Here is a 72,089-nt window from a genome sequence, read left to right on the forward strand (position 1 = left end):
GTGGGTCCCACACTTTATTAGAATCGCTCTTTTTTGGATTTCTCAGCCATTTCAAAACCAATTTTCATCAAATAAACGTTGAATTCCTCATAGAATTACATGCTCTTTCATATTTCATAAGAGGTTTCTCATTATCTCACCAAAAATGTTAGAAACCTGAAATTAGGTCTCAATCAAAACTGTACGATCCCTTTAAGCTCTTGGGCCTGTTTCATAAAGAGTTGTGATTCATCTTACGCTCGATTTATTGAGCATAACTCATTGAACTGAGCAATGTGTCATAAAGACACTTACCCTTGATTTCAAGAAAAATCAAGTCAAACTGTCAGTAGATTGAGCATTACTTGCGATCAAACGCAAAGTTGTTTATGAAACGCAATTTGCGATTGATTGCAACTTAGCTCAATCTTTATGAAACAGGCCCCACAACTCTCACATTCCTGTGATAAACAAGATAGTGTGCTAGCTCCAATATGCGCTTAGCAAAAATGTCTACTCTTCCAATGTCTATAGGGTGACAATAGAAAAAACAAAAACAAAACATAGACATAGCACATGGGAACCCAAAATATATGTCACTCATTTATATTTCCCCCTTCCCCTGACTCGTGTGCATCCATATACACACACATAAAATTATCTGTACAACATTGCATCAAACTGACTTTTGTATTCAAATGGACGGACGAAAACCACTCAAAAATTTTCAAATACAAAAAAAGTGGCAAGACTCTTGAGAAGAGGCATACATGTATAAAAAAAGAGGCAGATGACAACACACACGCATGGTATAATATTAACAATGTGCGAAGAATTAATGTGCACAAGGAGCCTAGTCCAATGCGGTATGATAATGCACAGCTTATGACAAACTTACATTGTCACTTCAATATTCAAACAATTATACATTTACATGGAGCATGCAAATTCAATGAATTACACTGGCTTAATAAAAAAAAAAAAGAGTGCACATTTTTAGACCTTCATTCATTCACTACACACGAACTAAAAGAAAAGTTAATCACATATAGCTCACACAGTAGTTTCTATGCATTGATAACCCTACATCCTGCTGTTAACAAAGAAAGTCTGTAAATGTATATCTCAATCAAGGGAATCACAAGTAAAAACTTGGAAGCAGAACTGAATGTCAAATTATGTACATGCCTTGTTCCATTTAAGATTCAGCTAACACTCTTGTCTGAATAATCTTTTTGTTTTTTGTATTTGATGCAGATTACCTAATGTGATTTCAAACACACAAGAGGTAATCACATACATTGTATCAATCAGGTCTTGTTTATGATGCACTTTAACTATTTCTAAATGAGAATGGTGATATCATTAATTCCACTGAGCTCTGTCCAAAATATCAGCTAGGTAATCCACATAATTTGAAAGACTGGAAGTATTCATACAGGTACACCTATAAAAGCATTGCAAGATTAAATAGAGGAGATACTTGCAAATGGTCAAATTAAAAAATACTCTAAAAAGTCAATGAATTGCCAATCATCTTTTTTTAAAGCTAGACTTCATCTTAATTAAAATAAGATAACTGGTCAGTGTAATACACACATATCTGCCTTCACTATCACTCATTTGGATTATCATTTAGACCTCATTGGAGACAGGTAAAAGATTATGTCAGTGAGTTACAATGGAATGGTCAATGTTATTGGTTAGCAGCAAAGGAACCTGTCAGCATGTTGAAGTCAATTTGAACAGTAAATATGATGAGTTATTAAGCAATTAATCTATCTTCACATCTCTACATTTTCCTCATGACAGAAACCATGTTCAACAATTGAAGTACAATATCAATGCATCATCTCACATATCTGTCTGGAGAATTATGTCATCCAACATGAAATTTTCTTTGATTTAAATTGGTTTCAGCAGAACTGAAACATGGACTGCAAAGTAACCAGTTAAAGTGATCATTACAAATTTGGCACTTAAAGTGTCCTCAAAAGTTTTGTGAAGCAGCACACTTTTTATTCGCTTGTGTAAAACTTTTTTGTTTGTTTTGAAAAAACAAAAAAATTACAACAACTGAGAAATTTTCAGCACAACGAAGCAAATGCTTCCAAAAATAAGAAATATCCCGAATGTTGGGTGGGTGTCTGGCAAACAGACAGTCCAGTAGTTGATGTGAGGAAAAACCAGTTAGAAGAAATGCAAATCAGGCACTGAACTGAAGTTTGAAGGAGCTGCATGCAATTGCATTCTGATGAAAACACTCAGTTGCATTGCATTTACATCTTCATTTAACAATTCATTTCATTACTGTTCTTCTCCAAGAACAGATGATCACACAAAAGAAATAGTTTTAAAGACATGAAATCAAACATCACAGCACTCTACAAAAAATTTGTCTGGCTTAAAGGCACTGTGAATACTGAAAGTTGCCTCTGGAGTAAAAACCTATTCGTGAAAGATGGTGCACAACACTCTCGCAATCCCATATTCCATAGAGTTCAAACTTGAAAGCATTGGTCCAGAAAGGTGCAAGTCAGAATACATTCAGCACACACTGATTTACATTTCTAAGGGCCAGCAGATAAACAGAAGACATTAAAGTAGAACTAATGTAATCCTTCAATTCATGGAAAGAAAATTATGCTAACCCTTTTACTACCAGTGCACGACTATTACAAGAGTTTGGTTTGACACTTGAGGGACAATCATCACTACAACTCCTTTTTGAAAAGCTCACTGCCAGCTCTGCTGTCACCCTGACTAATTATAACGTTACACATACAGCAACAATATTAAAATGACAGCAGGGTTGCCTAGTCTACAAGAAGCTCTGTGAGTCTCTTTTCATAATGAAGGAAACATGTTTTACTGCAATACACAAGGTCATCAGTGTGAAAACTTTATGCAACATACCTTTACACTACATGAACATTGAGTGAAGTTAACTCAGAATGCACTGTATGATTACTAATGAAGCAGCACTAAACTTAGTATGGAAGCCAATATCACACCCATAGCCTTGGTACATGGTGGAGTGAGTGATGGCACCGGTAATCTGACCGTTCCCTTCAGGTCGCCAATCAATAATACCCTTCAAACAAAACAATGAATACTGTTAGCATGTACCGGTAACCTGTTATACCTCACAAACATTGAACTGAAAATGATTCACATGCATATCCCTGCAATACTTTTGCAGAGTTTAATGTACAGTTTAGTACCAATGTACCTTTCAAGATTGAATTGACAGCAATCTTGTAAAGAGAGAACTCATCTGACCAGAACAGGTAAAAAACATGAATGGATTCACCTTGGCATCATGCCAGAGGGCAACACCTGCAAGCTTTCTGGACACATCCTTCCTACACTGGTGGCCTGTTCCATGAAAGTCACAATCATCAGTTTCTACATTTCTACATTAGAGTCTTTTAAATACTTTCTTCACGTCATGACATCTTTGCTGTAGGATACACATTATTTGCATCTATTCTCTTCCCCAGACTGACTTCTTCTCGGATCTATCCAAGATTTCTGACAAACAGCTACAAGGCATACTTCCCTGTCTTCTGTCTGCCCACCAATCTCTGCCTAGGTTTGCAGACTATCTGATACCTCCTCCATACCTGTAGTAAAGCACTAGATTCTACTCCATAGACAGTGCAGTAAGAAAGAGGATGCCTTTCATCACAATGTTCTACAAATCACAGCTGGTATGTGAAGTTTACATGCTTCTTGTAGCACTGAACTGGAAGACACTCCAACACCTTCTTTCTTCTGTCTTTAACACTAAGGTACACATCACAGTGAAGGAAGTGAGAATTTGAGATTACCATTACCAAGTATGAAAGTCATCTTATGTAATATTACCACCTTCAGGATGTTAAATGGCACAGAGAAGTTAAATGGCTAGTTTGCTGAGGGGCATAGAAACCTTCCTTGGCTTGGTCAACCCAGTAGAGATGGTGAGAGTATACAGGCCTCATTCCTCCTCTCACAGTCGGGTCTGGCACTGTAGACTACTGTCAACTCAGCACAACGGCATGATTCTCTCTTAGTTCCAGTTGCTGTGATTTGTTCAAAGATACACAAGAAATTGGCCAGTGGTTGAATGAGCTACCGTACTGAATCCATTTTCAATATGTGCAAACCACTTCAAGTTTACATCAACTTACTAAAATAATACAGAACAGATCAACATAGGTATTAGCAGTGTGGTGCTGTAGTGTGACACCCAACATTTTATCCTATAGGAAAGTCCAGTTATGTAAGGACTAATATCTTTACCACTGATTGAGCAATGCACTACAAATGTAGATAATGAATGTTTCCAAGATGCTCTAAAACAATACTGAAAATAAAGCTATTTCTATATGCTGAGAACTTCACTACACCAAGTCTGATGGGCCTTCAGGACACTAGATTTAAAATGGCCAAACATGCGTATCAATAGCAATGCAATACTTGTTAAATGATATCAATCAGGTATTACTCCTCTACAAGGGGTGAAATTTGTGTAATGACGTGGTAAACTATTTGTGATTGTTTCCCTCTTCGCTGACGTGTATACCACATTGTATTAACCGCAGACACTGTACTCCATTCAATTGTTTGTGGTGGGGCAAAACAAGGGAAGAATTCACATCAATCTCCCATATCATGAAAACAGCACTGCTATGCAGTAACTTACAGACTCTCCTAACAAACTAATGACTAAAACAAAAACACTTACCCAAACATTGTTCACCATTAAAACATTTCTCTTGGAATTAGTCATAGTCCCTAACTGCTGATTCAATTTTTTTAAAACTTTAATAACACAAAGCTAATTTCTTCCTTTGAGAAACTCATATTTAAAGATGAAACAAGTTCCTTCCCCCTCGTACACAATCCAAAAGATGATCTAGAAGAGAAAAAAAGCATAAAGTCAAAATGAGAAGGAAAAAAGTCTTACTTTCAGCCGTAGAGTATTGGAAGCTCCTCTTATTCTTTGCGATTTTGTGGACCTGCACAGCAAGAGGGGGAGAGAAAGATAATAAGAGGCATTTGATTTCAGCTCATCTATGAATATAGCATATCAGTATCACCAATGTACATGTAAATGAGAGCCATAATAACAGCGTGGTGCATTCAAACAATATTGCGTCTCTTCATTTGAACATAGTGAAGAAGGATAATGAATTTTAAAACCATTCAGTTCTGCACACAAGCCATCATGCACAGCATGTGTCTGCACATGAACAGAATGCACCTGGACTTGCTTTTGTTATTTTTCTCTAAACTCAATGATTCACACTTAAGGTACAATGTTATCTTTCATGGGTTCATAATAAACACAAAGACAAAAGGTACAGTATACAACCTGTGGTCAAAGTACATCTACCAAAGCTGCTGTTTCTTTTACTGGGTTTTACTTTTGCAAATTGTGAACCACAAAGACGAGCGAATTAAACAACTTGCCAAAACAGCGCCCTCCACGTCATGACTTTTAAACATGAGAACAGTGTCCATACACGTAACATGGGCAACCAGCAACTGCAAACAGATGACTAGCATACTACAAAAAGTGTATGCGTACATGCAAGCCTACATTGTACATTCTTGCTGAGCTCCTTTTTTTAATATGCAGTGGAATTAAAAGTCCACCTGTTTTCACTCCCTAGCAGTCTTTCCCTATCACAAATTTACCATGTCTTGCTGAGACAGTGCACATTGTAGTTGATCACCAATTGTGTATTCAAATACCTGCAAAATTGCCTTACAACTCCTGGTTCACAAAATATGCCTGTGAAATTATTGGAATATATTTATGGTATTTGGCAGTACCTTAGGATATGTAAATAATTATTTAAGTTGCAATGAGAAGCATGGCAAGCGATATGAGAACAAAATGTGACAGTTATTGATTGTACACAGTAGTTAGGTTCACACTGAGCTGGCCTCTTAGGGCCCCTGGGAAGTTAAAGTTAGGAAACATGTGAGTGAACTTGCAAGAAGGTTAGTTACAGTATGTGAGTCAGTGTGATATCAAGTCCACACTAATAATAAGGGCGACCCCTGTGAAGTGTTGTAGTAATTCAGAGGGCCTACATGTATGTCAAAGCAGTTAAACGTGCTTGTTATTAGGCCTGGCCCCTCTGAGTGCTAAATTACCTCCCATAATAATGTTCAAATGCTTGGTATACACATGTACATGTACAAATAAGTGTAATGGGGGTCACTGCATATTAATAGCACTACAACGTTTCCAGATTTTATCAAGCGTACATAGTAGCTCGTTGTTAGCTATCTTTGAGTCTTTTTGATGATGAGCACCATGTGAACATTATTCATATGTTAGGAGCAACCTTAACCCGCTGAGGACGAGACCTGAGTACACTCGGGCAGGTGTCTATGGGAAATGTGCGTAGTAGCAAAATCAAACCATCCTCAACAGGCTAATGATAGTGTGAATATAGATGGTCTTAAATGACAACAGGTCTACAAGGTTTACCAGTTCATTCACAACTCAAGAATGAGATTTACATCATTAATTTTTGTCCTCATGCAAAGATATCATATATAAATAGTACATTCAAAGAAATTTTGAAACATAGCATGCAGGAAGCAGGAAGGCATGAATGGGAGGGCGTTACATCAAGTTGTGTGAAGCCAACAGCAACCATATAATACCAATCTACAATGACTGTACAGACAGCAAACAAACAACTTCAAGGTGTCATACTGTATCCAAGATTTCATTGTCTCAATAGACCTTCTTGGCAAATCTCCAGATGAGAACAAAAGGTAAAAATCAATGCAGCTCTCCTCCCAGAATCCTACAATGCATCACATCTTGTACAATAGAAATGCAGTGTACAAAGCAGCATGCATGTTGATCAAGTCCTCATTACCCCCCTCCCCTTCCCCCTCCCCCAAAAAACCTTTTTGTTTCTTTGCTTTTTGCAAGAAATATAAGAAATATACCACAGAGACAATTGAAATAGATATTCAAATATTTAGAGAATGATTTGCCAGCAAAAAGAAAGTCCAATATCAATCATCATTCATCTAATTGGTTGCTTTCTTGCACAGTATCATAGGGACACACACACACACACAAAAAAACTTTAAAGAAAAGAAAAGCAATGATTTGTGGTTGTCCTACCTAAGAGTTTCTAGAAGAAACCAAACACACAAGTCCAACTACCAATTTTGGCATATTCATGTCATAAACACACATCACTAGAACTGCAAATGGGTGGTATTTGCCTTCTACAAAGGCAAGCTACGGCAAAATGTACGAACATATTCACCATTCTAAAGCAGTTTGACTTTCAATGTGCAGAAAGCATGAGCACACACACAAACACATATGAGTCAATACAGAGCTTTTCCCACTTTCTTTTTTGTTTTTGAAATTGACAAGGTAGATAAGTGTATGCATACAAAATCATGAGTAAGCAAACAGCAGGGAATATTTATGTATGCCATGCTACATGTGCATGTGTTGTAAAACATTTGCCCACAATAATCATTTCCCTGAAAACTAAATTAAACCCAGAGTTCTTGTTTTGTGTTCTATTTGTATGCGGTATTTGTTACTGGCAAAGAGTAAGAATAAAAAATAAAAAAAAAGCACTATAAATGCAATATTTTGAGCTCTATTCTACATGTAGCTCTGTGATGAAATCTTTCTGTAAAGCTGCACTTCAAACACATGCTTTTGAATACTAGGTAGCAAGAAACATCAGCATACACTGTAGAAGGTGAAGTATAAATATACAAGTTTGGAAAAAATCTTCATGACAGCTGAATCCAGAATAGAAAACACATTCTCTCAGCATCTAGAGACAAAAGAAATACTGCAGCAGAGAGGCTTTGATGAGATTCATACTGACATACATGTCTGGTGTCTGTCTTTCAGTAGTCCACTCAATGCACGGTATATGGGAGACTTCGGGTCCATGCGAGACAGATCCCAAATCTCTTCCTTGGTTAGTTGCCTATTCCTGGTTTAGTGTTACATTGGGATTGTGTCAAATTAATGATAACAGCAAATCAACAACATAACACGTACACATTTATTACACTACTTTCATCTTGTCCACTCATTTACTGTAGCTAATGCTGCACACTGGCACTGGTCCAACAGTGCCAGACCGCTAAAAATCACTGTTGGACCAGTATTAAACTTTTCAGGGATTTCTAGATTTACTAGTCTAACATGACAGGTAAAATAACAAAAATTACATTGTCAGGGCAGTTGAAAATAGTACAGGACCAGTAAATTCAAGGTTTGGACCAGTTTGGAAAAATAGGCTAGTGTGTAGCCCCGACATAGCAAATGCTCAGAATTGTGTGTGATGTGTATGTTTGTGTGTTCATGTATTTCTAGTTTTTTTTTTTCTGTGGTTCAATTTCCATAATGTGCACTGTAGCTGCCACAGTACAGCGTCTTTGCTGATGACAATGCACCTCACAAATAGAAAGTGAGGGATATAAAAAATTAATTGCAACCCCCAAAACAATGAAATGGTTATTTTCAAATGAATACAGTCATTCCATTTAGCGCTGCTGCACACTGTCATTCAGTATTAGTTTTCTCCTTACATAGATATTAATAATGGCTACATATTTTGTCCATCTGAATTTGACAGTGATGTGACATGTTAACACATCAATGGTACTCACTGCAGTAGTAATTCATCCTGGCACTGTCCCGCTTTAAAAACTTGTTTTCCCCCTGCCAACAGCCTACAGGTGTATACTCTTTATGAAGTTTGGTGGACATAAACCAAACCAAAAACAAACACTTTATTTCTTTCGTCTCCAGGTATAAAAGAAGGGACCCCTACCACCTCCCCCCCCCCCCCAACACACACGCACAAAGAAGCAATAAACCAAACAAACCAACAAACCAAGTGGTGTCTTGTGCTCACCCGACTATCATAGTCATTCATCTGAGTATTGCAAATTCACCTCACACACTTTCTTGCAGACTATTACCTGAAATGGGCAGAGCAACCTTTTTTTTTTTGGGGGGGGGGGCATGGTGTTCATTTGTACAGACTATCACGCTGGCAATAATACCTGCCAAGTTTATAGAAAATTTGACCACACATTTTCAAAAAAAGGTAAAAAGTTTATGCACAATGGAAGACACAGGATAGATGACGCACCATGCTCAGCCGAGTCTTTGGCCCAGGTGAGATAAAAAGAAACCAAGGGTTAGGGATATTTTTCGGGTAGGGCGGGTTATGTCAATATATGTTTGTTTTTTTTTTTTTGGGGGGGGGGGGGGAGGGGGGACTTCTGATAATGTTCAGAGGGTTGAGATTAGTTCATTAGTAACTCATCAGGTTTACTGCACTCTTCTCCTTCCAAAGTTGCATGTTTATTGGAATCATTCATTTGATACATCCAGCACAAACAAGGATTAGTTACACAAGGTGTAACGAGTAAACACAGATTGTGAAGAGTGTATTATTAACAAAATGATTATTGATTTTAATAGCATTAAGGCAGTTCAAGCTTTAACACAGTGGACTTGCTTTGATAACAGCACATGTTAGTTCATTAGTAGTTCTATGTGAATTTTGTATTAAAGACCTGTAATGATGTGCTTAGCTGTTTCTGGCTACACTAGACTGAGTGTGATGCTGACCTTAATGGATGGCTATAAGAGTCCGGTGCACTGCCTAGTGTCTCCCTACTGACCGTGGCCCGACTGCTCCCTGCACTTGCCAAGTCTGGTCTGTGGACAACAGGTGCAGGCCCAGACACAACTGATAGGTTGATCATTGCACCTGCAGGATACAAAGGGAAATTTCACCTTGATGAAGGAAGTACTTCAACAGTCATTCATTTCATGTTCCTTATCAAGATCACATTCAAGTACATTACAAAAATAAACAGCACAACTAAAGTTTGTCTCTTCTTTGCTTTACGGCAGTCTCTACATTTTTATTTTTGTCTAGACCATGTTCATTTAGGTACAGCTAGCCAGGTCACAAAGCCTCACCTGCTGACGTGTTGGACCCTGTGGGGCCCACTTTCAACAGGTTTGGAAAGTTGCTGTTTGTAGCATACATGCCAGGTGGAGGAGTAGTTGATGTATTGTAGGAGTTGCCACCACGGGTATTCAGACGAATCTGGATGCTCCCTGCAGGAAATTTACAAAACAGTGAATCAAATCAATGAACAGAATAAGCAACAATTTCACTCAGCTCTTTGCATGTTTACACAACTCTGTGGAAATCTAGAAAAGACTTCTGCCCATGATTCAGCATTTGATTTCATCAAAGGGAATGGTATAGACTAATTCCTTCCCCTTCTTCCCCTTTTTGAATTGTGCTGTAATCTATTGAGGACGGATAGATTTTGCTACAACACACATTTCCCATAGACACTTGCGGAGTATACTCGGGACTCGTCCCCAACGGGTAAATATTCTGAAAGGGCAAATCAATTTGACTAACATTACTCAATCTCCTGTATTTTACATTTCTGGAAGTGAGTCTGCGTACACTTGTATGTGAGAGATGTTATATAGAGAAAGAGTAGACGGAGAGGAAATGGTAGACTTACCCGACTCTTTTCTCTGTCCTGTATTTGCACTCAGTATTCTCCTGGCGTATCCTCCTTCCATTATTCTCCAGTCTCCCTGTCCCATTGCTGCAGTATTGGAGTTCAATGGCAAGTTGCCATGGCGACCACCTCGTATGCTATCATTGTCCATCATGGATAGATTCTGGAGGTCCTGCTCTGCAATGACTAGGTTGTTCATTGTGTGCGTCTCTCGTGGTACTGGCCCCTTGCGTGGGGCAAATCGCTGCCTCTGGCTACCTAGGTTGGGCCCCATTCCTACAACAGCTGCATTCTGGGCATTGGAGTAGGTGTGTTCACTGTACTGGGACAGACCTCGTGTAGCCCTGCTTGCTGACTGGGGCCATGGCACCCCTCCTGGGGGCTGAGGCTGGGTCTTTGTCATCCCCACCTGGAAGTTTGAACCCTGATTGGGTAGTAAAAATGACGACCAGACTCGTATTACTAACAACTTCATATCATTCATGTTCACTAGTACTACAAATGTAGCATCCTGGGCAAGCACCCATTGGTGCACTATATACAATGTATACCATCCTTTAAAAAAGGCCTTGTATCACCATGCGAAATGAAACTCACAGTATGCAAATCAAAGTCATCGGTAAAGAATGGGATTCTAGCAGGAAGCAGTTCACATTTGACTACAAGAGAAATGGCAAGCATGATTTGTGGAGACATGACCACTAACATTATTAATGCTAAAAGTACAAGCATGTAGATGTTTACAGGACATTACTTCAGTATAATGCAAACAAGCCCCTCAAATATTCAAGGAAATGGCACATTCAGAGAATCCTTTCATTTTTTGCTTCCATGCAGATGTAATTGAGGTAAAAAATTGTACACTGATTAATACTGCATGGCCTCCAAACACACTTTTGAAGTTCTAACAGCGAGAAAAGTATACAGTCACAATCTGCTTTCATAGACAAGCTATCCCTACACCCATCACATATTCTACATAAATCTATAAGGTTTGATTTTACAATCATGCTCACGACATTCTAAAAACTGAACTGAGCTACTTTGACTATGCATTACTTTAAGATCAGAGGAAAAACAAAGAAATTTGTCCCCCAAAAATCACATCCCTAGAATTTTTCACCTTGAACAGACAAGGACTACAAACTAACCTTAACCCTATTTTAACTGGGAGGGGGGGTCAAATTGACCCCCCCTTGACATTTCGCGCCACGATTCCGCGACTCGCAAAGATTTTGCCGGGTCATTTCATGACTTTTTTCATTGGAGTCTCCCGCATATTTTGAGACCAAATTTGCAACGTCCGGGTACACCGCTCTGAAGTTATGCAATGTTTTGAATATGCATGCCAACCCGAAAACAGCTCAAATTCATGATATCGTGTGCAAATCCAATGCAAATTGTGTTTTTTGGTTGAATTAATATTTTAAAAATTAGATTATTTCAACTTTTAAGCATTGAAATTAATCAATTCTAATGTAGATAAGCTTGAAAAAGTGCCTGCAACAAATTTTGGCAAAAAAAACAATAGAAAACAAAAGTCGAAAAAACAATAAAATACATAAGCAATTAACAAAACAATAAAAAACAAAAGAAATTGATTTTGATTGTGCTATACTTTAAAAAAAGTTGTTTGATGTGTCGTGAGGAACTCTGACACAAAAATTTAGCAATCCTTCAGTCTTTTTAATGGAGTTATAGGTGACAATATGATTTCATGTATAAATTTGCATGATTAATTTATTAAAAATAGAAAGCCAATATTTTTCTATTGTATGACCACGTAATCTTGTAGTTGACATCCGACTCTATCGTCAGGCAAAATTTTGCGGCGATCGGCGGCCGAGATCTGAAGGGGGGTCAAATTGACCCCCCTCCCAGTAAAAACTTGGTCTCAAATAGCCTAGTTAAAATAGGGTTAATGAAAATTAGGTTGAAAGCATGATAATAATTGTCACAAAATAAACAGATGAATTCTGTAACAAACAGAACATGTAACCGAATATGGGTACAAACTTATTTTGAGATTGGTTATGCAACACAATCGATTATAATTCTATTGACAACGCTGCACACTGGAATTGGTCCAACAATCGGACCAGTAAAAATCATTATCGGACCAGTAACTTTTTCAGGAACGGACAAGTAAAAAATTGAAAAGTGGGTACCTACTCGGCCCACAGATAGGTCCGACCAGTAGAAAAAAAAGGGTTAGTGTGCAGCCCTGCTATTGAATTCATAAGCAGTCCGTAATTTAAAAAAAAAAAATCATAACAGTATCTCAGGAGCAAACATACGTAAATGGCATTATGTCAATAACACTTTAAGTGTTATTGACATAATTATGCCATTTACGTGTTAATAACACTTCCAAGCTCAACACTGTATGAACTGCACGTCAAATGTGAGTGTGATGCATACAAAAGACATGAAAGTGAAATGGAACAGGATATAAATCGAAATAAAAACAGTAGTAACAGAAACTAATGTTAAGGAGAAATTGAACATTAGCAACATTCAGAGAGACAGGAAGGAAGACACACATACAGAAGTAACAAAGAATACAAAACATCAAAGTAGACAGAAAGGTGAGAAACAGGGTTGAGAAAGTAAGGAAATACGTAGTGTCAGGCACTAGGGTGAGGGACCATCACATGCTTTCTGATCAGTCATGTATTTAAACAATAACCACTGTTGCATATTAACATTCCTTCAAGGTGAACAGCTATTGTATTTTGAGCTTTTCCAATGTATTGTACGTAGGACATGAATATCTACATGTAGTCATAACATGGATGCCTGAACATTGGCCAAGCATACTACAATGTATGACATCTACATGCATTTTGAAATGTAGGTAACAGGCCTGATAGTTTTTACTAGTTCACATAATAAAATGTGTGAGACTAAACCATATCATTGGGTATTATAATGGGTAATGTATATGAGCAGGGGTATGTGTTATATAGGTTTAGCTTACACAATTCACATATTAAAACCAAAACTTTGCTATACGAGATATTAGCATTTGGTGCAGACACAAAAAATATGTTGGTGCAGAAAACAAATTACAAGTGGACATGAGCTAAACTAAATCATTTAGTGGGTGTGACAAAGAGCTTGTTTGAGGTGACAATGTGATGCACATTATTCAAGCAGCTACAAAACTTTGATTTTGTTCGATATATGGCACACATTACATGTACATTGTGCAATGTGGGGAGAGGTTTGAAGCCTTTGATCACCTTCTCACTAAAAGGCTGGAGGTGAAGAGTGTACAATTGCTCTTCACTCTGTCCTATCATCTGTGCCAGAGTATCACATGTACTTTGGGAGAGACCGGTGCCTTGGCTATTTCGAGAAATAGCAGAGTGCTAGAGGAGAACAGAAGTATGCAGGAACAATGATATGAAATGAACATTTAGGGCATGCAAAAAAAAAAAAAAAAAAAAAAAAAAAAGGAGAAGAAAAGAAGAATTGGAATGAGACATACTGACCAAGATACAACTCTGTACATTTGCATAGTGAAGCACAGATTTATGCATGAGATGTTTGCTGGTAGGCAGTGTTTTTGTTTTTTCTCATATTTGAATTTGCAAGCTCTTTTAAAATGTGAAATTAGTAAGAAGAGGGCCTACAAGACTTGAGAAAATTAAAGCTTGTGTAGCTTGATGATGAGTAACAAGGTACAGTAGGTACATTTCAACCTATGTACACACACATATGTATGTTTACGTCATATTATATATAGCAGGCTGCTGATTCAATGGGCAACTGCAGATGTTGTATCAAAGTCATGTGAAACTGTCCACCTCAATTAAAATTTGCCAAATGGAAACCGGAACATAACAATAGTCAACAATTCATACATTGTATACCAACAAGAACGAAATGTTATGAAAACAATTCCAACATCAATAAGCACATGCATAGTCAAACAAAGATGTAATATAATATGAAAGAAAGAAGAGGAATGTGAACTACAATGTATAATTGAAGATGAACAAGTAGCAACACTCTAGTCTCATAAAATATAGAGATTAGAGGCTTTGTCGGCTTGGAAAATCTGGCAACACCTGGAATTAACAACTGCCTGAAGCAAACAACACTTCCAGCTCAGCAACAAAACTCAACTCTGGCTGGAATTCTGGGAATGGAGGTGTCTCTCCTAACACTTTGTACCTCCTTTTTGTCCTGAGGGGATTCAAATTTGATGTCATTGATGTTAAGGTGCAGTCTTCTGCCCCATCTGTGACACTGGTACTTTCCTCTGTCTGAGGTGGCCCCTCCCTCAAGATTCCCATGAGGTACATTGCAACACAGTAAGGGAGGGAGGCCCTCGGGTGACGTCTCAGAATCGACGGCGGTCTCTTTGGGAAGGTCTGAGGATAAGTCCACCTCAGAAAGATCAGAAGGTGACAAACTTTCACTTCCTGAAATGGATGGAAAGTCCCCCATTGTAGCTGGCCTGAGGGGACTGAGAGTGAAGGAGGGTGTGGTCCCAGGGCTAGCCTCCCCCGGTCTGCCCTCTACTGCTCTGTTATTGTTTCGGTTTACAGGAGTTCCATGACTTTTCATGGTAAGCAGAGGTATTGGACTAGAACTTGACTTTCCTGGAGTGTGTGCCTCGGCAGCATCTGTCTTGGCCATATGTCGGGCTGCAAGGGTTTTCTGACAGCTGGTCAGGAACTGGAGTCCAAGTTCAGGAGTGACCAGCTCTCTGGCACATTTCTTCTGTTTCCCACTGGGTATCCACTTCTTTAAGGCCTCTACAGTGAGAACACCACTCATAGCTTCTGAATCTTTTTGTTCACTCAGCACCATAGAAGCACCACCATTACCAGGTCTGTGTTTGTTTGCCACCCCGTACTGGTTTGGATACAGGATAGCATTGTGGCAGCTATTGTTGTTTTGATGTTTCTCCTTCCTTGGTGCATCCTTGATGTCTACCCGCTTTGAATCCTGTCTATTTTGGTCACTACCTGGGGTGTGGTTTTGAGGGTCTTGGCTGGAGTAGGACCTAGACCTACTAGAGCTTGGGTCAATGGAAGCAAGGTCATTACTAGCTTCAACCTTTCGGTCACTGTCATTCTTTGGGTAGTAGGAGTGATTGTGCATGTTGTATGAAAATAATTCTGGGATTTGACTAGCAGCAGTTCTTTTTTTGGAAGTCACTGAGCTCCCAACAGCTCCAGGTTTGCTATTTGTCTTCTTGTTGCGACTTGCGGGATGGTGACTCGGGGTTTTATGGTACGGCGGCGTGTCAAGATGCAGGTATGCATTCATGCGACCCGCAACAGCACTGTTCCAGTATGGTGCAGAGGATACCAAACCAAGGCGCTGGTATTGCTGCTAAACCATCGATAAGAGAGAGAAAATATCAAGCTACACTCCTGACATTCAGCTACTGCTCTGGTAAAGTATCAAGTATCAAAATGAAGAATGAAACAATCTTGTAGGAAAGTCTAGACTGTTCTTCTCATATTCTCTGATTTTGATGTATATATATCTTTCTCCACTGTCCCTTTTATTTCTCATACATGCTTGACTGTTACCTTATTATGCAGAGTATTGTTCACTTGAACAAGTAAGACCTTAACTTTGTCATCGATTCATAGATAAATAGCTCAAGAATCTTAGATAGGACAGGAAATGAAAGATCCATGAAGAAAAGATGAATGAAACTCTGAATTACTTCCCTCTTGAAAGAATTAATTCTGCATCAGATGAAAATGGTTCCATTATTATAGTTTGAATGGAAACATGAGGAAAAGAAAAACATAACCATGTACCGAGATATTTCAAAAGAGAATAAAGTATTTTGAAAGAAGACCCATGAGAGAAATGAGGAGGGGGAAATACAAACAATATGCCAATCCATTTGGTGTACATAAGGCAAATAAAAATAATGGAAGAATGAATGCTATCAGTGCTGCATCATTGACTGTGCATTTCTATCTTGTGTTGAACGTAGCTAATGCAAAGCATTATGCTCTGTTTGCTCTGGGTGAAGATGAAACCACGAGTCACAGTGAAAACGTGTACTTGATTTTCTGGAGAAAGGACAGTTTGACCATCACCATAGAACCCTAGCTCACAAACTATCAAGCACTGCACAATCAGACTGCACGAGTCTTCTCAGGAGACTCACAACCCATGATTACTGCAAGCAGAAACAAGCTTCTAGATGCCACCATTACAAAAGCCATGTAAATTCTCCATTGTTCCAAACAACATATAGCATGGTAGGTGATGAGAACATGTGAACTTACATTTGGCTGTCGGTCTGCATTCTTCATAACACCCACTGTTCCTGGAGTGCAGTGCAGTAACCTGTAGACATGCTCCACGACCCCCAAGCCACGGACAAGGTTGTCTCGTTGCAAAAGGGAACTAATCCTCTCCAACTCTTCTTCTTCTACAATGTCTTGAGGTTTAGTTGAGTCCACAGCTTCGTAATCCAGCATGAACTATGAATCAAGATACACAAATTTGTGTGTGATTAAATAAAACATTTTCAGTGTTCACGGACAGCACACAGTACTTCACAAATACATGAAAACAATACAAATGGTGGACATTCATTTTTACTGCATACTAAATATGAACAAACACAAGTTAACCTAAATTCCCCCCACAAGCCCTTAAGACAGCTGAAAATCTATCTATACATGAAGAGTAGGAAATGATACGGAGAGTGATGAAGAGGAAGGATAATTTTTACAAACAATGGAAGGAAAGAAATCTCATAGGACAAAGTAATGCACAGATAACAGTGAGATTTAGGTAAAAAGTCTGACAATGCTTTCTATATTAAAATGAACCTGCCAATCCCAGTTGCGTGTATGCAACATTCACTATCTGTTCAATGACAGTCACTATGAAAGTGCTCTGAAAGTCACATGTGCAACAGTAAAATGAATGGATAATCATTGTACCATCAAAATGCGATATTCTTTGCCTGCACATAAGCACAGTTGTGCATCTTTGAGACTTGTTACATGAAGAGGAGACATACAACCATTATTTTTCTATTTAAACAAGTATTAATCTTCAAATGAAGCACAGCACAACACAACAGAAAGTACACACTTCTACACGGCTTTTAAAACTAAACTACAGCAATCGATACAAATACTTAATGAAGTACAGTGTACCTGCATTGCTCTCATTTGGTTCATTACACAAAGTATGATTCAGGACATTCTCATCCCCTGTTATCTAGCATATAGCTTGATGCACCAATGACAATTCTTCAGAAACCTAAGTAGGTTTCTGAACTAAAATTTCTTTCACCTGGCTCGTGTCACCCTATCATGTGATGTCACTAAAGGATATGCTGAGATAAGTACCTCTGATTGGGACCTTCCATAGGGCCTCTTGCCCATGGCCACCCTGGGAACAGTCGGGCGAAGTCGCCCTGCGGTTCCGCCCATCTCCCTGGGGACTCTCTGGTCTGAGACCACCAGAGTCTTTCCTTTCACTCGGCTTCTTCTTCAGCATCATTTCTAACTTCTCTTGCTTGGCACGAATCTCTTCCCTCTGTTGTCTGAACAGCCATGGACAAGGAGATTGGATGAGGGGTATACATATAAATAGTCAAATTGACGAAGTTCTTACATCTAGTTATCTTTTTAGGCAACTGATTACACATAGCCCTACATCGACGTAAATAAGCACTGAATTAATCAGTGTTTAGTAGCAGAGATGGCAACAGAAATCATAGGGTGGGCAGAAGCTTGGTGGTCTAATGGATAAGACGCCTGTCCAGTGATCAGGAAGTTGTAGGTTTGAACCCTGCCCAATTATGTATGCCCATGATTTCATTTGTCATGGCTACTACTAAACACTCATAAATTCAGTGCTACTTTTATTTACATTGATGTAGGACAATTTGTCAATCAGTTGCATGTAGATATGTTTCAGGGGAAAAACAATATCTTGTATCAATCTAAATATCAAATATCATGACAGGGCTGTCCATCAAAACAGAATTTACAAGCCTGCTAGATAAAATCCAAGGCAGATGTCAGCACTGCAGAAATCAAGACCACAGTTGTTCATCACCTTTTTTTAAGACTTAGTGCCTTTACACATCCAGCATACCATTAAATTATGCTTTTTTGTACACTGTATGTGAGGATGAAGGTCTGACATACATGTACAAGATTATTTCAGGGTATTCAACAAACAACCTATGGCATGGTCAATAATGAGTCTGATTCTTGCACAAGCAATGATTTTTGAATACACGTGTATGACCTACTTACCTGGCACACTCTCCCCTGGCCTTAGAGGCTGCTGTCTCCTGGAAGAGTGAACCGCTGTGCTGGAAGTACTTGTCATACTTTTCCGAGTCCTCAGTAGGGTAGATACGAGTGAAGCCTCCGATGTGTGCCTCTTCATACTTGAGCTGGGCCTCAGCAGCCTTGTCATAGGAATCCTCATACTCCTCTTTCCTAGGGTCAAAAGGTCAACGGCATTCAGACTACATTCATTCTGGCTTCACATAATCATATCACATGAATTCACATAAACCATTTAATAGGCTAATAGAATATTCTTTCCAAATGCTACAAAGAAAAAAAATAGTTATGTAGTAATACCACAAGTAAATTTAATTCAAGACCAAAGATTATGAATCTTACTGTAAGAGCCCAATCTAAATGGTGAACAGTCATATAAAATTATAATGCCAATTCATATAGACAGTGCTGACAAGAGTTTATCCTCAAATCATGGTATGATTTCCTATACACAATAAATACTGTCTGAAACTTTCTACAACTTTTCAAATAACATAATAACAAAAAAACATTTGCCTTTGATTGCATTACAATGAATGATATATGACCCAATATATTATGTCACAATATAAAATGTCTGGAATAGCTTCCTGCTGATATTGAAATTTTAAACACAGGCTTGATGAAGTTTGCCTTGTTCTACTCAAAGTGTGCTAGGATGTGTGTACTGTAAATCCTGTTTTCCTTTACAAAAGAAAAATAAAGGAAGAATGGGTAAATATTTAAAACAAAAATCATCTCAAGCGTGTTCAATTGAGGAAATTCGATCATAACATGGGACGCAGCCATGGCCCGTTTGATACACTCAATGATTCTAATAATACACTAGCTTTTACATCAGCCTTTCCCACCATGTTAAGGTTATCAAAGCACTATACAACCTTGCTCGTGAGTAAAGGCATGGGGGGGGGGGAGGGCCTATGAGTACAATGATGGGCAGGGGTGGGGGAGGAACAGCGACTGAAGAGAAGAATACCTGAATTCTTTGGGCTTGGAGCGAGCCATGAGTCGTTCCTTGATCTTACGCCTCTCCTCCTCCATACACTTCTTGCGATCAAAGGGCGTCAGGTTGACAATGTTCATAGTGTCAAAGAGTAGTCCCTCCTTCACTTCCTTGTCCAGCTTGGCATCTGTGTGGAAGCTGGGTGAGTGGTTCACCTGGTGACACCAGACAAAGATACGTACATCAGACAAAACTTAAAGGATACAGGTACTTTTCTTCACTGATACATTGTCTTCAATATTAAAATATCCTACTAGGTAATGACTGACCTGTCTATTGCTACATGTAGAAGAAACAACAACAACAACAACAACAACAACAACAACAACAACAACAACAACAACAACAACAACAACAACAACAACAACAACAACAACAACAACAACAACAACAACAACAACAACACCAACACCAACACCACCACCACCACCACAAGGTGACTTCTTTGTATCCTAAAATTGAAGTATGGCAAAATATTGTGAAGTATTTCATAGCTTATTTCCTGTCAGGTTCGCTGGTTCACAAGACATGTCCCCCAATTCTTTGTAAAGGATATCTAATATATCTTAGCAACTGACACTATTCACATACATAATGTGCTTTTCGCTCAACTTCTCTCATTCATTTTCTCAAAGTTATTGTGGAAGTGATTGAGGTACATGATTTTCTACCTCCACTGTTCAAGGTCTTGTTTACCTTTGGAAGAGTAATTTATAAAAATGTTCAAGATATCACTTTTGAAGCATACATTATGTAGGTCAGTTGTATCACAAGACATCCTACCATATACAATTTTTGCAATAACACCTATATAAGGAGAAATCAGTATTTTTCTCATTAAACCATAACTGTAGCTGGTTTAGTCTGGAAACATTTTTATTATAACTATTGTTCACATTTTGTATATTCAACAATACTTAACATCGATTATACTGGTTCAAATCATTATATTGATTGTTTCTATCCCTAGCTCACACTTTAGAACTATTCTAAAGCACTAACGCTGGGGTTTTGTTTCATCTGCAAATGGTAAATTATGCCTTTACATGTGACTGTTTAGTGTTCCTGTTTTTACCTCTATCAACCATGGCTTGAGCTTCTTGTCAAGCATGACGTCAAATCCAAGGATCTCAAAGCAGCCACTGCCTTTGATGTGGTTGGGGAAACATGTGCGGTAGTTGTGTTTGAGCACTGGGTGAGCTGTGATCAGAGTCTTGATGATGACATCATAGATGTCTGCCCAGATCTTCTCTACACTGTATCCATTGCTCTCAAACCATTCGTTTACCGTTGTAATACGCCTGTACATAAAAATCATAGTAAAGCAGAGGTACATATCAAATTATTTGGGCGGCATGCTTTTGGTAGTAAACAAATACAAACTATGATGAATGCAAAAAAAAAAGAAAAAGAAAAAATATATATAATAATAATAATAACAATAATAATAATAATAATAATAATAATAATAATAATAATAATAATAATAATAATAATAATAATAATAACAATAATGATAATAATAATAATAATTGATTGAAAAGAATAACAATTTTCCAAGTCTCTCAAATGAATGTGAAGCTAACAACTTTTAAAAGTCTACTTTCAAGTGAGATTTACTTCATGAATGCAAAGTCCTACATTGTAAACACAAATATTATCAAACAACAAGTTTTATGTCCCTTACAGAATTGATAACATCTTATCAAATCTAGCAATAATTGTACTTGTGGATTATAGTGCAGAAATTGACAGCATGATGTGACGAAAAACAAAAAACTGAGCTCTGGTCGTAAAGCATAATGAATATCTTCTGAACACACTGGCCTCTGAAGGAGAAATTTGAATAATCTGCTTCACAAGCACATACCTCTTAGAGCCACTTTCGTCATCACGCACAAAATCTGAGCTGTGTTTGTTAATGGCGTAGTTTGTGAGATGCATGCATACTTCGTCCTGCAAGAAAGAGAGAATGGAAATCCTGATGTAAACGCTGGTCAGCCAGTGGGCCACAGTGGTACTTCTTGACTTTAGAGAAGATTGCCTCACATTTTACCAAAGTTTTGAAGCACTGGACTATGCTAAACTTTCTAGCAACAAGTTGTCAATACATATCACCATTACAGATGTTAGTTGGTCTTCTATCACAAATGGTCACTGGTTCTCTAATGCTGCCTTCAGGCTTCATATTCATCAAACTCTATGTCTATCTCATAAACGAAGTTCAGTCAAACCCATCTTTAAATAGCGGCCACATATCTGAAGCTGCTGCCCGTCACATCACTATTATCACCATTATTATCATCACCAGTTTTAATCCGGGTCTGTACCTCATAACGGAGGTGGCCATACTTATACCTCACTCTAACACCAACAGCTCTCACACCTTCCTGCCATCTCTCCTGACATGGGGCATCCTCCTTTACTCAAGACTACAAATCTTGTACCTTCTCATGCTTATCCTCCACCTGTCTCTTCCACGTTTTCTTTGTTAGTCCTTCCTTTCATGGCTCATTCATTTCAAACTCTAGCACTTTCCTCAGGACATCATTCTCATTCTTCCTCGACACATACCATTACCACTGCATTCCAATGTATACAGACACTATAAATAAATCCCCCTCCTTCCCAATAAGCATTTTAAAGACCCTGCCTACAGCCACCTGTCTATGGCAGCCACTTTTTTGTCTTCCTTGAGAGGACTCTGTAGACAAGTGTGACTGTTTGTCATGAATGACACAAGTTTCACATCACATGTGTCCAAGAAGGATATTCAATGTCCAACACACAGATTAAAGTATAGGCTAACATACAGAACTTTAAACAATATGCTTGCAATGCAGTATACTGGAAAACAACAGTCACTGCTGTACAAACTTTCAATGAAAATCTGACCAACTCTAAGTACTTTTGCTTTCATTGTTTTGACATACAATGTACTACACGTATGTATCTGACAGCATGTCATAAATCACATAGACTGTGCCAAGACATTGAGATACGTGTACAGGTTTATTCAAAATGTTGTCATTTCAGCCTTTCAATGTACACATATGTCCAGCACTGATTAAATTTCCTTGTATGTGGATTCAGACTTATTCTTTTTTTTTAAGAATAAGTCATATTTAAACAAATACAGTATATTTGGTTATATAGAAAACTGCAAGAAACTCAAGCCTTATAACATCTTTTGATATCTGCATCCAGTCTCCTGAATAAAATGCATCTGTTTTGACTCATATATTAACTTGGTCATTTGGTTTCCTAATCTAATTTGGTCCTTAACCAATTGAAGATGAGTCCCGAGAATATTCGGCAGGTGTCTGTATGGAAATGCGTGTAATAGCAAAATCAGTCCATTCTCAACGGGTTAATATCTGCCAATGACTACTTTTCCATGGCATAGTCTACAATGAGGATATATAAGAAAAGTGCCTTCTGTTTGATATCCTTCATTTCATCAACCTGTGAGAGAGATTTTAAAGATACAAATTTCATCATAATGCAAACACAAAAGTAACATATTTACAGTGCATACAAACATAGGATTCTGATTGACTCACCATGTTTGAATTGGTTGGTTCAGTGTACTTCACTGTAGCAAACCGGACCAGCCCATCCTTGTACACATATATCCTAAACGGATCACAAGACGTCACCACAACATAGATCCTGTAGTCGAACTTGTAACCATCAATGAGGAAAGGCTAAGAAGACAAAATGAAGCAATGAACGAATTAAGTAACAAGCTTCCAGTTTTGGTGTTGGAGAAAGACATTTACACATATACGATGTACATTTGACAGAGAACTGCACTAAAGTACCAACTTCTGTGATCAAGCAACAAGTGTACTGTAAAAACCACAAATATTTACAGCATGAAACATTCACTACTTGCAGACCATAAAAAATCATGAGTATACTTTATGTATCAGTATTCAGTGCACTGCATTGACAAAAAGTTAAGCATGCATTTTACTTTCTCCAATCTTGGCATCTTGCAAAATTTGCAAAAGTTTCATACATGTATGCAAAAATTTATGGTTTTACGATATATTTCCTAAGCTGAAAGCCCAGTATTAAAAAATATTAAACAAGAAACAAATACAAAGACCTCTATCATATGTCAGCTAATTTGTCCAATGATGAAAGTACTACCCTTATCTACTAGTTTACTAGTGATACAGAATCACTACTCAGCAGAAAGACCTACCTTGGAGAGGTACTGCTGGCACACCATATGTTCCCCTGGCTTGATGTCCTTTGGATTCCTAGTGATAAAAATACCTTTGCCCTGGCACCCACTCTCTGGTTTGCAGATGTAAGTCTTGTTCTTCTTGGTCCGACAAAATGCTTGATAGTCACCGTAGCTGCATCAAAAGCATAAGAGTGCACATCCTGTTACATTTAATACAGGAATTACACAGCTACATGTACATGTAGCCACATCTCATTGACAAGACAAGCTGTCACACGTACAAATGTACTGCCTCTGAATGCAAATTTAGTTCTTTTTCCTGATACAAAATAAACACATGGGACAAACTTTAATCAAAGAATTTAAGTTTTCATTATCACTATGCATTCTGAAGCATGCTTCAACTCAAACTCAACATTTCTAGCGACTTATTTAGGTATGAAACATTATATTTAACCCAAATGTAATAAAGAAAAATAAAATATGTTTAATAGCAATGTATCCCTTGCTGCCTAAATCATCTTACATGAATGTGGTTTCCTGATTATAAGCCTTGATCAATTCTCTTTAAAATGTGTCATTTGGAATGTGCAGTCCTTCTGAATATACAGAAATGTACAGCTGTAATAGATGGAAAGCTGCAAAATCTGGCATCTTTACATCTCACAAATGACCACGCAGCGATCCACAGCTGTATCTCACACAAATATTATTCAAGGTAAATATCATCTCCCAAACAAAAGTGATATCATTAAATGTCTTTAGACTTTATCAATAACCATCTGATCATCATTCAAATACAGTTTGTCCCTTGAAGAAAAAAAAACACATGTGCTGTCACCTAGGCACTATCCAAAACATATTGCATCTTCAAGAATTACACTGTATGGAAACGTCTGTGCTGAAAACAATGCATTTTGAAATATTTCACTTCAGACTTTCTTCTATGCTCAAATTCAGTGATTACATAATGACAGCAGATGGCAAATCCTTGGAAAGCATGATAATTTGATGAGACAAGGTTTGTTTGTTTGTTTGTTTGTTTTAAATAAATCCGCCCCAAAACGTCATCCTTCAAACCTGAATTACAGATTAAAACTTTTTTTAATGGGGTTTATACCACTGGATGCATATTTGTTTCCTTGTCACATTGACAACTACCTACATTGTACCATCAAAATGTGGATTGTGATGATATTCAAAGAACATGATAATTACATGTAGTATGTCACTCAACCTTTTAAGTTTTTTATTGATCTTATGGATGAAATAGCACAAAGAACTTTTTTTTTTATTTTTTTGGTTCCCAATTCTAAAATGCTGCATTTTATTTGCCAAGCCTACAAGTCAGGAAATAGGAATAAAGCTGTAACTGAGAGAAAATAATACAAACGCAGGATTTTTTTTCATTTCCCATTTATTACTAAGTGTTGACAAAATAGGAACACAAGAATGAAATAAAGATTTTTCTTTTTCTAAGAAACAGGAATGTTTCTATTAAATGGGAACAGTTGGCAAGTACATGCAATATGATTGTTCCATTTAAAACACTAACAGTAGTCCAGTAAAAGGCTGCAAATGGCATTATTGATTTTCTGATCTTCACAATTTCACAGGTGAAGAGAGTCAAAGACTGATGCAGACTACAAGAAATATACACTCACTCTGCGGGCAGAACCCAGGTCCTGGGAAAGATAGCATAGTCTTTGGGGAACAGCTTGAGCAGTCGGGTCATGTTGCGCGCAAGGAGGTCTTTGCGGCAGATTTCAGTCATGCCAGGAAAGTGGTTGACTTTCTACACAGCAGCACAAAAACAAAAACAGAAGGCACAAACAAGAGGAAATTGGATTAGGGTTATGCTAGAGTAAGACGACCTGGCGAGGCCAAACACACCCTAGGTATAATTACCGGCTGGATCATTTTCTGGACAGCTCTTTCTGAAAAACAACTTTCGTGACCCTGTGAAATCACTGAAAAGCAACAAAACTGGCCTGCTACCCTTCATCTACTCAATACAATGTACGAGTGAGACAGTTTTACACAGATTTTCAGGCACAAAATCATGCTTTCATACACTGTATGTCTCAGATTGCAGAACACATGTACAACAGTCAAATGCACTTTACTGGTATTATGAATATGGTATGCCATTCAAAAACACAGATATTGTAAATCTGCAATACAGTGTAAACGTATTTTAATTTTAAACAATAATATTAGAAAAGGCTAATTATATTGTATTAAGAAAAGTGCTAAATAAATTTAGGCCAGATTTCCAACAAACACAAGGAATATCTGGATTCAGTGTTAATAAAGAAGCATAGAGTACAATTGTATATTTATCTGTGTAACGAATACATCCTTTGCAGCAACGCTTTTCCTTCACAAAAAAAAAAAATTATGCTCGTGATCTCATAACACAGCAAAACATCAACACCATAATTATCAACACGCAAGCATTGGACACTCATAAGAGTGCAAGATATCAGTTTGGTCATGTGACCATGATACACTGTAGTGATTTCTTCCACAAATCTGTGCTTTACAATGCTATTTGATGATAATGAAAGTGCATCATGACAAATCTTTAACATAACTATTGTAGTACACAGAAAAGTAGACAAAATAATTGCATTTAAAGGTCTCATTCTGCACAAGAAAGATCATACACATGTACATGTTGTACAATGGCACACAGAATTACAAGCTGTGTTCATGAATAATTTAGGATTAGTACAGAGTAGTATTAGTAAGGTAATATGACACAGCCTGTAATGTTCACCTCTATGCAAGTTGATACAATGGAATTAAAAGGATCTGCTCTACTGATTTGACTCATGTCATGCTATCTGAAACCACAAGTTTGAATCGGATTTTAAATGTTACACTTTGGGTGGTACACGTGCAGTACATAAGAATGTCTGGTGAGGTAGACATGGGGAGAAAATAACAACTACCCGGTACATTGTAGTTATGCTACAGCCATAGATAAAAGCCTGAGAAATCACTGAAGCCTCTACAGTGCAGCAGAGTGCAGGGTTCACACTGACTGTTTAATACCTGTACTGTACATATCTTACTCCAGAATACCATACTGTTGTATAGTATTCAGTTACCATGTTCTGTTGATAGGTGATTTCTAATCAAGAATTCAACCACCTGCAAAATTTTGTGACATCTCCTGATTCACATAAAATTATGACAGCAAAATATTTGCCATAACGCATTATTTATCAGTAAGTATACAAACCTGGTATTTCTTCATTTCCATCACTCTCTCCAGGGCCACTGTCCAATCTGTCCAGTATAATGTCCAGTCCTCATCCTCCCCCACTTCTTTCATGCCAAATCTGCGTGCCATCCTCCTCACTGCAACATCAAAGACAAGAAAAGAGTATAGCACTGTATGTCAAAAAAAAATTACAACGGGACCCTCCGCAACGATAACTTATTTACAGTGAATCAATCCAAATACAATTTCAGGGTATGAAACTATAACTCGTTGCCCACATCTTACAGAAAACCCCATTAAATTTGATTTAGTGGTCAAAGGGAAAAGAGGAATTTTGTAGAGCATGCCAGGAATCTCTTCCCTCCAAGCTCTGTCTAGATTGTGTTCACACATTTTGTGAACATTGCATGCCTGATCACAAGACCTACAATGTAAGTTGACTATAGGAAACACTCACTTTCTAACCACGAGGATGGATCAATATTAAATAATAAAAAAAAAATCAAAACTCCATACGAAGAGGAAACTAAATTCAAATATCTTTGGTCTTACCTGAGTCATATTTGCAGCTCGAGAGATTGATGCCAATCAATCTGAAAAAGAAAAAGTAAAACAAAAACAAAAACAAACAATTAAGCATACATGTATCGACGGAAGTACAGAAAAAGAAATGAAAAGGATTGAAAGATTAACCCGTTGAGAACGAGTCCCGAGTATTATTCGGGCAAGTGTCTATGGGAAATACGTAGCAAAATCAGCCCATCCTCAACAGATACAGAATTTTCTAGAAGTTAATTCACTCGTAGCATCTACTTTTATGGACAAAAAAATGGAAAAAAATATATGCTGAAGCAGTGTACCATGTACATAGATATTTTGTAATAGACTGCTAGTATAGGACCAAGGACAATATTGGACAATTATTACTGTACATACAAATATGTGAAATGTATGTAATAAAATGCACACATGTACTACTGTAACTATTCATTGAAATTGAGATCACGACACAGTAAAAGTTGCTCCTTAAGAGGGATGGTACAGTATTGGTGGAGATGAGAATTGGGCTTCTAACTTTTTGCGAGATACACTTGTACCAAGAAAACACTTAAATGATACATGTACAATTTGTACACTGTATAGTACAGAGCATAATTTTAAGAGGAATTCAAAGTATATTTGATGAAAATTGGGTTTGGAATGACTGAAACATCCAAAAACAAAGTAAAACAAAGCGATCGTAATAATAATAATAATAATAATAATAATGATAATGATAATAATAATAATAAAGGACATTTATATTGCGCAGCTGTACTCTACTGCGCATTACAAAATGACATGCATACAAGAAATTCAAACAGAAAATACATTACCGGTACTTCAAAAGAAGACTTTTTAACCTGGCCTTAAACTCATTAATTGTAACTGCTTGTCTTACAAACAAAGGGAGATTATTCCATAATTTTGGTGCAGCGTACAAAAATGCCCTGTCACCAAGAGTAACTTTTGATTTCGCCGATGGATATTTCAATAATGTTTGATCCCGTGAATTTCAAAGATGATAAAATATTTGAAATGATGTTTTTGATTCTACAAGTTCTTGTACGTACGCTGGTGCTGTACCATGAATAGTATAAATGTAATTAGCAGTTTTAAATATGATTCTCTGCTTTACAGGCAACTAATGTAATGCACATATTATTGGACTACAATGAGAAAAACGAGGAGAGTTACAAACAAATCTAGCACATGCACTTTGCACCCTTTGTAGTTTACCTAATTGATTATCAGGCAAGCCATAAAATAAACTGTAAACAATAATCTAATCTGCTTGTGACAAACGCATGGATGATTTTTTTTTTTTCCGTACTTTCCTGTGTCAAATAAAGTGTGGGTCCCACACTTTATTAGAATCGCTCTCTTTTGGATATCTCAGCCATTTCAGAACCAATTTTCATCACATAAATGTTGAATTCTTTATAGAATTACATGCTCTTTCATATTTAAAGAGGTTTCTCACTATCTCACCAAAAATGTTAGAAACCTGAAATTACATTGTAGGTCTCAACCCAAACTATACGATCCCTTTAAGATGTTTGTACATTGCTGCTTCACAAAGCCTCTTTTGATCTGAATTGCCTGAGTCAATTTCTATTTACCCATTCATGATTACATTTGTACATCAGCACAACATTATTAGTCTGATCAAGGAGGTTGAAGAGATGGAGTAACAACAGAGTTATTCCCTTCGATCTTTATTCGAAGCCGCCGCTCAAAAATATTTGAAGCACGTGCCAAACAGGATCTGCCACGCCGATACGAAGACAATTGACTCGTGTCTCATTTCATAATCACCAGCCACTTTCAAAGGAAGATATGTCTTTGTGATGGTAATTACTTTTCGCTATCCCTTCTTATAAAAGCTAGGTGGTACAGACACGAGGACGCGCAAACAGAAATTGAGGGGAAAATGCTGAAATGAAGATAAAAATTACTCAACTGGGCATACGCGGGCACTAATCTGATATATACAATGTATATCATTAAAGAATTATACTTGAAGATTATTACATGTTAGTTTCATTTGGGGAAATTAAGTCGAAAAGTGATAAAACCAGCTTTCCAGGATGGTACATTTTTAAACATTTTGACATACAATTGTAATACAGCTCTGATTAACACTTTTGCGCAAATTTCTGAACGGAATTGACTTTTGTTTTGTAAACATGCTTTTATGATAACGTTCAAAATGAATCTTCAGATTGCTCAGCAAGACGGCGGCTTGGAACAACGATCATCAAAAACACAAGTGCACCTGTGGAATTCTTTTGTACATCAATAGAAATCCGACAACTGTTTGAATAATTACAGCCAGTTGGAACTCCATGTATAAAACCTCCTTGGTCTGATCAGAACCTTGCACTGTACAGAGCTTAGTTTTCAATTGATAAAGATTCCTACAGGTAAAAAAAAAATAATTCCAGGATTAAAATGTAATTTAAAACCAAACAAATAGAGTCTGTGTATACGTATTACTACATTTATTAACTGCAGATCACCATCATGTCAATATGGCCATTTTTACAATCAGTGGTGTAAAACACGGTTTTGGCACTAATTGGTGTATAACTTTCTTATACACTGACAGATCTGCATAATTTTTTCTCATAAACTTACCACCCACAGTGTCTACCTTGGGTACCTTAATGAACTTTCCTCTCTTTTTCTTTCAGATGTGGCATGCACTTACATGCTTGAAATCCAACACTTTTGGTGTATGCACTCTGACATGGCTTTTTTGTCAGACCTAGCATATTAAATTGTTTATTCCTTTTCATTATTTTTGTTGTTGTGGTGATAGACAGGTATCCAACATTAAGAACTATTATGTTTACCAGGTTCTGCTTTGTCTTCTTTAAAGACTGAAATTGTCCAAACTTTATGTTTCGGAGGTGACATTTTCCGTTAACAATTAACCCCTCTTTTGAGTTAGCTCTTGCTCACAATTATAAAATTCAACTTTGCTAATTTCCATCAAAACAGAATAGTAATCAATCTGACTTAACTTCGATCCAAAGATTATTTGATTCAAATAGCTTATCATTTTTTGGTGAGTGTTTATAAATTTATGCAACTTTTCCGTTAACTTTTCTGTCACCTCCGAGACAACAGATTTATGTATTTGATTTTTTTATTCTTGACATCAGTTATACCCTACATCTGCAAAAATGTAACATATCCCCTCACATTATCTCTGGAGGAAGGTAGTAGAAATATAGCCTGTTGTTTTCATTTCGGAGCAATTTACAATTTTCCGTTAACACTTGTCACCTCCGAAACAATCGTCACCTCCGAAACAACAAGCATATTATATTTGATAATTTCTCGAAGACAAAGCAATTTTGTTTGATTCTGTCCAATTGACAGGAATCTCTTTTGGATGAAAATAGTAATATGGCAACAGGAAGTAAGAATTTTCTAGATATTAATAAAAGATCTAATAAAAACTAAAAATTACTGTTTCGGAGGTGACAAAACACTGTTAACAAGAGTTTTTGCTCATTTCTATTGAAAAGAAACCATATTATGTACACCAATGGTTTCATTTATTTTAGTAACATAAGTCTCAAAGTGGAGAAATCAACTAACACACTCTCACTCTTATTTTTATTACTATACTGTAGGTTTTAGGGCAAATTTACATTTTTTCACTTTTTTAACAAAGAGAATGCACAAAATACACCCATCTGTTGTATATATAATATTGTAATCAAGATCAATTCTCCTGCTTTAGTTAAGGGCAAGTCCAAGATAATGCGCACGTTACGTATGGGACATTCAGAGACTTTTATGACCTGAAAAATAGTGTTAATGGCCTTTGATCATATTGAACTTCATCATGGTGATTGATATCTAGAAGAAGTATAATCATGTAAAAAATTGAGAAAAATGACCTTGACAGTTATATTCTAGAAGAGAAAATATGTGCCGTTACGTATGGGACCAGAAAATTTTTGTTTTTTTGAACATTTTTTTCAACCTCAAAACTCTCTGAAAGTATATCATTCTACGACTTGAAACTCACTGTGATGAAAGTCACAACACTCAAGATTATCACAGGTAAGTTTCATGTCATTAGGCAAAAGGCTCTAATTACAGGTTCTAATTAAAGACAGACATGACGTGTTACGTATGGGACAGTTATGTATGGGACAGTTTGTCCCCCATTCATTTAGTGTGTGAAGAACCATGTTTATGGGTATTTTGCATAATTATTGAAGTAAAATCAGTTGAAACTACTCAAATACTGATCCAGATTGTCAAGGAAACAATATTCCCCAAATATTCACCATCATAATCATATTCAGTCATATTTTTATATTTTTATGACCAACCTGGGTATGCATGCCCTTTGTCCCCCATTCGTTTAGTGTGTGGAGAACCATGTTTATGGGTATTTTGCAAAATAATTTTGCAAAATACGCATTTAAACAAATTTTTGCATAATTATTTAGGTGGAATCAGTTGAAATTACTCAAATACTGATCCAGATTGACAAGAGAACAATATTCCCCAGATATTTACCATCATAATCACATTCAATCATATTCTATATTTTTCATGACCAACCGGAGTATGTATGCCCTATTTTTATCAGGATAGTTACTACTGAAAAACTGAATAGTTTAAAGTGTTTACTTGCATTGATGAAGGGCAGTTTGCCATTTAGTTTCAATAAAAAACAACTTGACACAAGGAACATTAAGTTTAATAAATAAGCAATACCTGCTGCGTGAAACCCCAGTGAACGAGTACAGTGTAGATATATGATGTCTGTCTAGCAGTCAGGTCATTGATTCGAGTCACAACTCAGTATGTATACCCATGAATTTTTTGTTGTGGCTACTACTGAAAACTGAATAAGGACAATTTGTGTATCACTTGCAATGAAGAAAAAAATCATTTTACTTTTTATTTTTTTTCCTATATATATCACAACCATTTCAAATTGGATCTCCATCACATAAACTTTGAATTCCTCTAGTCTTAGGATTTTATGCTCTTAAGTAATTCATATGAATTGGTTTCCAATCATCTCTTTAAATGTTGAAAACTGAATCCCCATTTCTACAAAAAACTAGACCATCCCTTTAATGCTGATTTTTCATTGTGTATTTTGCCATTTTCCCCTCCCCCTTTCTGAAAATTGTTCAGTCAAGTTCATGTATTGTTTCAAGTGTCTATAACTCAAAAAGTAGCTACAATGTTGGGATGCTTTCTTCAGGATGATTGACCATTTGTGTACTGAGAGACCTTCCTAGCTAGCTACATGCATTCACATGCAATATGTATGAGGATGTCCCATACGTAACGCATTTGTCCCATACGTAACATTATTTCAATGCCTAATAAAAAATATTTCTTTTATTTTTTTTCTTTTTTCTCTGGTATTTAATTTCTCTAAACAATAAATCAGAACTTTCCAAAAGGGCATTAAAATAACCTTAGCAATTTCAGAAAAAACCTAAAAAAATGACCTCATTTTGTTACGTATGGGACATCTCATGATAGGACACGAGCTAATTTGCATAATCATTTGCATAATCCCTAAATTTTCATACCAAGTTAAACTATGTGATGAACTTCTTATGTCCACATATTAATCAAATATTATTTGCTTTCCTTTGAATTAATATGAATTTTTATAAATGTCCCATACGTAACGCTGTGTTTCACATTTATGCAAATGAAGCCCTTGAAATTTGCATAAATTTACATAATATCATTTTTTCCTCCATGGAAATCAAAACTTCAACTCATAAGCTTCAAAATGATACCAAACATGTCAATATTGAGCAAAGATGAAATTTTGCCTTCTGAGGGGACCTTATCTTGGACTTGCCCTTAAGTAAACATATAGATGCTTTCATCTTAGAAGCTTGATTTCCAATTTAAGCAATTTAGTTGTGAAGATTTACCAATCACAGCTTTCCATGTAGGTTGCTTTTTCTTGTGTTTCGGAGGTGACATTGTTTGTTAACACTATATTGTTATGTGATAGTGAAAGGCAAGACTTCAGTTCCTTTTCACTATCTATCAACATTTTCAAATACATTTAATATCTACAAAATCATCACAATAGAAGTGACTTTTGTATACCTAGCTCACCAGAATTCCCTTGATACCAAAGTGATACATGTGGCAGTTCATGCATGCCCTAGTCCACAATCTTAAAAAAATCATAAAATAATCAAACTCCACAAAAAGGCCACATGCCTATAGCTGGTGCACAACTTGTTCTTGAATTCTTAGTTGTTGTTTTTCCATGTACAACGTGGTAATCATAAACAAAATTATGTGATTTTTTTTTTTTAATATGACAATAATTATTACATTTTCCAAGTTGAGCCAACTGTTTATGACATTGTATTTTTTAAGATTATTGAAGTTATCTGACAACTAAAGTGAACAGAGGAACAAGTCACCAGGACTGGAAAGGGAAAGATCCAAAAACAAGATTTGTAGTTCTATCTCAGTATAATTTTGATGACGTGTTTACCTTGTTTTGTTATTATGTTTTATCTTAGAATTTGGCTTTAAGTACTGGAATTTCAAGGAAAAGAAAATGGTTTCTTAATGGACAAGTCCACCTTCATATACATTTGTACATGTGGATTGAGTGAATGCAACAACATTAGTAGAACACATCATCGAAAGTTTGGGAAATTGGACAAGCCATTCAAAAGTTATGGGCTTTTTTAAGTATCTATGCAATCACTGCTGGATGAGACGACTACGACAGTGTATGATGTCACATGCATACAACGATATAAAGAAAATATAAGTGAATTTCACAAAACTTTACTTTTTGAAAAAAGTGCACATTTCTTCAACTTGCTACTGATGTATGTTAGGGCAATATTATTCACCCTGCCTTCCAAAAGAGAGAAGTCAAGTGTTCTTTTCTTATGCAAGAAAAGTGAAAATATGTTGAATTTTCTTGATACTTTCTCTATATCCTTGTACACGTGTGACATCACAAGCTATAGAAGTCTTCTCATTCAGCTTTGACTGAGCAGAAACTTCAAAAATCCATAACTCTGGAACGGATTGCCTTATTTTCCTCAAACTCTCACTGATGTGTTTTACTAATATTGCTGTATTTACTCAACCCTCGTGTCTATTGAGGTGAACTTGTCCTTTTTCGGTCCCTTATAGGGTTATTTGAGACCAGTTTGTGTCCGGGACCGTCTGTGAAGTTGATGGGGAAAATTACTGAACAACAAAAAAAAAAATCCCCATAAGTTCACACAAAAGCATTATGCTGCTCTCTTCAGCTGGGAAACACAAATTGTTGTCTACTAATAACCAAACTGTAAAAACTTGCTAAAGATTAGTATGAATTACAATCTAAAACAAAATGTGAGCTGGTATCCACTATCATGAAAGAGAATAACTAAACAAAATAACATGTAAGAACTGAAAGAAAGAGCTTATATTTGAAAATTAAAGCCATGAGGAAAGACATGAATGTTCACAATATATTATTAGTTAACACCTGAGAAGTTGGGTTGTCTCTGTGTTGTGTCACCTCCAAAACAATAAAATGATTTTTTTCTTATCTTATACTTTTCACTCTCAAACGTGACTAATATATATGATTTGCAGGTAATTTTCAAGCAATTCAGAAAGATACATAAATTATATTTTAGTAATGTCAACAGTTTAAATGAATCTGGTATATAGAAAATTTATCCCAGATGAACCAAACACATTTCACCAGTATTATAACATTTGTAAGGTGGCTATCAAGAATGATGAAGAATTCATGAACATCCTTGAATTAATCTATTTATAATACTATGTGCAAACAAAAACATAATACAAGTCAAATAAGAATTTTTGCCTTTGGCATTCATAACCTACACATGTCCCCACCAAAAAATTACAATGGTACCCTCCGCAATGATAACTTTAAAGATAGTGAATCAATCTAAAATACAATTTGAGGGATTGAAACTATAACTCATTGCCCACACCTTACAGAATGTTAACCCCATTCAATTTGCTTCAGAGGTCAAAGAGAAATGAGGATTTTTGTAGAGCATGTCAGGAATCCCTTCCCTCCAAGTTCTGTTTATTGTGTTAACACATTAATATGCAGTTCCAAGAGCATCCAAGTGCTAAACTTGGAAGAATCAGAATCCTGACATCCTTTATAACAATCCACATTTCTTTGAGACCACTTAACCAAATTGACTGGGGCTTTCTGCAAAATAGAGCTAAGATGTTATGATTTAAGACACCAAAGTAGATTTTAGCTGATTTAATCATATTTGGTGCTATCAATGAAAAAGTCTAATTGTAAATTGGGGGGGGGGGGGGGGGGGGGGGACATACTATATGAATACTTGAACACAATGATAACATTGAATGTCACCTCCGAAACAAAGTTATTCTTCCCTGGTGTTGTGGAATAAAATGTTCTGAGAGCAAAGAAACATTACTAAAATGATCTTACACCCTCATTTCAGTTTAAGGTAGAAAATGGAATGCCATGTTTCTTCAGGTTACAATATCTAGCTTATGTCCGTCATATTCTTACTGTAAATGAATATTTCAACACAATGTTAACATTGAATGTCACCTCCGAAACGAAGTGATTCTTCCCTGGTGTTGTGGAATAAAATGTTCTGAGAGCAAAGAAACATTACTAAAATGATCTCACATCCTTATCTCAATTTAAGGTAGAAAATGGAATGCCATATTTCCTCAGATTACAATATTTAGCTTACAACCTTCGTCCAAATGGATGGCAAACTACCAGTACCCGTGCTAATTAATGAAGTGTAAAAAAACACTTGTTCTGTGTGGTTTATCTGCTTGAAACAGGAGTTAATTTCTTGTTCTCGAGTTATAATTATTAAAAACATTGATAAAAAGAAGAAGTTTTGTGTTATTGTCACTTATTCTACAAAAAACTGAGTGTTAATATTAATGTCACCTCCGAAACATTCTATTATGTTAACTGTCACCTCCGAAACATCCATGTGTGAAAAATCCAAGATTTAAAGAAATGATTGGAATTTCATTTAACCTACATAGGTAGGTAGCCCTTCTTAAAGACTTGTTATAGTATAGAGTTTGACCTGGCTTGCCCTCCAATAAATAGTTAAAATCTTAAAAATTGCATGTCAATTGGTATTTTTACCAAAAATTTATAAATCTCATGTATTTTTTTTAAAATTCACTTTATATTCAACCCCCAAATAGTTTTGATTCACAAACTATATATTGTTGTTAACCATATAAACTTTGCATGGTGAAGTTTGACTACAGAGTTTTGTCATTGTGGTGCAATTCATGAAAACAAAATTTTGCTTAAATTTACTTCAGGTGCCAGGGTTTTCCTTAAATTACACCAATAACTCTTCAGCTTTAAGGTCTGAAATGTTATTTTTTCAAAAATTTGAATACTTTCCAACAGGAATCAAACAGAATAATGATAAAATATTTTGTTTGAAATTTTGACCCTCCGAGTACAAAAGTTACACCACTGATCGTAAAAAAGGCCATATACAACTTGTGTGCTACAGTACATTGTACAGTGCATCAAAGTTAAGGACCGCGTACCGTAAATTGTACACGCGTAAGTACATTTTTGTACATTGTACTGTATGTACATTGATGTACAGTACATAGTACACTCAAATAAGTGAAAATGTATACAAGTTACAACACACATGTACTGTATACACTGCCCCTGTATGCAATACATCGTGTGTACACATACAACTGTACATTCTCTTTTAATAATGTTAGCATACAATTCAGAAAAGTTTGTACTGTGTCACTTTTTCTCTCCCCCACCCCCCCCCCCCCAAATACATTTGTGACCCGCTACAACAAAAGGATCCGAAAGTCGGGAGGATAATTTTCTGAAAATGGCATGACGTTATTCCCTTTACTCTTCTACTTTAAACCATAGCACAACTCATAAACATAATCGGTTGCGGAGATATCGATGATTTTATTAGCGCACGTCAAGTGGTTGTGGAAATCAGAGTTTTGATAAAAACGCCTTCAAAGTTTTCCTTCCGACACTATCATGATCAAGGGGAGGTGAGACAGTTTTCACCGCTTGACAATAGAAGGTATGCTCCTAGGACCTCTGCTATGTTCATTCAAGCTTAGTGCCAGCGGTCTACATTGTACGCACGACCAATCAGTAATCAGGATGCCACGCACTGACCACTAAGATCACTCCCTCGTTGTTAGGGTGGAGTCTACAACGTAGCTGCCGCGCTAAATACAAAGCTTCTGACACGATTCTGTTACGTTGAAAGTCGGAAAATCATGACCCAGAAAAGCACTGATTTCTTGCCTTTCCTTTGATCATTTAGCTTCGAAATTTTGGCAGATGATAGACAAAACATTAGACTACAAAATTATGTCAAAAACAGAAATCCGATTGTTTTGACCAATTTTGATCAATGTGACTTCAAACTTGATTTTCTCGGCTCAGCTGTCAGCGACTTTAGGATCCATTTGTTGCCTATGACTACAATGTACAGTACATGTACGTGTACATGTACCTACATTGTATGGAAAACGCTATCTGGTATTCAATGGCACCTTTTGAATAATCAGAGAAATACAGTAAAACAAACCTTTAAATGCTTATAGAACTATGCATTACTAGTATATTATAGTCTACAAGTGTCTTGCAGGGATGTTCATTCTTCTTTTAATAGCTACATGATGTATTTCACAAACAATAATACAACTGTACATCACACATGTTGTTCAAAAGTCAACTACGAATCCACGTAGTTACTTTATCCCTTACCCCTGACAGGACAGTATTGCATGGTGAGTAATCATACTGTATGACATGTGTGTATTTGTGACTGAATTTGTGACATCCCAGGGTAGTCCTTGGGCAAACAGTTGTGAGGTATGAGTATTTCTAGGCAAAATTGAGTCACAGTCCAAAAGGGAGGGTGAACAATCTGCAGGCCTACAATGTATGTAATCACACTGTATACAATGTACACTGTACTACATTGTAGGTGCAGCACCTTTAGTCTGTCACTGCGTTGTACATTGTATCACATTCCCTCACAAGTAGTGTACAGTACAACACAATACATTTGTACAACGTACATGTACAGTGTAAACACCATTATTGTAATGCGTAGATACTGTACACACTATGCTGAAAAAAACCCTAAAAAACATTATATCACAGTGCATGCACTTCAGTACATTTAACATAAAGGTTTGTAAAGAATGCATTTTTACAATACAGCAAAAAAAAAAAAAAAAAAAAAATCACTTCAATTATTTGCCTCAAAGAACAACAATAATACCCGGTAATAGAGAGTATAAAGTAGATAGAGGCTTTAGGCATCCAGATACAAGAAGCAGCAAAAGCTACAAGTGACAACCCTTTTAGAACTGCACAGTGTAGTACAATGGTACTTTAAAACTACAAGTGTACATAGAGCAATTCAACTGCTGCACACAGGTCAACTGGAATGCATCCGTGCTTCTCATGCAATCACTACTTTGTACAATATTTGTAGGTACACTTATTGATTTGCCTATTAAGAATACGACTACACACTGTAGCTTTTGAACATTCAGGATTCATCAAGTATACTACACTCACATTGTGGTGATGGACGTAAGTACAATGTAGGATGTACAGCATGTACATTGTACATTGTAACTATTTTATTTTCTAAGGGTAGAATAATGTAGGCCTCACTCTTACCACGTCAACAACCATGAATAAATCTAAAAAAAAAAAAAAATGTTGTATCTACAGCAAAGATTTGGGAAAAACAAAACAAAGCAGGTATTTGATGAATTGTAAATTGTATGTATTGTGTATAGTAAAACATATGTTTTGTCTCATTTTACCATTGATGGTAATATCCATTTCTAGGAGTGTCTGCAGTAAATTACTGTACTTGCACCATCTCCTTCAGTTCAATTCCAAAAGTGTAACCAAGTCTTCTCTTTTTCGTAACTTACAAGCAGATCTGATGCAGAAAAAAAAAATAACAAAATGCACTATCATTAGGGTCTACTAAACGGTTCAAAGTAATATGATTGTTATTGATGTAATTTACATCAATAACAATCATATTAATCCACATTCGCTGCATACATTTGATGTTGTATTTTACATTGTAAAATACAACATCAAATGTATGCAGCGAATGTGGACTAATATCAAAGAAATACAAAATGTATCATCTGGGCAGAATGATTTTGATACACTAGAACAATGTAAATTGAACTTACTTCTTTTTCCTTTTCTTTTTCTTCTTGACCACAGTATCTTGTTTTTCAGTGAGAGTATCCTGTGTCTCTGCAGCATCCTCCACACCACTGTCACCGATGTCTCCCTCACCTTCCAGCTCCTCCTCAAAGCCTTCCCCCTCATCCTCCATGTCTTCTATCACTCTCCTATGAGACATGTCTCCATCCACCCCATCCTTACTCTCGCTGGGTGGGGTGTCTGACACCATCTCTTTCTCAGCTTGCTGCTGCTGACTCGCTGCTGACTTCCCACTAGTCGTCCTTGCTATGGTAAATTCTTCCGCGGGTTGGATGATTCATTGTAATTCTGTATAATACAAGGAAAATCACACAAATTGTTATGACATACAGTATGTATATTGGAATGCATAGCATAGCTTTACTAGAACTGTTCCAACATACTTTGTAATGATAAATAGTGCATATCAAACTAAAAAAGCACTCCGAGCGCGCAGACCTCTGCCAAGCAGTTACTTTCCACCACTGATCTTGCTCTTCCATAGAGATCAGTGATTTCTACCCACTGAAAAATCGCCTGATTTCCCAATATATTAAAGGGGATGGCTAGTAACCAATCAGTGGGAATCAGTGGGAATGCTGAGGGATGACTGTTCCAATCATTGTGGGATTCATTTAAGAGTACATTATACATCCACTGTTGTGTGAAAATCATTTGCTTCAGAACGGTCTCATATTCAAGTAATGTGCAGATTAATGCCCCGTCACTGACCAGGCACGCTAACCTGGAAACATTAACCTGTACAATGTACATTACTTGAATATGAGACCATTCTGAAGCAAAAAATTTTCACACAACAATAGATACATAATGTACTCTTAAATGAATCCCACAAGGATTGGAACAATCATCCTCCAGCATTCCCACTGATTCCCACTGATCAGTTACTAGCCATCCCCTTTAAGCCTTTGTTATGTCATAAATCCTCAGATGCGCGACGCGCCTCTCCCCAGCAGAAATTAGAGCACGCACGTGCATGCATGAAAACCTAAAAAATGCGCACGGACAAACTAACAAACAAATTAAGTACACATAACAAACAAAACCAACGGTAACGAAAACAATAACCTCCCCCCTTGGCGAAGGTAATGATACGCAATGACATACCAAGGAGGTACTAGGCAAACCTCCTTGGACATACAAGTACTGTAACATGCATGAACATCATGTCTGTAGAAATATTGTCTTGTCATGTGTGCATATGAACACATATTCTTACATGTATGAACATGATGTTAAATACACAGGGACCTTTAAAAGTTAACATCAACTCTGAAAATATGATTTTATACATCTTCATTACAAAGTGAAATGTTGGTAGTTACCCCTGACATCAGTTTATGCAGTCAGAAGCGTAAGTTAAGCGTAGTTGGGGTATGCTTAAAAGGGACCGTAGGCCTACAGTTTTGGTTAGCGATGGCACATCAGAATGAATTTTTTTTTTCGAAGCTAATGAGAAACCGCTTAAAAATATAAAAGAGCATTGGATTTCATAGGGAATTCAAAGTTTGTTGTGCAAAAATTGGTATTGAAATGGCTGAGAAATGTAAATTATCATAGCCTTTAGACAAGGCATCATGGCTCAGAAATATGTTGTAAGACTAACTTGCCACAACGAGCGTTGCAATAAATGACTGAATACAATACCAAGTACATTTGTAGTGCAGCAATGAGGCCTTTTAAAACCTGGGTTTTCCCTCTAAAAAAACATGGCAATATGAATCCTAATCATATGACTGACATAAAGTTAGAGCAATCATGTGAACGCTCTCAAAAGACATTCCTTATTCACCTTTTTCCTCCATAAAAACACAGAAGAATTGTAATCCAAATGTATTTTACCATATGTAACAGGTGACAAAACCAATTTTAATGCAAGCATATTTTTAATTTCGAATGGATTTCAGGTGGCAGATTAACAAGGTTTTTAAAGCGCAATGATGCGCAACGCATCCTACACTGAAGTTTGTGCAGACTGCATAACACACTACATGTACAGTGTACCGTTTGGACATGCTGGATATAATCATCAATTTCGGTAAGTTGCATAATGTGAATTTAAATATTGATAGCATAGATATCAGTTCGGGAAACCCGCTCATAAAAAGAGGACTGTCCCTCCTCATGAGGACCTCCCCCCCGCCTCATGAGGCCCCCCGGGGAACGCCTCATGAGGCCCCCCATTCACTTCTTATTCATCTCACATCTGACGTATAAATTGTCGCAACTTTGCACGGTGATTTTTTGTTACACACACATGTCCACTATCCATGATGAAAAGAAGAAAAAATCCTGTCTGTTTTTTTTTTCCAAAAATCAAGTTTTAATCAACCGATGCAGAGCGCCCATCAAAACACGGGTGCCAGCGCGTTCGCACAATGCAAGACTGCCGCACCTAGCGGCCTGATCCGACTAAATATTTTCGATGCTTTTTTTTCTGCGGCTCTCACCTCTCCGCGCACGAATCAGCCTCGTGAAGCTGAAGTCTGACATCTTTTTACACAAATTCGCAACGAGGCGGGGGGGAGGTCCTCATGAGGAGGGACAGTCCTCATGAGGAGGGACAGTCCTCATGAGCGGGTTTCCCGGACTGATATGGAGTCTCATTATTGAAGATTTCATTAGATGAGTTTGTGGTGACAAAAAATGATCTAAAAGTATCAAAATTCAAAGCAATCGCATAGTTGAACTCTCTTCGTGGTTGGTGGTCCCGTCTGTACAGCCCTGTCGCTACCTGCAGTGACTGGGCTGTGTATAGACCACTTAGTTTCTTGGTAGACGCTAGACACTTAGACTCTTTCAATATAGTTTAGCCTTATTGCAAGCAAATATGAAATGGTGTGATGAGTTTTCAAACCCTAAAGGCCTTTACCAGTTACCTTAGTTAGAAATAGGGCCTATGTTTTCACTTTAAAGTTTGATGGCGCAGGATGCTCTGCAACTCCTCCTTAAAAAGGTTTGCAAAAGGTGGTGTAAACTTTACTAGATCTAGATCTAGTAACTAGTATTGTTAGTTCCTCTGGCCAGGGAGGTGAGACTCACCTCCCTGCTCTGGCAGGATGTTCCATAACCTGATTAAAGTGAATGAAAGCATCTCTGGCAATCTGCTCTGGGAAGAATCTCTGCCTCTGCAGTGGTAGTATAGGCCCTAACCGTTAGGCCTACTGACAAGAATCAAGATTGTCGTAACTAGAACGTCTAGCTAGACTCTAGACTCTATGAAAACATTCACAGCATTGTTGTGGTATTACTAAAAGTATAATAAACTTTAGATGAACTAGTAGTGTTTAGATCTTGTTCTCGACTTAACGTCCCTTTCCTACAGCAGCAACGTGTCTGTGTGTCTGTAACTGTGTTTACTAAATAGTGTTGTAGCCACAGCACAGCACAGTACAGCCGCCGTCGCTCACCCAGCACACAGTCGATCAACGATAACTGCTGCTCGTAGTAAAGTGTTGTGTTCGCTTCATTTCAGAGTCCTTCTTTGGTGAGTTAATTGCCACAATAGAGTATACGGCAGCATGTACATGGGAAAGAATAACAAATTGAGCACAAGTCATTAACTCACCTTCTGATGGAGTTCAAGAAATCATGTAGTCAAGCGTGGTAAGCCCGAAAAATTAATAGTTCTCAAAAGTTTGATCATAAATCTTTACGTATCGGAGTTTCTCTGTCTACGAGTCTTCATTAGTCCCGTATGTACAGTGTACGAGTCGAGTACGTGGGTGGTGTACGGACGGACTACATGCACGTACAGTAGTATGAACAAGATGGCTACCATTGAAAATGATATTATTTCGCCTCTAACTGAAAAAGAATTCTTTCCTCTATCACTCGTTTGGTACACAAAATGTAAATTATCTTATTTCATGATACTTATATTGTAATAATAGACGATATACATACCTAAGTTGCTATCTTTATCAGATTCAATTATGAACTATTTTCTTCTTCGCCCATTCACAACGAACTCTGGGTGTAACAGGTCCAAACAAATCGAGGGCATCGCTAAGTCATCTAACTGTGTTGTGATTGGACAATGGTTGCTGTGTGATAAATGGCCAGCCTCCTTTGTATTGTGTCCCAAGCTACGCCGATGTGGATCCATTTGGCTCGTCCCTCAATGACAAAAGATCGTGGTTTGTAAGTTGATGAGATTAGTGACTGAAAGATTGTATGCTTGATTGCTTTCCATCCTGAATGTCCATTGTACTTCTGGGTAATGGTAACACAGCGGGGCAATGAAATGATTTTCATGAGCAAAAATTCAAACCGACAATGATATGCATGTACTTGCAATAAACTTGTTCGGTCTAAAGTGTTTAGATCCTGCACAAAATATTAATTAATCAGGATAATAAGCCTACATACTTAGGTACGAGAGGGGGGATGCATAGACCCCTACTTGAGATTTTGTTCGATGAAGGTCAGAAACAAATTTTGTTTGAAAAAAGAAGTAAAAAAATCTGCAACAGTTTTGAACGACTGTAAAAAGGTATGTTATACATTACAGGGTATTTTTCTCTTCGTATCCGTGGGCTTTGAAAACTACGTACTGAGTATGCGTTTTCAAAAAGTTCTTTCTTTTCTTTTTTCTTTAAGTCACTCATATATAATTCCCTCACATCCGTCATAGTCTTTGCTTGCAATGATTCCTCTTACTCTTCACCAGACCTGCTCCTCTTCTTCTCTCTCTCTTTTCTTCCTAAATACCGTTACGGTCGTATTTTTTTCTTCTTTATCAAGGGATGGTTTACAGTTACCGTTTAAATGGGGCTTATGGTTTGCGATGTTTGTTTGTTTGTTTTTTTCTTTACGATGACTTTGAGATAATGAGAATTTTTCTTATATGTGACCGTGCATCACACACAAAAAAAGTCGCACCCCTTTATTTTACGTGAGGACTCAAGAAATGTGAAATAGGTGAACCGAGTAAATTTTGAGTTTTGGGCCATAATTTCTGAAAGAGCTATTCTTCTTCTACCTTTTTCTTGAGTTTGGGATCAAAAATTGAATGGGAAAGTTGTTTTCAGCAGTTTTTCTACAACCCCCCTTTTGGTAGAGTATTGTGATCTGGTTTTTTTTTTTAGAGGACCCTTTCATTTTTTTGAAAATCCTTTGCACTCTCTTCAGTTTCAACTCTAGTAACTTTTAGATTGATAGTGCTACTGCTCTGAAATTTGACATTATCATTGTCAGAATGTGGTGATAGACCATGTTTAATTTCAGCTTAATCTGATAATCCCTTGATTGTTGATGCTACGGTAATTAACAATCATTTTTTTTTTGTCCTATTCATGGCACAGGTTGCATGGCTTAGTAGAGATTAAAGAGATCGTATAATTGGTTGAGACCTAATTTCATGTTTTTAACATTTTTTCTTTTGGTGAGATAATGAGAAACCTCTCATGAAATATGAAAGATCATGTAATTCTATGAGGAATTCAACGTTTATTGGATGAAAATTGGTTTTGACATGGCTGAGATATCGGCCAAAAAAGAGCGATTCTAATAAAGTGTGGGACCCACACTTTATTATGATCGCTTTGTTTTACTTTGTTTTTGGATGTTTCAGTCATTCCAAACCCGCTTTTCATCAAATAAACTTTGAATTCCTCATAAAATGGTATGTTCTGTACTATGTATCATAAGTGTTTTCTTGGTATCTCACAAAAAGTTAAAAGCCCAATTCTCATCTCCACCAATACTGTACCATCCCTTTAAGCACTTGAATAGACCCCGTACTTCAGAGCCTAGTACCTCCTTGACCTTACTACCCCTCTTTTATTCTATTTTCGAAGGGCTAAGCGTTTAGTATCTGTACTTCAATTTCAGTCGCCTTGCACTTGCCTACACAAACTCAAACATACACTGGGTAGACTGGCAGTGATATAGAGAAACGATATGGATATTAGAGGAAAAAAATAATAATGACAAGATGTATTTTTTTTTCTAGACATAATTATAAAATAGGCGTATGTTTAAAATGTCCATTGGAACATAAAAACAAAATAAAGACTCAAACAGTTATAGGGCGCCTGCAGTGCCCACAGTTCCTTAAACAGAATGGATTATAGTTTGTATCAACTGGTATCATGACATCATCATCATCATCATCTTCTCCTGCATGACTCCGATTCTCATGAAATGAGACAGATCGTGTTGTGTGTGTAATAGCTTTTACTCACAGAAGGCCTATGTCCTCAGATGCGTAGGTTTATGAGTCGCATCCTTCAAAATCTGCCAAGGAGGTTGATTTGTTGTTTGTTTGTTTGTTTGTCTGCAAAGTGACTCAAAAATTCATGAACTGATTCAGATGAAATTTCGGGGAAAAAAGTGATCATTGCACGAAGAACCATTTTCTTAATTTTGGTACTTATCCGGACAATCGTCCGAATCCATTTTCTTTTTCGTTTCTCTTCTTTTCAGGACTTTTGTATGAATTTTACCATGAACACAACGTCGGGGGGGGGGGGGGGATCATGACCGCAAGATGGCGCGCTTCCTTTAGCGACCCTCACAACCATTGCGCTGCCAGTAGGGTCCTATGCACGTATGCTCAGATGGTCAAGGAATAATTGTACAGTAAGATGTAGGATCAAAAACCTTTGGCGCAAATAACAACATTGGAGGAAGCATGGACCTAATATACAAGAACATTCATGGTATCGTTGTTTAATTCATGCACCTGTACATCTCAAAAGCCCCACGAAGACATAGCATGCTTCACTGCTTTGATCCCATGATCGTCACCGCCAGCAAGCCGGGAGAAGAACAAGACGGAGATTCGAGAATACTGTAGTTCTAAAACTGTATGCGCAAAAGAAAATAACTCACAAAAATCAATTAAGCGAAGTTAATGTGCTGTTGTAGTGAATGTTATGAAATCATGCCTCAAACAAACGCTTGGGAGAAGCAGGCAGTTTATAAAAGAAAGCTAACATTTTGGCAGAATGATTGTCTTTTGTGATTTCAATATTTCACTTTTCTCCAGCTTATTCCAGAGCAAAAAGAGACGGTAATGGTAGAGAACAGATTATTAGCTCAGTGGCGGATCCGGGGGCGCAACCGGCGCACGCCCCCTCCCCTTTATTTTCGTCAAAAACAAAGGAAATAAAAAGAAAAAAAATTGAAATTAAACCCGGAAGTGGCACCAGAAGTATTAGTCACGCCCCCCTTTACAGAATTCCTGGATCCGCCCCTGTTATCTTGCCATTAGGCAAGGTCTTATGCGTGTGCGAAAATGTGTGAATCAGCAATTACCCATCATTACAAAATTTGTAATGATCTCAAGTTTGCTGCTCCTCATCATCTGTATTACATTTCATTCAAAGACATTTCCTTTTGAAAAAGGCACATCAGCGAAACAAACCTGAAATGAGGGAAACCATTCTTTTGTAAGTGACGATGCATGATTACACAATCGCCATTGTCAAGACACCTGAATGTACTCATTAAGATGCACATAATCATGTGTCGGTGACGATCATTACATCAAAGAAAGACTGCCGTGAATAGTCCACGTTATATCAAGTCCATGGAGGAAGTGAGCTGCTTGGTGCAGTAGGGAGAGCTTGGCCCTCCGAGTGCTCCATTCCGCGCCGTATACCCTTTCGAGATAAGCCAAACAGGCATAAACAGAATGGTTACCCAAGCCACAGATATTAGTTACGTTCGGATACGCATTTTGTAGAAATTCTTTGCAAACAGCTGGAAAAACAGTGATTTCGAAATCTTTGTTCACAGAATGGAATGAGCAATTTGAGAAATAAACATTTCTCAGGTGGTAACTAGTATAATTATTGTATTGATAATTAAGCAAATTAGTACTGAAATATGCAGATAATATATTAACACTGGAAGAGTAATTGTTACATTTTTTTTTCTTGAGAGGCAAGTTAATAGGAAAACTCTGGTTCCCAAGCGAAATTCACCGATCTTGACTGCCCAGCCACAGAAATTGTCAGTTTCGGACACGCATTTTCTGGATTTTTTTTTTCAAACGAGCTGGAAAAAAGTGATTTGAAATCTTTGTACATAGAATGGAAATAGCAAGTTGAGGAATAGACGTTTGTCATGTGGTAAATAGTATATTTCTTTCATTATCATGCAAATTATGACTGAATTATGCAGATGAATATATATTAACACTGGAAGAGTAATTTATATATATATATATATATTTTTTTTTTTTTTTTTCTGGAGAGGGAAGTTTAAACACTAAATATATAGACTTTAAGGTTTTGAGGGTGGGATAAAAACCAGAATCCGTTCTTGGCGGTATCAAAATAAATGCAAATATTGTGATCGGTGTGCAATTCTCAATTATAGGCTTCATGAGTTTTTTTATGTGCATGCAGTTTATTCAATAGCATGTATCACCTGGTGGGATTATATTTTTCAAATCCTCAATAAAAAAGAACAACAACGGGTCTTATTAAAGCGAATGAACTTTAACATCTAATTTGCATACATCCAAAATATCTGCAATATTACCATAATTGAATTTTGTTACTAGCAAAGATGCACATAATCAGGTGGATGTGATGCAGGTCGGATAAAAGAAAGACATTCGTTCATAGTCCATGTGTGTATAGTAGGTCCATGGTGCAGCCACTGGGCGCAACTGGGGTTATCGAACGTTTTTCAAACTACAGACCTTCAAAAATCGCTGGTGCATGATGTTAATGACAGGATGATGAGTTTCAGCACTGGTATTTTGAGCCAGCCAGGTTTGGGATGACGCGTGCATCTCTGAACTGACATTGTGGGGGCGCTGTATATGGCATGACACAAATGCGCTCCTCGGATCGACAGATAACAATAGATCAAATCAAATCATAATTATATCACATGTTAACAGAGCCTTACATCTTTTTCATAAAACCTGAAAGAATTTCTCCCCCCCCCCCCTCTCTCTCTCTCTCTGCCATGTTGTAAGCGCCCTGAGCCTAACGGGAAGAGCGTATCAAACATTCACTGCACCGTCTTGTAAAGTTGCATTGTATTGTATTGTTTGTATCATAAGATATGTATTGTTAATTGTAACACCTGATTATGTGCATCTTGATAAGTACATTCAGGTGCTTGGACATTGACGATTGTGTAGGCCCTAATCGTTTATCGCCACTGACAAAAGAACCGTTTCCCTCATTTCGGTTTTATTTCGCTGAGGTGCCTTTTCTGACTTAACTGCCTTTGGAAAATCGGCAATGATGGGGGAGCAGCACTTAACTGCCTTTGGAAAAACCGACAATGATGGGGAGCAGCAAACCTCCAATCACGACAAATTTCGTGTAAGGTATACTTTGTGTGACTATGCAGTGTATCTCGACAGTAAATTCAAGTTTATATCAACATTGCCCTTATTTATGAAGTTATACATTGTCAGAGAGGTCTGTATTTATAGTGTGTATGCGGGCACATCGAATATCAAAATCGGTGTTCCAAGTAATATATTTCTTTGCTCTGGTTTTATTATCCAGTTTATGTAAAGATGCATTCCACAAAATTGTCCCTTTATGCCCTTAAAGGATATTAAGAAATAGAACGCAACACCTTTTGCTAGAAATGGGAAAATCTATCAAAAGTTGGCGTAAACAGGTCCAAATAATATCGATAACTACATGATTTTGGCCCTGCAAACGTTTAAAAGTGTTTTTTTTTTTTTTTGGGGGGGGGGGGGGGGCGGGTAAAACCACTTCTTCTTTTACTGATATTATTTTGATGAGAGCAGTGGCTATAAAATATTTAGGTTTTCTTCAACGGGGTCAAAGTTGACATGGTTATCTTGCAGGGCTTGACGGGAAAACCCCATCTCTAATGTTCTAGCACGCCATAACATACCACATCAGCTCTGGAGATGCGGGAAGTGGTGCCATGAGGAGAGTGGTGTCACAAGGAGAGTTGAAGCGCCCCATTACCCTCCCCCATATCCCTCCTCAAACTTGTGTTTAGAGTACACAGGTCAAAGGTCTCCTACCCTCTGTTGAAAGTGGGGGTTTTAAAAAACACTTCCTCTTTTACTGATATTTTGACGAGAGGAATGGCTTCAAAATGTTGAGATTTTCTTCAACGGGATTAAATTATCTTGCAGGACTTGACGGGAAAACCCTGGCTCAATATTCTAGCATGCCATAACATACCACAGCAGCGGGGGAGATGCGGGAGGAGTGATGCCATGAGGAGAGTGGTGCCATATAAGGAGAGTTGAAGCGCCCCTTCTTCCCCCTACCCCTCCTCAAACTTGTGTTTAGAGTACACAGGTCAAAGGTCTTGCACGTGAACCCTCTGTTGAAAGAGAGGGTTTTTTTTTTTTTTACACTTCCTCTTTTGCTGATATTTGATGAGAGCAATGACTTTAAAATGTTGAGATTTTTTTCAACGCAATTAAGTTGACGTGATACCTTGCAGGACTTGAGGGGAAAACCCCTTTTATAATGTGATATCAGTCTCATTGCAAAACATTATCCAGGGTCGAGGCTCCTCCTGTCGCTGATTACAGGGGAGATGCAGGGTAGTGGTCCCACTATATACTGTATTAACTAGAGAGTGGTGCTGCATGGAGAGTTCCCTGGTGAAAACACTTCTTGCGTGATACTTAGACATAACTTTATGAAATGTTAGAGAGCATTTGTTATTCTGTAAAGAGGAATTCAATGTGTGTTTGATGGAAATCAATTTTGAAATGACCGAGATATCAAAACAACAAAGTAAAACAAAGCAATCCAAATGAAACCTGAGTCCCACATTAGATAAACTATAAATTCCTCTTAATAGTATTATACGCTCTTCCATATTTTCCATCAAACATATCAACAGAAACTGTTTTCCCTTTTGAAAGATCACTGTCACTCTATAGCACAAGGAAACGTTGAAATCCTCAAATCCTTGTGCTCCTGCAAAAATTGTGCTGGAGAATCGGATCTATAGGGCAATATCCCCCCCCCCCCCGGCAATTACCCCGCACCCTTCCCCTGGCCCTAATCCTTATCCTAATCGTGAACCTAACCCTAACCCTAACCCAAACTCCTAACCCTAAACCTAACCCTAACCTTAATCTTTACTCTACCCTTACCACCAACCATTGATCTGGCCGGGGGGTAATTGCCCTCTTGGGGTAATTGCCCGGATACGGGAAAATCCCTGCACTCAACAAGCCCACCTTGCTTGCAGGGAAAGGTATGGTATAGGGCCTAAACTTGGCTACGGGTGAATGGGAAATGCGTGAGCAACTCTGGGTAACTCCGGGTGAAATTAGTCTGGCTTCCAGACCCTCTGCCCATACTATTTCGCTATCCATGATATTGACGCCCTCAACGTCGAAAACTAGTATAGTTTAAGTTGATTTTCTCGCGCAGAGGGTCTGGAAGCATTCGTCTTGGAGTTAATGGATTCCGCCCGATTTTGGGCGGAATCCATAAATCTGTCAGCGCTCCCGTCCTCTGAAGCGCGAAATTCGAATTATCCTGCTCAGCGTGTTATCAGAGCCGGGTGGTGGGAGGACTCTCCCTACTACCTGTGTGTTGGCATTGCGGCGTGTGTGTACCAATGGTGTGGATGCTGTATACTGTAGTATGCAGGATGAGGGTGATGGTATACATTCAGGGAGGCGTATATTCTACCTCTCTGCACACGAACATTCGGACTTTTCTAGATCTAAAGTAAGGTCGGATGGAAGAATCGGCAATCGTAGACAGTGTGTACTCCATGATGTGTATTCCTAAAAGTTTTCGATGTTTTTGATTGTTACTCACGTTTTTTCCTGTTTACTATATAGATGCGCACAATGGTCAAGTGAACTATGTTTCCAATAAAATTAAAGCAGACCATTTTGTGTCATTGTGTCTATCGTATTGTGTATATCCTTGTTACTTATGTTATAAGCTCAATGAGGAATAGGTGTCCAAGGAAGATTTTTTTTTTTTTGTTTCTTCATTTGTGCTGGGTTTTTTTTTCAACTAATGTAGGGCCTATAGTGCAATACAATCAGTAAAGTTAACAATTGCGAACCACATTTCCCTTCCTTCCTTTACAAAATATCTCAATCACAGTATTTTAATGCATAACCATCTGGGTCGTTTTCTCGTTTCCACTATGTTGTCTAATGGATTTCTTTTGTAGGCTCGACTTGGGGAAAACCAGCAACATTTTTTTTTTACCTTTTTTTTTAGTAGGCCTTATGAGTATGAATGTAAAAACTGGTCTAATTTGACTACTAGTATACTGAATCCTACAAATAAAGCAAAATTCACGGATCTTTGACCAATGAAAAAATACAAAATGGATGCATATAGAAACTGGCAATTTCAGATACACATTTTTTTTTTCTATATGTGATATTGAGTTCACTTCAATGATTTAATCTTAAAGGGTGTGTACAGTTCTGGTCGTGGTGAGGATATAGCTTTTAACGTTTTGCGAGATATTCAGAAACCTTCTAAGTTCTAAGGGGTATCAAAAGTTTATTCGATGAAAATCGGTTTTGAAATGGCCGAGATAACCAAAAAACAAGGTGAAACAAAGAGATCCTAATAAAGTTGTGGCATGTCGCCTTTTATTATTAGCACTTTTTGGGGGGATATCTCAGCCATTTGAAAACCAATTTTCATCAAATAAACATTGAATCCTTCTTAGAATTACATGCTCTTTCATATTTCATAAGAGGCTTTTCATTATCTCACTTAGGAATGTTCAAAAGATGAATGCCCACCTCAACCAGTACTGTACAGTCCCTTTATAGGCTAGCGAGAGGGTGCTATAGACGTGGAATGCAATCATCAGCTCAATGTAAATGAACATTATCTGAGGTCCCAAATCTTTCCGACATTCATCAATGTGCGAATTGGTGCTCAAATATCCAAATGAACAGCATCAACAGTGAAGTATTTTAATTTGTTGTTTTTTTGGGGGAAGGGGGGGGGATGGTTTGGGTTTTTTCAGAGAGAAACAAGTTAACAATTCATGTAGACATTATTATTGTTGTTGTTGTTGTTTTAAAGAACGAAAGAAGAGAGAGAGAAAATGGGGCCCTATACAAATAATTTGCCCCAGACAGCACTTAACAAAACCAAACATTATAAATCTTAGAGAGATATAATTATTGTTCTCATGATATCAATGTTCATTTTCGACGAATAATGAAAACTCTAAAGAGGTTTCCCAAATCATGTATCCGGAATTATGAGTTTCAAAATCAGGCATCTTTGTGGATGAAAAAATTGAGGCCCTCTAAAAAAAGCAAAACAACAACAACAACAACAACAACAACAAAACCCTGCAAGTATAATAGACTTGATTGTGGCGATATTGATTGATGCACAACGCCTTCCGCTGCATTTGTTCGTATAACGTTAAACTCATACTTAAGAGTCTGAACGATGAGATACATTACAAAAACACACACAATTTCTCCATCTGAAAAGCATAGTGCTTCCACATGCTCTGTAAAATATGTTGATGACAAGCTATCATTATTGCATAAGGCAGGCTAATATTCGGAGAAGAGCTATGATTCAATATGACCTGTGCACGGGAAAAATATAGAAAATGTTTATGCAAGCTAAAAGTATCTGAATTGGACATATTATATTCTTTAAATTTTTGTCAATGCTTTCATACGTAAAATTCTCATTGTTATAATTCGTTACGTTCCGAACAAAGTTCGCTAAGGCGAATGATTAAGTTCATTATTCCGAAAGTTTGTCAGTGCTAAAATGTAATAAGTTTCGTGAATCAAAAATTTATGATTAATCCGAAAATGAATGCAGAGTCGTAATTCTTCAGAAGGTTTGTTGATCAGATCATGTTTTTCGGAATGACGAACATTATTCATATCATCAGATGATATTGAATAATGTTCCTTATTCCGAAAAACTTAATTGGGTTCTTTCTTCCAAAGTTTCGTTTATCCCAAAATGAATGAAGGGTCGTTATTCCAAAGGCGCGTCAATCTAGTGATGAATAAGATTCATAATTCCGAAAATAAAATATGTTTTATTTTTCAGAGAAATGCGGTTTTGTTATTGTTAAGATACTATATAGAATATTACGCAATGAAATTTAAGGAAGAGCGCTGGAATACAATTGGAATTTTGGATTGCATTATTGATAGAAAACGAATATTTCCTCTTCTTCCTCCGTATCCCACCTTTCCCATATACTCTATAGCCAACATCGTCATCGGGATGAACCATTCTTTGCCACATTCACCATTCAATTATCGGAATCAGGAATGTAACAACATCAATATTTACAAAAGGTCACAAACAGTGCTCGGTTTTCCCACCTCCCTGGTTATACCACCTATAATTATGGCCTACATGCTTACATCCTATAAGGTCCAAGGAGCATATCAACTAAAGACATGCATATGGTGAAATGGAGAAGTTTGTCGTCGAGGGCTTAAAAAGCAAAAATTACAGGATGGAGACCAAAATTAATAATTGGTTGTGGTGTGCCATATAGTATACCGAACTTATTTCTGTTCTCTACTTATCTACACTCAATTTTCATTTTGCATTGAATGAGGTAATAAAAGCAGCCAACTTGCATGCGTTGCTTCTTATATATAGAAATAAAAAAAAAACAATTAATAGTCTTGCGATGGGGTGATAATTGTCTCTAAACATATTTTGTCATAAACTTGGCACCTGTTTCTTTTATAGAAAGTTTATTATGATTAACTAATATGGACGGGTCTCTGAGCATAGAAAAACAATGAAAAAAAAAGTACATGAGCATCTTTTGAGAATTTGAATTGAGGCAAAATATTCCACAAAACTGATACTTTCCTATATACAAGTGATAAATCTGCAATAAGCTGAAAAAATATATGAGTTAATGGACAAATCTATATCAAATGCTAGAGCTTGTCATATCTTAATTATGTGAATACAAAAACTGTAAGTCAGAGTCTATTATTGTTTTTAACGTTTGGCCGTTAATTTTGTCGCATGATGACCTTGGGAAATGAAGTCTTTCAGCTGAAAATATCCCAAACCAAGCTGCAATGATAATTCATTATGATTGCACTGTATATGTACGTCCACTTGATATATGCCAGCAATGAACCGTGTTAATTGCGACTTAAACTAAAATAATTAGTATTTTTATTTTTTTTAGATTATTTGTTTCATTATACATAACCACTTCAGACAAGGTTTTTATCATAAAGTGACTTTATGAAAAATAAATTGGAAATGAATAGATGTGGCTCTTATCGCGCGTTCTTTTAAAAACTGGTCCCCCTATAGATGCTATAATTGCTAAATGAATGGATGTTGGAGCATATAGTGGTAAGAAGTGACCTTGTACGGCTATATTTGTAGATCTGTAAGATACCAACTTCGTAATATCGGCTTCATTAGAAAATATTTGAACCGCTCTTCTACCGAAAAATTAGTCCATGCCTTGATATCCTCTAGGCTCGATTTTGGAAACTCTGTCTTATTTAACTTACCACAAACTCAGCTCTCCATGCTACAGAGGCTTCAAAATGCGGCAGCACGCATCATCACACTATCCAAGAAGCACACTCACATCACCCCTATTTTGAGATCACTTCATTGGTTACCAGTCAAAGATCGCATTATTTTTAAGATTTTACTTAGGCCTATGACTTTTCATTGCATTCAGGGCGCTGCTCCTCAGTATAACATTGACTTACTCCATAATTACATCCCTGCTAGATCTTTACGCTCATCCAACTCCGGTTCTCTGATAATTCCAAGATTCACTACAATATGGGGCACACGTGCCTTTGGCCATGCTGCTCCCACCTTATGGAATAACTTACCTTCAGCCGTTAAAAATTGTTTTTCATCAGACTCCTTCAAAAGCAGTCTAAAAACTCACTTGTTTAAAGCCTCAATTTGATTACTCATTACATGTACTTGATATTTGTATGTCTTTTACTTCGTCACTTTCTCTTCCTTCCGCGCCTAGAGCACTCTGCAGAGTGGATTTGGCGCTATATAAATCATATCAATTATTATTATTATTATTATTATCAAGCGGGCTATTTCAAGGGATAGAAGATGGTGTAGACATATGAAGACATATGTTGAGGGGCCACAATACCCCAGCTCACCTATACATGCAAGTGTACTTCGTTTTTCTTGTGTGGGTTCATACATATATCCCGATGTTATTATCTTGGTGATTATCATATGTGTGAGATGAAGAAGTAAACAATATCGTAGAATATTTTTAAGTTTAGTCAGTTGCCGCAATGTTTCCACGAGAGGGACACGATATTATGAAGACAAGAACTGATCGGAAGAGCACGTTGCTAATCATCTGTTTCTTTTTTATTCACTAGCTGCTATTAAGTTATAGAAAGAAGGGTCTCAACTGAACGTATTCATCAGCAAACACGAACATAAAAAATACATGTACATAGAATAATACATTATATATCACATGGGCCGCCCACCCACAACTCATCTCCACATACAAAGTTTTTACAAAAAATTTTGCACAATACTCCGCTGCACTTTCTTTTTTCGACTTATTTTTCGCTTTTCGGATGCCATGTGTCTTGGGCATGGTGTAGCTCCGTGCATAGTGTGGATATAGTGGATTATCGCACCAGAAAACCTTTCCATGCAGTAAACAGTGCATGGAAATACTCCACGGACAGTGGATGCATGCATGTAATGTATATGGAGAGTGTCCTTGGGACCTCTGGGTGAGGATGCAGGGGTCACTAACGTGACCTCTTCCTTATTACGTAATGACAGAATGATCGCCCTCGCTCTCTGGGGGTAAATTTAGGCTCCTCCCACTTGAAACGAATGTGCCCAGACCCTTTGCCTTCGGCAAAGGCGGCGACTTCGTCGCGGGGCGGCGACTTCGTCGCCGCGGAGTCCAGTTGGCAAAGGGTCTGGAAACCAGACTAGGGTGAAATACGTGCTAGTAACTGTCATGTGCGGGTCATGTGCGGGGACCTCCGAGTACTTCGCAAGTCGCACGCAAGGCTTGCCCGGAAAGGTGTGACACTGCCTTTATGCCCCCATCTCACTAGACGGCAATTCCGCTATGATCATCAAAAATCGACAAAGCGCGGCGGATCGTGGCTTGATCGCTTCAATTCTTCTGCGTCGTATCTTGAGCGGTTCAGAAGCGCGGAGGGTCGCCACCATCGCCATGATCGGCGACCTCGCTACGGAAGTTTTGAACATGTCCAAAACTTCCGTAGCGAGGTCGACGTGGTTTTAGAGCGTATCACAATCGCCTCACGAGCGCATTAAAAGCGCCACATTCGTAACTCTGACGAGGGAGCAACGGGTTAGGCGTAACGCAAGCGCATCGAAAGCGGCCCCATCGCCCATGAAAATTACCACTTTTACAGTATTACGTAACAAGAACCAACCATGAACGAAAGAAAGTGATGCACAGACCATGCAGGAAGGTGGACATGAAGCAAGCTTATAAAATCCATTTTCCCACGGACACTCAGTACGAATCTACTCTGTTTATCAGATTGTTTGTTTGTCATATACCATTGCAAGTCAATGAAATAAATCCAATTGTAATCTTTTCAAATATATCTATATATAAAATTGTCTCATGTAGGATACGATTTGAGTTGCTCGTTAGCCGGTTCTTTAATATTATATACTCATTTTACCCTTTTAATTGAATGGATGACTTAAATAATAGTGCAATTTCACATCAGGTTCTAACTGGTGCGTTCTAGAATGCTAAGATGTAAAAGTAAACCCATATTCTGCATATCCATGTTGGTTTGACACTGACATCTGCCTGAAGAAACTCAATCAAGAAATCCATTGATCGCTTGAGATTGTAGCATGAGTCCGGCTTAAACGTATCACTGTCGCTCCGATCGTATCACTGTTGTAGCGAGATCTTGATAAGCGTACGAATATCGCAATACGATCGCTTTGATCGCAGAAGCAGCGCTTCTCGTCGGCTTGGAAAAGCGGCAAAACGTGGCAGCGTCTTAGCATTATCGTAGCTTTCTCTCCTACAGCGCAGGTTGAGCGTAGAGAAACCGTAGTGTATCGGAGACCAAAAAATGGAGACGGACGGCGATCGCGCCACGATTTGTTAAGTCGTCACAGATCGCCATGGTCGTCATGGTCGCCTTCTTAGTGAGATGGGGGCCTTAGAAAATCCCCAAATGGTAGGTTTCATTGTTTATATACCTTTAATGATCCTTTCTTTTCACGTATGGGTGTTAATAAACTGTGTAGGGTGTAAAACAATGTGAAATAGACATTGTACACACATTCTTGGACTTCTTTTTTTTTAAATTCAAGTTCCATATTCCACATTCCACATTCAGGCTTCATATTCCATTTGATTTCGGAGTAAAATATGTATAACACAACATTCAATTTTAGACATAATTTCACAAATGTATAAGGACATGTAATAAAATGATGTGTAAATATGAGGAACCTACTAAAAAGCAATGCTTGTAGGATGTAGGTTCCAAAGAAACAATATAAGCGTTTAGTACAACATGCTAATTACGAAAGATGACGAAACACAAGCGAAAATCGGTATGTCCAGATAATAATAAACTCTACAGAATGTACAAAATAGTTTATGATGGTCAAGGTAAAACTCAGGGATTCAATGCTCCATAAAATTGCAATATTGGTCAAAGAAATGTGGTCAAATGAAGTCAAATGAGTGACACCCGAGCGAGGCATCATTGAGAATAAGAACAGATATATCAAAATGGTCACAGCAAGTAACTATACATAAGATTTAAAAAAATTGGCTTTTAGATTTTGCTTAAAGGAACTTAGAGAACTTGATTGCAGCCGAACAGAATCTAACTCATTCCAGAAAGAAGGACCGGTAGAGGTAATTGTCTTAAGGGCTAGAACTGTACGAACGGGGGAAAAGTGATATGATCCACTTTGTCTTGTAGGGTACTATGAATTTCACTGTTTTTAGCAAACATTGAGGAAAATAAACTAGGAAGATCGCCAATGCTCAACTTATACATAACAATTCCAACGTGATACAAAATACAAATCAGAAACTTTTAGTAATTTACTGGAAACAAACAATTCATCTCTATGATCCAAAAAATGTGCACGATTTATAATCCGCAAGGCCTTTTTCTGAATCAAAAATAACGAATCGATTTTAGTCTTAGAGCAATTACCCCAGGCCAATATTCCGTAATTTAAGTAAGGTAATAATAGAGTTGAATAGAGGGAATGCAATATTGGCTTGGGGAAGAGTTATTCAATTTGTGAATAACTCCAACGTTTTTACACAACAACTTACATAGATAATCAACATGAACCTTCCAAGAAAGATTACTATCAATATAAATACCTAAAAACTTTGTTGAATCTATTTGATTGTTGAATCTATATGACTTATACTATAAATGACAATACTTTTTTTTTTGGTCCCAATAGCACCAGATTTTTTTTTTTGCCAGAAATAAACTCCTCAAAATAAGTTCTGCAATTAAAGTTTGATATATTATATTTCTCTTATACCGGCATTATCCTCATTAAATATGACATAAGAAAGCCTGATTAATCATCTTTAAAATGACACCTCACTTGCTACTGTGATTAGGTATTCCTGAAATGCACAGTATGACTGAGTATGAGGAAAGGTCAAATGTGAAATGTTGCAAAATAGAGCAAAAAAAAAAAACAAAAACCAAACATGACATATTTAATATATGTTTGTATTTCGGCTGTGGAGCATCTTTGTAAAGCATCTTTGCAAAGCATCTTTGCAAAGTAACAAAGAGCTTGACGCTTTGGTCATTGTGAGGGCTAACTAAGGGTATATTCATGAGTATTTAGATCTGCCCCGGCGGTGGCCTACACAAGAAGTCAATCATCTAGGAAGTTGCGGTGGAGTGAGCATTACTTTTCAGGATATTGTTAATAGTTACAATAAATTTATTGATTTCCCCCTAAATTTTGAAATGTAAGGCTACCAGCTCTGGAATGAATTTTTCGGGCACACTTTCAGCATCTTTGCGTCGGAATGGCAACGAGGTCAAACATGACACGTTATAGAAACCGGCATGCCATCAAAAAGTGGAATTTCGCATGAGGGTCCAACTATTTACAAGACGCATGACTTTGGAAGAGCCTTGCGATTACCTATATGGACTGACTCCCAGACTTTCGGCGACGTCACTCTACTTTTTTGAAGTGTAGGACATTACACTAATTGGGAAAATTTGGGTAACCAAATACTCCGGTCCAAGTTAATCAGCTGTTAATGGAATGTTGGCTTTAAGGCGTCCACTGGTAAGTTTTTTTTTTCTCTTTGATTATTTTTCGATTGAGGCATGTGCAACCCGTCTGATGGATCCATGCTCAGTTATGACATGTTTATGATGTATAACTGTCTACACAAATACGGACCTCCCATGACGGACAAATACAAGTGCTTTAACGATTCCGCCGACCTGTTAATAGTGGGTAAAATATCTTATTCCAAGGATGACTGCGATATAGAAAGAATGCGCTCCCAGACTTTACAAACACAACAACTTTTTATACAATATTAAAATACGATGCTCCGATCACTGGACTCCTGCATGCGTCATGCTAGAAGTCGGACAATCCACCGTGATTTGGACGTGTCTCACTTTCGGGGAAAGTTGAGGCCAATTCTTTCATTAAAGAAAAAAAAAACCGACAAAGAAAGAAATCTTATCAGCAACACTGTCACGAAGGCTATAGACGGATCTGTTACCTATACTTCAAGAAGATATATTTAACCTTTATATTTATAATAGTGCAAATCCATGTCATTTACATATTGCCTTTCATCATTGACTTTTAAAAGAATGACTTCAAACAGTGAAAATGTACTCAAATCCAGGTCACCAAAAAGATGAAACAAAAAATAAAACAGAAAGAAAACGTCGAGTCTCCGGCTTGACGTGTCTTGTTTGGGACGCGGAGCGCGGTGATTTTTGTTTGATGGGGGCTGCTGATACCCTTTTCCTAAACGACATCTTATACTTTCATAATTATGTAGGTAGCTTATAAGAAAAAAAGTGATAAACCTGTACAACAGCATTACAAAAATAAGAAAATAATGTATCTTAAATATTTTCTAGTTTGAATGAAAACAAAAACTAGAAATTGCGAAAATCTCTTAGCACACGACTGGTAATTAAAGGGGGGCGGGGGCAGAGAGTACTTGTGCCCCTTAATTATTTTACACATAACTTCCTGAACATCAGTAGTTGGTTCCAATAACATCAATCTCCGTCATAAACATTTGTTTTCATGTGTATAAATGCAGCACAATATGGTTCATGAGACGGTCCGCGGTGTTTAAACCTCTCCACACACCACCTTTTGACTCTGTATAACATTTTGCACAAGTGACTAAAAAACTTAATAAGTTTTGAATTAATTGAATTGAATTGAATAAATCCATGCACATTTTCACGTATTTCACTTCGCATTATGTGACACATACACTAAAAAATAACACAAACGTACAGGATAGTTACGTACCTCTAACTTCTTCGTCAGTACTGATTACATCATAATTGATACATTTTGTTCGCATTTCATTTCGGAATGAACAATAGATTTTAAAACGTTCGTTGGTATGAGAAGCCACAATTTCCAAAGAAATAAATGTTACTTAACACTAAACGACGGGCCTTAGTCGACTTGATTGCTGCACGAAAACTAACAGATTTATAAGTCATATATTTATATACAAGAAATACATAGATGATTATGCATACAACAGAACAGAGAGATTTGTAAAATGTAGGCCTGCCGTTGAAAAAAAAAGAATATTCAGTTGCTATCAACTTTTTTTTTTACACACTGGAATCGCTTATCAACATTCCGGTACAAATAAATGTCATATCATGACCTGATACATAAAACAAACAATACGATTTGACAGGCAGCTATGAACAGTTTGAATAATATGAATACGATTTCAGTTGATATTGGATACAAAACCTTTATTTTTTTTTTACATGATTGGACTCATTTACTCTTCGCTTGCTTAAAGATATGACAAAACTGGCAAAAATAGAATAATTAATTTTAATTTCTGGCAGAAAATATGAAGCGTTTTACCTATATATAAAAACACATGGTAACACTTAAGGTTTTTTGTAGAACCAAGTATGACTTACTTCAAGTAATTACATTTTGAGTTTGATTCGGTAACATAATATAAATTCCTGTGTTAGAGAAATATCTTTGTGTAACATCACATTCCCAAAACAAATGTGTAGGCCTAGTAATGACATCCATAATCAGTTCTCGTAAATTCCATTTTTCTATCAATTTTTCCGCAAAGAATAATCGTGGATTGTCATGGACGAGGAATAATGATCACAGGGCTTATTTCGAAAGGGTGCGATACGGAGCTCCGCTCCATTCCGCGCCGCACCCTCTCGAGATATCAAAGCCAACTGCTTCTTGTCGGAGTCAGAGCGCAAGTGTCTTATTCAGTGTTCTCCACTATACTACAACGCTTTTACACTGTATCATGATATTTGCTTACAAAATATTGCTTTGTTTATGTACACATTTGTTTACACATAAGATGTAGTGGAGATGAATGGCGGGGGAGCGGAGAGGAAGTGGGAGTAGATTGTGGCTTGTCACACGTAGGATGATTAGTTGATCTTAACCAGGGAAAGAAACCAAAGAACTGTTAAAGGACAAGTTCACCTTCATATACATGTAGACTGAGTGAAGGCAACAATGTTAGCAGAACACATCAGTGAAAGTTTGGGTAAAATCCGACAATTCGTTCAAATTTTTTGAATTTTTTAAATATCTGTACAATCACTGCTGGAGGAGGAGACTACTACAGTGTATGATGTCACATGCGTACAACGATGTAAATGAAATAAAAAGAGAATTTTACAAAACTTGACTTTTTGAATAAAGTGCACATTTCCTTGACTTGTTACTGACTTATGTTATGGGTAATGTTATTCCCCCCTGACTTCGAAAAGAGAAAAGTCGAGTGTTCTTTTATTTTGTGAGAAATGTGAGAAAATCTTGATTTTTTTAAATACTTTCTTTGTATAGTTGCACTCATATGACATCACAAGCTATAGTAGTATTCTCATCCAGCCGTGACTGAGCAGAAACTTCAAAAATTCATAACTTTTGAAAGGATTGTCCGATTTTCCTCAAACTCTCATTGATGTGTTCTACTAATATTGCTGTATTCACTCAACCCACATGTCTATGAAGGTGAACTTGTCCTTTAAGGAGCTTGCCTGTGGAAGGGTGGATGTGAGATGGATGTAGTGTTATAATGAGAAGGATGACTATGAAATGAATAACACGTTCACTGAGTTACATCATTTAGACACGTCACGTCTTGAACAGACACAATACACCTGTTTTCACCTGTATTTACCAATCTTGTCGGGTCTCTGGAACATTATTCGTGAATTCGCTACCGATTATCATGATTTTTTTTTGACGTTATAGTGTACTTTGCATCTGTCCTTTCGAATTTCCGATCTTTCCTGTTTAACACCCTTAACTATTTTTTTTTTTTTGTGTGGAAAGGCTGAAATCATCTTTCACTTAAAGCTTTTTGCCGAACTCAATCAATGTTTTGATACATGACGTATCCGTTCGTTGCAGGGTTGTAATTAATAGTATGGACGTTGTTTTCGATGTGTCTTCGTGTAGACACCATAGAGTACTACACTGCAAAAACTAGGGTGTTAAATATCTAACACCAGCACAGAATCGAAAAATATTAACACTCTTGGTGTTGATTTTAGGTCCCGTTCAGAAAGAATCACACCAACTGGTGTCGAAATATTCAATTACAGGTTGATGTTAGAGTTTTGGTGTCATTAATTGGTGTTGAAATTGCACATGCGCATAAGTCAGAGAATTCGAGCAAAATCATTGGACGAAAGTTGTCATGTGACCTCGCTCTGCGCTCGCGCTCTCGGATCGCGCTGCTGGCCGGCATTTATTGCTAGCTAGCTAGCTGTGTGTGCGCGGTGCATGCATATGTTATGTGTATAGTATGCATTATCAAGGCCATTTTTTATCGATGAGGTTTTCTTCGCCTTCGGGCCGCGGGTAATGAAAATTCGACTCAATAATATCCTTATTAATCAGCAGTTAAACAGCACAATCATGCCGATAAGTGTAAAGATTTGTTCTGGAGATCGCCGAATTAGAAAGTTGCTGCCACTAAATCCAGAAGACATCGTAGGATTCTTTGAACTGAGTAAGTGTACGGTACCTGTTTTTCAGGTGTTTGTCATGAGTCGACTGTACAATACTGCTAATGCATGTGGAGCAGTGCAATATACGGCACTGATGTGGAGCATGTGGAGCTGCAGCTAGAGTGCGTGCGACAGACTAGACGCCATCTAGTAATTTATACAGAAACCGGGCGCTAGGTGCTAGCGTCCGGAGTGCGGTGCTAGCTCTTTCGAACCGTTACTTACGTAGCTGGCCTAGCTCTAGACTCGGTCTTATTCGTACTATACAACTATAACGAGTTAAGCTATTGGCATGCACCCATGATATAGTCATTCTATTACCCGAGGTCTGTTCAAAATGACCACTTACCGAGACGTTAGTCTATACTCGTAGTCTAGTCGAAGTTTACCGGTACTCTTACCAATACAAAGCCATGGCCCCCTTTTTATGAATGCATGGGGGGGGGGGGGGGGGGGGGGGGGGGGGGGGGGGGGCGAGAGCACTTGTGTAGATTATAGTACTGGGATGTGCTGCTTTGACCGCCTCCTTTTGTGGGCTCTGATACACAAAAATCACCATCTGTTCTGGTCGGCTTCCGTGATGACCGTTCCCAAGATACCTGAAATTGACAACCCAGCTTCTCTGTGTACTGTCCTAGCCCCGGGACCGTCCCGTGATTAGCGAGCTCATTTGGTGAGCTGCCTGATCACAGCAATGTTCGTCTGATCTATAATTGCTGTTCTCACGATTCCCGAACTTCTCTCTTCCTTTCTCTCTGTTTCCTTTGTTCACTCTCGGCTCACTCACACGCACGTACGTCCAGCATGCACAGAGTACATGCACTCATCGACTACGCTTGCTTCGTAACGTGCAAGGCATTGCCAGACCGGCCGGGAGGGGAGTCTTTACTGGCCTACGTACTCGAGTGATAGTGATACTCAGTGACAGTGCCTTTTGAATTGCGTGTGTTGATTGTAATGTTATGTTCATCGGGATAGTGACATCATGCTAATCAAGGGATCTCCAAAGGGCAGGGTGTGGGGTTAAAATGATGGATTACAGAATTCTCCAAATTAATTAATTTGGAGCTCTCTAATGATGTTATTGAGGAATATTAGTTGGCAGCTCTCTGGATATGGGTCTTAATAAAGAACTGCTATTTTAGGGTTAACACTTGAATTTTGATGCACATGTTCCCTAGTTCACTGAAAAAGTTCTAAGGGCCAGTGAATTAATAAAACTTCAGAAACATTCACGTAAAAGGATTAACAGACTATTTTTCTTTCTGAATTCTAAGTAAGATGAGGGTATTCATCTCAGATTATATCTACTTTTCAATGAATGTTGTACTTTTCCTTTCACTCTAGGAAGCTTTTTTTGATGCACGAAGTAATACAGGGTTCCTGGCTGCTAGAATAAAGAATGTGAACCGCACAACAGATGAGAAAGCATCCATACCCAAGCCGTCAAGGACAGATGGTGGTCCGGGGAAGGTCCGAGAAGGTATACCCAACAACCTGCTGCAGGCTGCAGCTATGATGAGGACCTCAACTGGCTACAACACTGCCCGACATTAGCACGTGATTCTAGCCTGGTTGTAGAAAAGATGCAGTCTACTTTCCCTGTCAGACAACATATGGTCAAGGAGGGACGCACTGCATCAGACATCTTGGAACAGTTTCCTTGTTTTGAAACTGTTCCTGGTTTGGTATGTATTTCAAAATATTTTACCTGTCTTTTAACACTATCGGGCCCATGGGCAATCTAACATGGCTAGCACACAAAATATTTTATTTATAAGCCATTGATAAAACATAGGCATTCAAAGAATTAAGACATTACTATCATAATCATTATTGTTCATATAAAACACCTCTCAGCTGGAGGGTACTGCTCCACTTTTACATTGCCCAGCAATTAGGTTGAAGTAAACACTAAACAAGGTACTTAAAATCTAATGAACTCCTTTGTAGCACCTTGATTGTAACTCTGGCTAGACTTGACCCAATGAATAAAGTGTGAACACTTCTTCGTGCATGGCACTTCTCAATACAATGGACAATGTAAGCTTGGTTAGTGAGTGGGCATCTTAATACAATGCCAATGGCTTTTACATAGGTTTAGCATGTAATGTATATACTGTACAGTAACATATAGCAGAAACCTGTTTAAATAAGATACATGTACTTCTTCCCTATGTAATCAAGATGGAATACTAAATTTGCCAAATCAACTTGAATTCCCAAACTTATCAATGTCGTAAAATAAATGAAATGTGCAACTTTGTCAAGTTTTGTAATGCAAGAGTGACTATGATTTGGGGCATTACAATAACAGCTACACTCTCTGTGTCGAATTAAACTTTATGTGTACAGAAATTTCATAAATTTCCTCAAGACTGGCAGGTACGTGGGCAAGTACATGGACTGTGATTCTCCTGTTGTGATGGTGCCTCTTTCCAAACGAGGTGGTCTTAAAAAATGTTATGCCTTTTCTAGAATAGAAAGTTGTGTTGTAACAATGGAGTCTGCTTTTTAGACTGCAGTGTCTTACTTGCCCTAAAATCAGAATCAGGCCTGGACTTGAATATTCCTGCTGTGAAATTATGGATAGCTGTTGATTTTTTTTCCTCTCTCCCTCTCCCCTTTTCCTTAAAATATATTCCGGCAGATTGAAGAAGATTTTCGAAAGATGTTTCCTGAGAATCACTCACGTTTCCTGACCAAGTGGCCTGAATTGAAGCCCAGGGTTGTGGCACTTGCTCGACAACTTCTGAAGCAGAATGGAAACTTGACAGTCATGGAGCTCCTGTCATCTTTTGACAGTTCTGACCAGAACAAAGAAGGTATTTTTGCACATTCCCTGGAATGCACCCTCTAATTTCATACAGAGTCTGAAGTGTCATCAGAAGTTAAAATTAAACCAACCTTATCATTAAACATTCTAGTGATGGTCAATTTTTCATGGAGCATAATCACACTCCCACATAAACACAACACAAATGTGGGCCAGGAAGCTTATTTTCGAGTAGCCATACAAAATTTTCCCCACCCTGAGAGGGGACTCCCTCCCTGATCATCCCCTCATCTAGTTATTTCACTCCATAGGATTTTTTTTTTACAAAAAACAATTTCCAATACTCTGAAAGTATATTGTACTCACTTAAATGTGCATCAGAAAAAGTTTATTTCTAAGATGCCAATTGCTAAATTTTCCCTACCCTTAGATGGGGCAGTCCCTTCCAAACCTTCCCCTGCATTTTACCCATCTAACTTTAACTTTTAACATTTTTAAGTCGTCCAAAGGAAAGACCTTATGCCGTCATATTTGTCCGTCTGTCTCTCCGTCTGTCTGTCAACAATTTGGTATCCACTTTTTCATCGATCTATATCTTGGCTCCGAGTTAACCAAACAAGTTCATATTTGGTATCGGTATCCTTTAGGACTTTCCTGATATTAAGCTCATTTTTGTGTTGAGGTTGAGCTTAAAGGCAAAGATCAAAGGTAATTCAATGTCACATGGGTTATATAAAACAAATGAAAATAGATCTTTCTCGCAATATCTCAAGAACGGTTTGGGCAAACAACTTCAAACTTGGTATATGTATACCTATGGAGGTGACAATGATCTTTGACCTCAACCTTTGACCTTGACCTTTGACCTTGATTAAACATGAAAATAGCTCTTTCTCGTAATATCTCAAGAAAGGTTTGGAGAAACAACTTCAATCTTGGTATATGTATACCTATGGACGTGGCAATGATCTGTGACATCAAGCTTTGACCTTGACCTTTGACCTTGATTAAACATGAAAATGGCTCTTTCACGTAATATCTCAAGAAAGGTTTGGAGAAACAACTTCAAACTTGGTATATGTATACCTACGGACGTGGCAATGATCTGTGACCTCAAGCTTTGACCTTGACCTTTGACCTTTGCCCTTGATTATTTGTAGACAACATTTTGAATACTGTCCATATTGGCACGGTTTTCAATTACTCGACATTGGACGACTGCTTTGGACGTCGTCCATATTATTATACACTTGGCTTGATTTCTGCTATTCTGATGGCAGAACCCCTTCCCACACACTCCCCCTGCTTTGTCCCTTCACTCCCTCACTCAGTGCCCCCCCCCCTCCTTTTTGTCTCACCTGAACAAAGTTCTGGCAGAGATTGACATAGTAATCGCTTTTCCTGTTGCTGTGTTAGAAAAATGTTAAAGGCTTTTGTTGAACTTGCTCTCATTTCTCTATTTCTGCATCAATTTTGTTCAAACTTGGAACAAATAATCCTTGGGTATTACCAGATGTGAGTTGATGAGGATGATGAGGTGAAAGGTCATCTAGGGGTCAAAAGATCAAATGATGCGAGGCCATGTGCATCATTTTTAGCTCACCTTAGCCGAAGGTTCAAGTGAGCTGTTGCCATCCGTTTTTGTCTGCCGTCCCTTGTCCGTTGTGCGGTGTGCGTCATCTGTAAACTTTTATATTTTCATCTTCTTCTGCAGAACGAATGGTCGGCTTTTAGTCAAACTTGCAGAGAATCATTCTGTTGGGTAGAGTTGTTCAAATGATAACTGTAGCCCCATGGGGGCCCAGGGGGAGGGCCCCCAGGGTGCAAAATTCTCAAAATTTCAAACATCTTCTTCTCCAGATCCACAAGAAGATCAGTCAAGTTGTTTTGTGTGTAGATACCTTTATAAGTAAAGAATGAAAGTTGTTTATGACAACTCCTGTTGTGCCCCCTCCTTGGATTATTCTGTGTCAGTTTTCCTAAGAGTTTTCCCATTCAAATCTCAAAATAATTATATTGCCCTAGCGCCCTCTAGACAACTACTGAAACTCCCCTTTAAATGAATGTTGAGTAAAAGTTGCCTTCAGTGAGTTTGTACACAAATTACCAATGAGATTGATAACTCAAAGTTTAATTCATGTCAAAATGAACAGAGCCCATGGAAGTACAAGAATTGTATATTTATTAAAGGAAAAAAAAATATTTTAATCTTTTACAAAAAGGGAACAATTAAGCTGTGATCATTCAGAGCATTACAAGTTACATTTCAATGATCACAGCAAGTTCCTAAAATGACCACAAATTACTCACTGGACCATCTCTTCATGCATGAATGATCAAGGTTTTTAATTATAGACAATCAATGACTACTAATCTGATACATGTGATTGTAATAAAGTATCTGCTCACCATGCACTTGTAAGATTTAGGAATAATCTGCATGTGTATTGTTACTAATTGTTTTGCCAGAGTGTCCAAATTGGGGGGGGGGGGGGGGGGGGGGGTAAATGATTTTACATGCAACTGTAGTAACTCAGTGAGCAATCATTTCAGGTGTTCACAGTGAATTTGACTCTTCAGCACAAGGTGAGTATTGATGGAAAACTCACAAAAAAGTGCATGTCCTACTTTTCTCCTACTTTTACTGAAATTTAGCTCCTATTTTTTTTCTCCTACTTTTTCACCATGATCTACTAGAAAGCTTGCTTGATTTTATTATTTTGCATTTTGAAATACAGGATGGAATTCTGGTACATCTTCCATCCTCCTCCTCTTGTGCCTGTTGCCTCCTGCAAGCCAAGGGAGGTCTAAAGCTGCCTCAGCAAAAGTATCCATTTCCTCAGCAATCTCAAGGATTATTCAGTTTCAGAAGGTATGTAGCTTTTCAGTATAAAAGTGGACTATAAATAAATAATGTTATTAGTACCCTCGTCACACCTTGCATGTTCTCACTGCATTCTAGAAAATGTTGCCAAAACTGACGAAATGTGTGTACACAGGGAGTAGATGTAGCAATGGTCTATCTAAGAATTTCATGAATGTGCTTAGACTGGCTTGGACTAAGAGGGTGCTCAAGAACTTTGGGCCTGTTCAAAAACTGAACCTATCCTAAGATTATTAGGAGTGACAATGCGCTAGAACGAGATGGACCTACTGCAAACAGGGTTGCCATACTTCAATCCTACTAGGAATATGTTTCAGCGTGACATTTTCACAGCCCTAAATGTAGAGTTATATCAATAAACAAAAGGTCAGTACTTTTTGCCTCGATATTGGAAATTGATTACAAATTTGCAGCAAGAAAATAATTGTGAAGGAAATTTTAAAATCCTTATTTTCACAGTGTCTCCTTTTGTGTGAGTTGAAATGACTCAACCATATTAGAAAGACTCTTCTCAATCAGATACTTAAAACCTGCTTTGAAAATACTTGCATTTTTTACCAGGCCTCTACAGCCTACCTCTATACGTTTATAAAATTTTCTGTGCAAAGTCCTGGTTGAAGAATGTAGCTACAGTGTATATCTCTGTTCAGTTCATTAACCATAAAGTGAATTGAGCGAGATACAAGTTATAGGGGAGACTACGCTGCACATGGATGTCACCATCATGCACAAGCCCTGTGATTTATGCACTTTTCCTATTTGCTCAAGAGTTATGATGGAGCATCACTTGCAGCCAAGCCTTGATAGTCTGCAACATGCAGCCTGAAGGCCACTGCATATCATACAAATCTTTGGTCGCACAACTTGCCGACTATCATAAAATTATGAAATAAACAGTGCGTATATTCTGTTTTATTTCAGATCTTAAGTCGCTGAGTTGTGTGACAGAAAGTCATATCGAATGCGGTGGCCTTTAGTCTAATCAGGCCTCTTAAATTGAGAAAAAAGTCAGAAAACGTTGTGCTACTTTGCACATTGCAGACATTTTCCACAAAACATCCAGATCCCCCCACTATATATGTATGTATGTATGATGATGGTAACAGTGATGATAAAGATAGAGTTTTGATAGAATTAACAAGTGGGAAAAGGGTAACTGCTAGTTTCATCGTTTACTAGTACATGTAATTTGTTTCAAACACAGAGTGGAGGGAGCATTCAAGATTTTCTGGATGGCACCAAACAGACCCAGAGCCAACCGTTCCTTCTTGGAATTGGAAATTCTAAGGCCTGTATCAGCAGTTACTTGCTCATTGTCGATCACAAGGCCATTCCATGTGGTGCCCGTACGGTGGAAGGAGCAGTAGATGAACTCTTCAAGACGCACTTTGTCTTTGGCTTGCATTACTGCCAGTCTCTTCATCAGTTCTGGACCTTCATCCAGACAGCTGTTTTCGAGATTGATGTTGGAGTTTCCCGCGAATCACCGAGAGTGCGTGAACTAAGATCCAAATTATTCACACCATGATTTGCTTCAAATGCAAGAGAAATTTTGCAATACCAAAGTTGGTGCAACATTTAAGATTAAGTCATGGACTAAGTGAAGGAGGAAAAGAGGTGTTAATCTGTGGACAGGGAGCTTGTGCAAGAACATTTTATTCTTTTCGTGGATTTCGAGGGCATTTGCAGACTCACCTTAAATCTGGTTTGCCAGATAATCAAGAACAGTTTACTGAAAATGAGAAAGCTGGTGAATCATTCGAAGAGAGCTTTGCAGGAAACAGTAATGATAATGACGACAGTGATCAAGATCAGGATATAAATGCAGAAGATGACATTTTATCCGCTGAAGATTTGAATAGGCAGTGTGCAAAAGTAATTTCAAAATTTTCAGCAAACAGTGCAAACTCTGGAAAAGTTGTAAATGACATCGTGGAATCAACCAGTTTGATTGTAGGTGATGTAGTAAAAAGTGCATCAGCGGCAGTTAAGGCTACTTTCTTGAAACATAAACTGCCCATTGAGTCCGAAGCTTATAGAGAAATACAGACGCATTTTGCTATGCT

The 72,089-nt window shown here is 37.6% G+C and overlaps 1 protein-coding gene across 1 annotated transcript; it reads right to left on the reverse strand.

The window, feature by feature from the left end:
- Positions 1 to 3,489: 3,489 nt before the first annotated feature.
- LOC139707977 (tubulin polyglutamylase ttll6-like) lies at positions 3,490 to 43,812 on the reverse strand. Its single transcript, XM_071619967.1, is given in 19 exon segments — positions 3,490 to 4,046; positions 4,934 to 4,985; positions 9,626 to 9,767; positions 9,983 to 10,123; positions 10,549 to 10,972; positions 16,821 to 17,018; positions 17,901 to 17,960; positions 17,962 to 18,097; positions 18,819 to 19,007; positions 19,831 to 20,012; positions 20,933 to 21,158; positions 21,728 to 21,813; positions 23,421 to 23,564; positions 24,071 to 24,227; positions 25,720 to 25,850; positions 27,306 to 27,424; positions 27,840 to 27,880; positions 40,107 to 40,431; positions 43,712 to 43,812. Coding segments are annotated over 18 exon segments (2,697 nt in total). The 5' UTR covers positions 40,334 to 40,431; positions 43,712 to 43,812; the 3' UTR covers positions 3,490 to 4,004.
- Positions 43,813 to 72,089: the final 28,277 nt, after the last annotated feature.

Source organism: Diadema antillarum, unplaced genomic scaffold, assembly GCF_040938485.1.
Source record: "Diadema antillarum isolate AM-2024a unplaced genomic scaffold, OU_Dant_1.0 seq00001292_RagTag, whole genome shotgun sequence".
In the NCBI taxonomy this organism is placed as follows: Eukaryota; Metazoa; Echinodermata; class Echinoidea; order Diadematoida; family Diadematidae; genus Diadema; species Diadema antillarum.